Here is a 72,089-nt window from a genome sequence, read left to right on the forward strand (position 1 = left end):
TTTTGTATAGTGCTATTTCATCTATTTCCTTCTGAAAAACTGTTCTTCAATATCTGTCTTATATTAAAATTTACTTTCTTTTAGGCAGCAGAGTTGCTATTGCTGCTGCCTATTTTTTCTTCCTCTTATCTCATAGTTTTTCTGTCTTTCCATGTTAACGACACTTGAAATTCACTCTCTTAACACATTTAAAATGTGTGCCATGACATTGCAAAGTATAGTCATATTGTTGTGCCTTAGCTCTCCAGAACTTACTTGTCTTGCTTAGCAAACATTGTACCTATTGACCAAACATCTCCCTGCTTCTCCCACCCACAGCCACTGTTCTATTCTATGTTTCTCTTCTGTTTTTTTTATCTATTTTACATTCCTCATACAAGAGATTAAACAATGATGTTTTTTAGTGTCTGACTTATTTTAATGTAGAATAGTATCCTCTAGGTTCATACATATTGTAAAAATATCAGGATGTTCATCTTTTTTATGGGGATTCTTTTTCTTTCCTTCCACATTTTTTCACTGGTGCATTACAGTTGAACATACTGTTATGTCCCTCCATGTTGTTACATACATGGTGTTGTTACAGACTCCTGCCTGCACACAATAGAACAATGTAATGTGCCGAATATCACTCCCCAGCACTTCCCTGTTCCTTTTTAAATTTTCCCTCCTCCCTTTCTTCTAATGATCTGCATTTAATTTTTGTGAAATCCCTTCCCCTTCTTCTTTTCCTTTTACCTCTCTATCTTTCAAATATGAGGGCAAACATATAATCTTTGATCTTCTGAGTTTGGCTTATATCAATGAACGTAATGACTTCAAATTCTATCCATTTTCCTGCAAGTGACATAATTTCATTTTTCTTTATGATGGGATAAAACTCTGTGTGTGTGTGTGTGTGTGTGTGTGTATGTGTGCATATGCACATCAGTATCATAATTTCTTTTTTTTTAAAGAGAGAGAGAGAGAGAGAGAGAGAGAGAGAGAGAGAGAGAGAGAGATTTTTAATATTGATTTTTTAGTTTTCGGTGGACACAACATCTTTGTTTGTATGTGGGGCTGAGGATGGAACCCAGGCCGCTCACATGCCAGGTGAGTGACCTACCACTTGAGCCACATCCCCAGCCCCAGTATCATAATTTTTTTTAATCCATCCTTCTATTGATGAATATCTAGACTGGTTCCCTAGTTTGGCTATTGTGAATTTTGCTGCTATAACCATGGTATGCATGGATCACTATAGAATGATAATTTTAATTCTTCACAATAAATATCAGGGTCTGATACAGTTGGTTCATATAATAGTTCCATTCCTAGGTTTTTGAGAAAATTGTATACAAATTTCCATAGTAGTTGTACTAATTTCAAATCCCACCAACAGTGTAAAAGTGTTTTTTTTCTTTTCATCTTCTCCAGAATTTATTATTATTTGTATGCTTGATGCTTGCCATTCTGAATAAAATCTCAGTGTAGGTTTTTTTTTTTTTTTTTTTTTTTTTTTTTTTTTTTGGTACCAGGGATTGAAGTCAGGGACACTCAACCACTGAGTCACTTCCCCAGCCCTATTTTGTATTTTATTTAGAGACAGGATCTCACTGAGTTGCTTAATACCTCACCCTGCTGAGACTGGCTTTGAACTCACAATCCTCCTGGTTTAGCTTTCCAAGCGGGGCTTCTGGGATTACAGGTGTGAGCCTCTGTGTCTGGCCTTCAGTGTATTTTTGATTTACATTTCCTAATTGCTAATGATGTTGAACATTTTTTCACCTATTTGTTGTCCATTTCTATTTTTTATCTGAGAAGGGTTTAGTTTATTTGCTCACTTCTTAATTGGGTTATTTTATTTTTTGGTGTTAAGTATTTTTTAATTTTTTATTTATTCTAGATATTAATCTTCTGTCATAGAGTAGTGAACAATTCTTTGCTGTGCAGAAGCTTTTTAATTTGATGCCATCTTAGGGGAAAATATTATTTAGTTCTATCTATTATGTATCTATCATTGATCTGTTATCTTTCTATCAACTATTTCTCACTTTTCTATTAATCATCTATTGTGTACAAACATAGCAGCAGGAGGTCACCTGTCAGTATACACAGGTTGCCCATGGGTGGAGCTGTTCTACTTGCACCAGACAGGTGAAATGCATCTCGGTTGGCAGCTTGGTAAGGTTGCCTGTGGTATATGTCATGCCCCTGCCAATCTCTAGGGCCTGTGTGTGGGTTGGGGTCATCTAATGTGCCTAGATAATGCATCACAGTCTGTGCAGCCTGTACCTTTCAGTCTCCATGGGAAGCACAGTGGGTAGGGGCATAGCAGCAGCTCAGCAGAGCTGGTACATCAATGAATCTGGAAAAAATTGAAAATCAAATTAAATTGACATTCAAAATAGTAGAGGCTTTCCATACAAGACCTTTTATTTAGCAATACTATACATACTCCAATTCTTTCTGTGGGTCTGACAATTTGTATTCATGATCAGTACAATCCAGCTTTTACCTTAAATGCTTGAGAAGCACCATGCTCATGTTAGCATATAAAAAGTATATCAATATACTGGGTTATGTTGCATTTGTACTGAAAACAGTAAACATCCCACAACATGTTTGGATATCATTAAACTACATAGACATGCTCAGATTAAATAACAAATGTCCTTCCATTGAAGTCAAGGTCCTACCAGTACCTGTTAAAATTTAAGTTGTTACCCTGAATCCATTTGCTGAGGATTTTTTTTTTTGGTACGTTAGTTTATTCCAGCTATTTTCTAAGTTCATGATTTGGAATATTCTAGATATAAAACTAAATCCATACCTTATATTATTTTGAATTCACAGAATAGGTATCCGTGGTGGTTTATGTTAGCAACAAAAGCAGTATATTTGAAGAAGTTAATGGAATAGAGCAGACCACAAAATTTGTGTTTTCTAATATCTAATCAATATAAACAAAAGGATGAAAATAAAACCATAATAGGATAAAGGAATTGATCCCTGTACAGTGTTTGCATGTAGTTGAAATATGACACTGAACCCCATTAATGTTTACAATGAATGGATATAAATAAAAACATCACCAGAAACTATCAGAGAGAAAATCTCTTGCTATTAACTTAAAAATATGTCATCCAAGAAAATAAACAATACATTGTGTCACAGAGAGGCACAAACAGATAGGCCTCCAACCTTCCTCTAGGAGCATCTTTTAACCCTAACCTCTAGAAAGTGTATATGTAAAGTGACAAAATCTAGAGAGTTTTTTTTTCTAATTTGAATGAAGTCGACTAAATGTATACTCTTTTCTTTCATTTTCCTCTTACAAAAGGATTGAGATTGCAGTGGGTATAACTGAACCCTAAATGATAAAGGAGAGAAATGAAATTACACTTTAATGGAAACACAGTCTCTGGGACTGAAGAAGAAGGTCAGTGCCTCACAATGCTGATGGCCACAGGGAGTTTTTTTTTTCTTTTTTTTTTTGGGGGGGGGCAGTTGTTACTGGGGATTGAACTCAGAGGCACTCAACCAATGAGCCACATCCCAGCTCTATTTTATATTTTATTAGAGACAGGGTCTTATTGAATTACTTAGCGTCTGGCTTTTGCTGAGGCTGGCTTTGAACTCGAAATCCTGTCTCAGCCTCCTGAGCCACTGGCATTACAGGTGTGTGCCACTGCACCAGGTTTATAAGGCATTTCTTAACACTCCTCTGACTCACGACACTCAACTAACCCCATAGATTGCAATTACACACTTTATGATCTGGCCTTCTTCATCACCCCAAATTCTTCACCACTTCTCCTTAACAAGTAGTGTTTTGCTTCTTAAACTTGAAGTCATTTTTGTAAAGAAGAGCTAAGTCTTTCTGTTCTTTCCTGGATCATTCACCTATCTCTAGTACAACTTACTATGGATTTCATTTATTTTTTGTAAATTTATCCAAAAATGTAGAGTCTACATACCTTACCTCTTTTCTAGATTTGTAGATTCCTTGAACATTAGAACATATGATTTCTGGATTTTTATCTTCAATAGCCAGTTCAACCCTTGAAATTTAGTAGACTCTGAATATATATTTATGAAGTGAAAATACAGTTTTCATTGAAGGGTGTTCTTTTTTTTTCTGAAAACTTCACAATCTTTCTGAGAGTGTCCTTGAAGTCTTGCTTTACTTGTTGATTTCTTAGTGTATAAATGAAGGGATTCAACATGGGGGTGACTGAAGTAATGAGCACAGCTATTCCTTTGTTGAAAGCACCTCCTTCTTTTATAAAGGGATTAATGTACATAAACTTGAAGATGCCATAAGACAGGGAGATGACAATCATGTGGGAAGAGCAAGTGGAAAAGGCCTTTGTCCTTTGCTATGCAGAGGGGATTCTCAGAATGGTCCTGATGATGTATGTGTAAGAAAATGTCACCAGAACCAAAGTATTTACTAGAGTCAGTATAGCCAGGAGCATGAGCATCCTTTCTAAGATGCTTGTGTCTGAGCAGGGCAGCTCTAGACGGGTCCGTTATTCTGCACATAAATTCTACTTGCTAAAAACTCACAATGTGTGTGAAGTTATTAACTCTCTCTCTCACTCTCTCTCTCTCTCTCTCTCTCTCTCTATATATATATATATATATATATATATATATATATATATATATGCTTAAATTAATGATCAGAAGAGAATCTAGAGGACACATGGTTGTGTTTTGTTGGTGTCTTAGAAAGGCAAAAAGAAGAATGCCCTTTGGTAACAATCTGATTTTTTTTTCAATATTTTTGAAGTATAAAGGAAGATTAGACCCATATTATGGCCATAATATGAACAATTTATATGTCTGATCAAAATATACAGTGTAGTTGAATAATTTGATGTTTGATAAAGACAACAGTTCCATTTGTACTATAAAAGCACAAAAGTTTATTTCCATAATTATAAAGCACAAAACAACAGAAAGACTGTTTAACTGTCAATAGAATTCTAATTATGTACATGACTAATATTTGTTTTTCCTTCTCTGTCCCTCTTTTATAGATCCATCCATGTTTTTCATACTCTAATTTTATCTTTGACATCTTAGAATATCCTTTCCAAATAATGAACTTGTTTTGAAATCTCCATCAATATTCCTAAACTCTAACATTCTTGAATCAAGAGGTGCTAAAAATCTGAATAATTACAGAATCTACCCAACCAAAATTTAGTCATAATGCTTCTAAATTCAGAGCTTGTTCTCTGTGAGTTTATGTCTCACACAAGTGAGAAGTGGTCTCTGGATATTTCCATTCCACATTATAAGAAGGTCATGTGGCCAGAGATGCAATTTCTGCTTTACATTTCCGTTTTATGACATTGGGTCTTTGACTAATCTCTGGGGTATGCAATTATTGAGGAAACCATTCTGAATAATGGAAATTTTAAAAAAGGCAAAATAAATTGTTTGATTTTGGTTTTTGTTTTATAAGAGAAAAATGTTCCAGGGAGAACATTAGCTTTATGAGTCTACCAAATTGGAAGAAGCTATGTTTGTCATTTTTATGAACAGTGCTCACAGTTTTTCATATTTAAATGTAAGTAAGGCTTTAAAAACACCAATAGGCTTTCAGTTCTTTGTGAGAAATACAATCCGTTTTACTGTGTCTTTGAAAGCTGCTTTTACTTGTTTGTTTCGAAGTGTATAGATGAAAGGGTTAAGCAAAGGGGCAACTGAAGTAGTGAGGATGGACACCACCTTGTTAATGGCCACTCCTTCCTTTGCTGAAGGCTTGACATAGATGAAGATGCAGCTGCCATAGGTAATGGAAACCACAATCATATGGGAGGAGCATGTGGAAAAGGCCTTTTTCCTTTGTTGGACAGAAGGAAATTTTAGAATGGTCTTGATGATGTATGTGTAGGAGAGAGTGACACACACCAAGGTAATACTTAGTGTCAGTATGGCAGAAGTCAAGACTATTTTCTCTAAAAACACTGTGTCTGAGCAGGTTATCTGTAGAAGGGGAGATGCATCACAGCCAAAGTGATCAATCTCATTTGAGTCACAGAATTCCAACTGGAGACCTAAGCCAAGGGGTGGGAGGATAATCAGCAGGCCAGCAAACCAACAGCAGAGGACAAGTATAGCACAGACTCTGTTGCTCATGATGGTTGTGTAGTGTAGGGGCTTACAGATGGCCACATAGCGGTCATAGGACATGGCAGCCAGGAGAAAAAATTCTGTTGCTCCAAAGAAGACAACAAAAAATACCTGGATGAAACAAGCATTGTATGTAACAGTGTTGTCACCAGTTGTCATGGTGTACAGGAATCTGGGAATACAAACAGTGGTGAATGAGACTTCCAGGAAAGAGAAATTTTGGAGGAAAAAATACATGGGAGTTTTAAGATGAGAATCCAAAAGTGTGAGTGTGATAATGGTGAGGTTCCCAGCCACACTCAACATGTAAGTGAGAAACAAAAATATGAAAATTAGAACTTGTAGTTTTGGATCATCTGTCAATCCCAGCAGGATGAATGTTGTTATTGCTGTATGATTTCTCATCCCTGCCTTGTGCCACGTCACACGTAAGTGGACCTGAAGAGAGGTGTCAAAAGAAGCCAGCATTGGGGCCTGACTGGTGACATCCCGCCAGACATCTCAGTGCACTTAATATTCCTTTACCTGAAAATCAATTACCTCATTGAAAATACCCATACAATTGACATCTTACAAGAAGGTTTCTACAGGAAATTTTGAATATGGGTCTTATGCTTGTACTGCATCAGTAATAGTATCAAATAAAAACCAAACAAAACATAAATCATATGTACAGAATGCAGTTTATTAACAATATTGCCTGCAGGTGACATTCTATGTGTCTTATTCTGGAAAAACTATGACACATTTGGACTTCTCTTCTCCCATCTTCACCTTTCTTTGCCTTTCCCTGCCATACTGTAATGTTGTATTTTTAAAATCAAGGATGAACTGTTAATTAGAATTTTATATTGATCATTTTATGTTGTAGTGAATTTTTACAGCAGCACATTTGTTTTAGAGTTATTTTTTTCTTTTTGCTGAATTATCTCTTAATATGGTGAAAAATTTAGAACATAAAGGTGCACCTTAGCTTTTTTTCTTATACTTTATGAATGAAAATTATTTCTTTTTATCAGTTCATTTTAGTATACATAGTATTAGTGAAACAGTATATTGGGGGTCATTTTAATATAATTACATAAGCATGGAAAGTAATTTGCTCTTATTCAGTCTTCACTACTTCCCCTTTCCTGTTTATTTATTTATAATTTTTATATTTATGTCCTCTGGATATACATGAAGGTGCAATTGGTTGGGGCATATTCATAGATGTACATAGGAAAGTGTGTGCATTCATTCTTCCCTTCTTCGCCCTTACTCCTCCCTCTTCCTTGATCCATTTACTTACTCCACTCATCTCCTGTAGTGAAAAGAATTTCTAGCCAGTTTGAGACTCTTAGGCATTGTGTTTCCTGAACCTTTGAAGTGGTATAAAGAACCCTTTTCTGGTACCTGAGCATGACCCTGATTGAGTTCTGCTGTGGTGTTGGTCAAGGACAGAGCCCAGGAGGAGAGATCTGTGGTGTTGCTTTCTTTGCAGCCTGGTCCACCCAGTCTTCTTAGTGCCACTCAGTCACCTGAGTCTGTCTGTGACCTCTTTTTTGAATGACTCCTGCTGTTTCATTCCAAGCATTCTCCCTGCTAATTTACCAACTGTCTTCCTAATCTTGTTTATGTTCTCTGGGTTTTTGGTAATGTAACTAGCTCAGGCAACATCTAGGAACAGATGGACTCTAACAAACTCATTTTTGTAAACAAATAATAAAGTACCCTACCTTTCTCAATGGTCTTTATCTCTGTTCATTTCACCTCTTCCCAGAAGTTTCAAGCCTCCTTGTATTCAAACTGATATATTTTGAAGAACCACGTTAGATATGGGCTCAGGAAATTCTGCTTCAATTTGTATCCAAACTTAACCCTCATTGCAGTTCCATATTTTAAGGAGCTGTTTTCAGATATGCAACTTGTAAAAGAAAATCCTATAAACTCATTACCAGCCGTGTATACATATTATAACTTAAAAATTATATAATGTTATAAAATAAGACATTATAAAATATGTCTTAGGAAGGGGATTGTTAAATGTTCAATTTTAGATACAGCTCACAGTTTTTTAAAAAAATCCTACAAATTTTTGTATAAAAGAGGAAGAAACTTAGTTTTTAATTGTTTAGATAACTGCCCCACTTGCACCCAGTATTTGTGGTCCATTTGAGAATCAAAGACAACGTTCTTTTCTCTTATTTATTACTGTCCAAGAAAACAATCAGTATTTGTTCATGCAAATAAACATTCAATAGTTACTTATTATGTATAGGACATTATGTCAGATACTCATCTATCGGTTCACCTATGAAAAAGTTGCTCCCTAAAGAAGATTTGAGGTCACTAGTACAAGATACTATTTCATATTAACACGTTTTCATTGACATGGTAACACAAGGTAACAGCAGAAATGTAATTTTAGATTTGAAACAGTATCTATTTCATGCTTCTTCCTTGACAATTATTCTTAAACTAGTATCTATTCATATTTTCCTATATCAATTCAGATTAAACAGGTTCTGTACAAAATTTGGCAGTCCAAGGTGTCACCAAAAGTAAGACACATGGCTCAGCATACACAGATATGATTTTAGAACAAGGAAAACTGCATGGGAGAAATAATTCACCTGAGAGTTGGTTTTGTACATCAGGGAACCTGGCATATACAAGGTGATAGACTAGGTTTATTTGTTCACACTGAATTACCCCTGTTCCCTTCCCTGTTCTCTCCCATGTATTTTAGTCACTTTGGTGATTTGGTTTTTATTTTTTTTTCATGAACTGTCCAGTGCATTTTAAAATATATTGCAGATACTTGTATATTATGTTTGAAACAAACCTCATTTAGTTTTCATTTGGGACCAAGCCTTCTCATAGATTGGACAGTTTAGGGTCAAGAAGAGTTTGAATTCTGCATCTGCCAAATCCATGGTAAAAGGACTTAAATACCTGAAATAAAAAGGGGATGTTTCTTCTAAGATCATATCTAGTAAGGATATTATTTGATATCTATGACACTAGTAGATATTCCTGAGTAGAGGTGTCTTTTCCGTAGTATTCTGTTTCTAGAGAGTTACAACAGACTCCTCAACTGATACTCATGGCCAGGAAAAGGAGAAACTAGCTATCAAAAGAAAATTCTATTTTTTTTCAGAATAACACGTTAATAGAATTGATTGTCAACCCCCTTTAATGAAGTGAATTTAAGATTTTAAAACTGATTGTTCACCCTCTGCCTGATTTATAGAATATGGAAAATATGTGACAAAAATTATATACTAGTTATATACTTACTTTTTGGACCCGTCTTCATTAGAGGGCTTTGACAGAACCACAGTGTAGGAGCATTAGCTGTTGAGGAGTTTGTCTGTATCCTGTGCCCACTCATTTTCACCTGTCTCAGTCCCCACCCTCAGCCTCCACAGAAGGACATGTATGAGTGGACACACACATGCACACACACATTCACACTCAGGCAGGTGTGGCAATTGACAGTTCATGTCTAGATTTTCATTACTCCTGCTATATGAAACCAGTCTCCATCTTCTCTTTAATTTACACATCTAAAATGGCATCTTATACTGATTACCCATTGATTCTGTTTGTTCAAGGAAAAAATTAGTGGTATAGAGCAAAAAAGAAAATTCTAGTCTATTAGAGAGCTCATGTGGTCTAAGCCAGGGAGGCAGGCTTCCCTGAAATTTCTGTTATAGCAGACTTTGCTTTATATTGCTACCAGTGCACAGGGAACAACAGAGCAAACAACTCAGTCCTTGGTGACTCAGTTTGAGAAGTTTTTCACAAATTGGTGGCATTCTAATCAACAGTGTAAAAATTTATGTAGCAATAGGGACAGTGTCCTCAGAGACCTGGAGAGTTTAATATGTTGGAATTCAGTTTTGTTTACTTTGTTGAATCTCCTTATTTCCCCAGGATTAGATCCTGCCTGCTACTTCATATATATTATATGTTATGTATTTGTGACCTAAATCTCATGTAAAATAAAAATACTATTCTTAAAGAAAATTTAAGAAGTCCTGTTTTTCAGGTAAAAAAACTGATGATCAGAGGACTGCGAGTCAGTGTGATTCCAGGGGTGGTGCAGGTTTTGAACAGAAGTTTATCTTACACTCCAAAATCTGCTTCTGTGGAATACAACATGAGCTCCTTCCCCCAATAATTAGGAGGTTCATTGGCATTTCAGATGTGATTTTTCTCCTAGTCTGCCTGGCCCACATTGTCAATCCACCTTCCTACTTGTATCTTTTCAGATAAGCGGTGGACCCTCCTGTGATATTTAAAGCAACAGAGAGTTTTGCATCTAAGCACTGAATGAAAAGTCCTTGGTCCCAGGATATATTCTCTCTCTCTATTTTTTACTTTGACTTCTCACTACTTTATGAAAGTGACTAAGGCTTTGACTGTTACTGCCATCATTTCTGGACTCTAGCTCCTGCTGTTCCTGTTGATTCTTTTGTCATATGATGGGGGTGTTCACTGCAGCAGGTATCTTGCCTGTCCCTCTCAGCACTGTTCCACTGAGTTTTCTCACATTCAGTAGAGGCACTGTGAGACAGTGTCTGTCATCCCTGACAAAGGGGATAGGTTGTAGATAAAGGACATGTGTTTTTATTGAGTAAAGTTTTTTTAATATGTTCTTTTTAGGTATTTCTGACATTAGAAAGTATTTTGACATATCGTACATACGTGGAGTATAACTTCCTGTTCTTGTGGTTGTACGTGATGTGGAGTTACACTGATTGTATATTCATATATGAACAGAGGAAAGTTATGCCCAATTTATTCTACTGTCTTTTGAGCAAAGTTTTGAGAAATAACTGATGAGCTGTAGCTAACACTGGTCATTTCTCTTCTTGTTCTGCTTCTTTTTATCCATAGTTACTGAATGCTGGTTTTATTGAGGATGACAAAGTGCCCAGATAAAATACTACCCAGCCTCCCTGAGAGCTGATGTAGCTTCATGGCTAAGATTATGGCTGATGATAGACTTTCCACATTTTAATTGCTATTACTGCTATAGAACCATCAATTTGCCTGTGAATTCTGTTTTAATTGTATTTTTAGTTAAGTTTCTCTTGTGAATGATTTCTATCTTAATTCTCTTTGACCTAGATATTATGTTTTGTATAATTTGAATCCTTTGAAATTCATCTAGACCTGCCCTGAATACTTTCCATTTTAGTAAATATTTTCTGTGAACTTTAGAACATTTCTGCTCTTCTTTAGGTGGAGTGTTCTGTGAATAAAGTCAGTAAGACCATAGTTATAGAAGGTTTTGCTTAAGTCTCCTATATACTTACTGAAATTCTGTAATAGTTTTAATTATTGACACAGTGTTTCAATGTTTCTAACCATAATAGTGTATTTGTCTTTTTCTCCTGGTAGTTTAATCAGTTTATGCTTCCTATATTTTGAAGCATTATTCTATGTACAAATACTTAGAGAAGTTATGGTTTCTTAAAGAATAGAGCTTTTTATCACCCTCAAATTTGTTATCTCTACTAAAATTCTTTGGTCCAATTTACAAGTTCATTGTGAATATGGTCACTCCAAAATTTTAAAAATGTGGATAATTCAATGTATTATTATTTGTTATAGGCTATCATGTAACTTTTTGGACAGTGCTATTTCATGTATTTCCTTCTGAAAAACTATTGTTCAATTTCTGTCTTATATTAAAATTTACTTTCTTTTAGGCGGCAGAGTTGCCATTACTGCCGCCCATGTTTTCTCCCTCTCGCCTCATAGTTTTTTTTTTTGTCTTTCCATGGTGACAACGCTTAAAATTCACTCTCTTAACAAATTTAAAATGTATGCCATGGCATTGCTAAGTATAGTCATATTGTTGTGCGTTAGATCTCCAGAACCTATTTGTCTTGCTTAGCAAACTTTGTACCCATTGACCAACATCTCCCTGCTTCTCCCACCCACAGCCACCATTCTTTTCTCTGCTTCTCTTCTGCTTTTTATCTATTAGACATTTCTCATACAAGAGATTAAATAATGACATTTTTTAGTGTCTGAGTTATTTAATTTAGAGTAGTGTTCTCTAGGTTCATACATATTGTAAAAAATCAGGATGTTCATCTTTTTTAGGGGGATTCTTTTTTTCACTCGTTCCACATTTTTTTCACTGGTGCATTACAGTTGGACGTACTGTTATGTCCCATCATGGTGTTACATATATGGTGTTGTTACAGATTCCTGCCTGCACACAATAGAACAATGTAATGTGGCAAATATCACTCCCCAGAACTTCCCTTTTCCTTCCAAAAATTTTCCTCCTCCCTTTCTTATAATGATCTCCTTTTAATTTTTGTGAAATCCTTTCTGCTTCTTTTCCTTTTACCTCTTTAGCTTCCAAATATGAAGGCAAACATATAATCTTTGATCTTCTGAGTTTGGCTTATTTTACTTAACATAATGACCTCAAATACTATTCATTTTCCTGCAGGTGACATAATTTCATTTTTCTTTATGATGGGATAAAACTGTGTGTGTGTGTGTGTGCATATGCACATCAGTATCATAATTTCTTTTTCTTTAAAAAGGGGGAGAGAGAGAGAGAGAGAGAGAGAGAGAGAGAGAGAGAGAGAGAGAGAGAAGAGAGAGAGGAGAGAGAGAGTTTTTTTAATATATATTTTTTAGTTTTCATCGGACACAACACTTTGTATGTGGTGCTGAGTATGGAACCCAGGCTGCACGCATTCCAGGCGAGTGCGCTACCACTTGAGTCACATCTCCAGCCCAGTATCATAATTTCTTTATCCATCCTTCTATTGATGAATATCTAGACTGGTTCCCTAGTTTGGCTATTGTGAATTTTGCTGCTATAACCTTGGTATGCATGGATCACTATAGAATGATGACTTTAATTCTTCAGAATAAATATCAGGGTCTGGGACAGTTGGGTCACATAGTAGTTCCATTCCTAGTTTTTTGATCAAACTGTATACAGATTTCCATAGTAGTTGTACTAATTTCAAATCCCACCAACAGTTAAAAACGTTCTTTTTTCTCCGCATCTTCTTTAGAATTTATTATTATTTGTATGCTTGATGCTTGCCGTTCTGAATAAAATCTCAGTGTATGTTTTTTTCTTTTTTTTTTTTTTTTGGTACCAGGGATTTAACTGAGGGGCACTCAACCACTGAGCCACATCCCCAGCCCTATTTTGTATTTTATTTAGAGACAGGGTCTCACTGAGTTGCTTAGTACCTCACCTTTGCTGAGACTGGCTTTGAACTCACAATCCTCCTGCTTTAGTTTTTCAAGCCGGGCTTCTGGGATTAAAGGTGTGATTCTCTGTGCCCAGCCTTCAGTGTATTTTTGATTTACATTTCCTAATTGCTAATGATGTTGAACATTTTTTCATCTATTTGTTGAACATTTCTATTTTTTATCTGAGAAGTGTTTAATTCATTTGCTCATTTATTAATTGGGTTATTTTATTTTTTGGTGTTAAGTATTTTTTAATTTTTTATTTATTCTAGATATTAATCCTCTGTCACAGAGTAGTGAGCAATTTTTTCTTTGATTCTGTAGGTTCTCTCTTCACATTCCTAATTCTTTCTTTTGCTGTGCAGAAGCTTTTTAATTTGATGCCATCTTTGGGGAAAATATTATTTGCTTCTACCTATTATGTATCTATCATTGATCTGTCATCTTTCTATCAACTATTTCTCACTTTTCTATTAATCATCTATTGTATGCAAACATAGCCCCAGAAGGTCACCTGTCAGTATCCACAGGTTGTCCAAGGGTAGGGCTCTTCTACTTGCACCAGACAGGTGTAATGCAGCTCACTGGGTAGCTTGGGAAGGTTGCCTGTGGTATGTGTCATGCCCCTGCCCATCTCTAGGGCCTGTGTGTGGGTTTGGGTCACTCTAATGTGCCTAGGTAATGCATCACAGTCTGTGCAGCCTGTACCTTTCAGTCTCCATGGGAAGCACAGTGGTTGGGGGCATAGCAGCAGCTCAGAAGAGCAACTCCTTGACTGCACTGGGGGAAGAACACAGTTGGAGTGGGTCTCAAAATGGAGCAGCCTGGGTTGGGGGGAGTACTACATGGACTGGGTTCTGCCTCTGGTGTAGTGCAGTGGGGAACACTCCCTGATGATGTCAGACTGTCACTTTTGAAGATGACATGACCTTATATATAAAGAAAGACCTCCAAACTCCCCCCAAAACTAACTAGAACTAACAAATTTATTCAAGTTGCACACAAAATGAACACACAGAATAAATAGCATTTGAATACACCAATAGGATATTATTTGAAACAGAAATTGAGAAAGAAATTTCATTTATAATAGTTTAAAAATCGATGCTTATGAATAAATTTATGCAAAGAGGTGCAAGATCTCTCTGTATAACAAAAACTATAAAATTTTGATGAAAGAAATTGAAGAGGACACACATACAAAAACGGAAAGATATCCTATGTTTTTGGGTTAGAAGAATAAATATTGTTAGCTGGTCTGTAATAGCCCAAACCATCTACATATTTAATGAAATCTCTATCAATGCCAATGGCTTCTTCACCAAACCTGAAAGCATAATTCTGAAATTTGTGTGCACCACAGAAAACCCCCAATAGCCAAATCAATCAACCCCAAATAACCATTCAAAAAATAATGAAGGAAGAGTCATCCTGTTACCTAAGTTCAAAACACAGTGTAAAACTGTAGTAATCAAAATGGCATAGTGTTGGCATAGACCCAAGGACATAGACCAGTGGAGCAAAATAGCCTAGAATAAAACAGAAATATTTACATCTAAGCCACTGATTTTTGACAAAATAAAACAGTTTTTTCCCTAAATGGAGCTGGGAGAATTGGATATCAACATGCAGAAGAATGAAAGTAGACTTCTGACTCTCTCCAGTTACAGAAATGAATTAAAATGAAGGTATATATTAAGTATTAGACTTTAAACATTTTTATGAAGATAGTGATGTGCTGCCTTGTGATTTTAAGCTTTGACTTACATGGTGTGCTTAACACTCTCTTCCAATGTATTTACACATATCCTCCCTCCCATAGATTTGCAGTGTACATGAGACTAATGTTAACCAAATTCTGACGATTCATTGCTGACTATTCTGATCTGGTGGAATTAGACACAGGAGGAGCTGAATATATGTGTCTTGTTATAGAAGGATTTCAAGTAGAATGGCCCATGTTTTACAGTCCTAGTTATAGTAAAGCAACCTATTTAATATCTATTCATCCCAGTACTGTATAAAATAGATGCTGTTAATATCCATATATTAGTGTTGAGAAAGATAAGTTTTATAAACATCTAGGTAAATCTGATAGATTGTCGAGAGTCTGAGATTTGAACTAAAAGCCTGTGTTTTAAATCTCTGTGTGGCATTGTTTCTACTTTACCACACAGGTTTTGGAAGAAATTTGAATGTGGAGGAACTTAATCATGTAGGTGTGACTGTTTAAGGATATTTTTTATCAGTTAAATGGTACCTCAATAAATCTGGGATAAATTGAAAATCAAATTAATTACTAGACATTCAAAATAGAAGAGGATTTTCATACAAGACCTTTTATTCAGAAATACTATACATGCTGCAATATTTTCTGTGGGTCTGATAATTTATATTCATGATCAGTATAATCCAGCTTTTACCTTAAATGCTTGAGAAGCACCATGCTCATATTAACACATATAAAGTATGTCAATATACTGGGTTATGTTGCATTTGTACTCAAAACAATAAACAGCATCCCACAACATATTAGGATATCTTTAAACTATATAGACATGCTCAGATTAAAAAACAAATCATCTTCCATTGAAATCAAGGCCCTACCGACACCTGTTAAAATTTAGATGTTACCTTGAATCCATTTGCCAAGTTTTCTTTAGTAGGATAATTTATTCCTAGAAATTTCCCTAGACTCATCATTTGGAATATTCTAGATATAAAACTAAATCCATACCTTATATTATTTTCACTTCATAGAATAGATATCCACGGTGGTTTATGTTAGCAACAAAAGCAGTATATTTGAGGAAAATCAATGGAATGGTACACAAAATTTGTGCTTTCTAATATCGAATTAATATAAACAAAAGGATGAAAATAAAATCATAATAGGATAAAGGGTTTGATCCATGTACAGTGTATGCATTTATTTGAAATATGACACTGAACCCCATTAATGTTTACAATGAATGCATATAAATAAAAACATCACCAGAAACTATCAAAGAGAGAGAAAATCTCTTGCTTTTAACTTAAAAATATGTCATCTAAGAAAATAAACAATAGATTCTGTCAAGGAGAGGCACAAACAGAGAGGCTTCCAACCTTCCTCTAGGAGTCTTTTTTAACCCTAACCTCTAGAAAGTGGGTATGTAAGGTGACAAAATCTAGAGATTTTTTTTTCTTATTCAAATAATGTGGACAAAATGTATACTCTTTCCTTTCATTTTCCTCTTACAAAGGGATGGAGGTTGCAATGGCTACAACTGAAACCTAAACAATAAAGGAGAGAAATGAAATTACACTTTAATGGAAGCACAGTCTCTGGGACTGAGGAACAAGGTCAGTGCCTCTCCCCTTGAAACAATGCTGATGGCCACAGGGTTTTTCTTTTTTCTTTTCTTTGCTTTTTTTTTTTGTTTGGGGTGGTACCCAGGACTGAACTCAGCAGCACTCAGCCATTAAGCCACATCCCAGCCCTATTTTGTATTTTATTTAGAAACAGGGTGTCATTGAGTTGCTTAGTGCCTGGCTATTGCTGAGGCTGGATTTGAACTCATAATCCTCAGCCTCCTGAGCTGCTGGGATTACAGGTGTGTGCCACTGCACCAGGCTCACAAGGCATTTCTTAATACTTCTCTGACTCATGACACTCAACTAACCCCACAGTTTGCAATTACACACTTTATGCTCTGGCCTTCTTCATCATCCCAGATTCTTCACCACTTCTACTTAATAAGCAGTGTTTTGCTTCTTAAATTTGAAGTCATTTCTGTAAAGAAGAGTTAAGTCTTCCTGTTTTTTGCTGGATTATTCACCTGTCTCTAGTAACACTTGCTATGTCATTTTATTTCTTATTTGTAAATTTATCCAAAAATGTATAGTGTATATATCTTACCTCTACTCTATATTTGTAGATTTCTTGAACAATAGAACATATGATTTCTGTATTTTTATCTTCAAGAGCCAGTTCCACCCTTGAAATTTTTAGACTAAACCACAATCATGTGGGAGGAGCTGGTGGAAAAGGCCTTTTTCCTTCATTCATATTTATGAAGTGCAAATACATTTTTCATTGAAGGGTGTTCTTTTTTTTCCTTAAAACTTCACAATGTTTCTGACAGTGTCTTTGAAGACTTGCTTTACTTGTTGAATTCTTAGTGTATAAATGAAGAGATTCAACATGGGGTCCACTCAAGTAATGACCACAGCTATTCCTTTGTTGAAAGGAAAACACCTTCTTCTTTTATAGGGGATTAGTGCACATAAACATGCAGCTGCCATAAGATAGGGAGATGACAATCATGTGGGAAGAGCAAGTAGAAAAGGCCTTTGTCCTTTGCTGGGCAGAGGGGATCCTCAGAATGGTCCTGATGATGTATGTGTAAGAAACTGTCACCAGAACCAAAGTAATCACTAGAGTCACCACAGCCATGAGCATGATCATCCTAAGAGGCTTGTGTCTGAGCAGGCCAACTCTAGGAGGGACCCATTATTATGCACATAAATTCTGCTTGCTAAAATCACAATGTAAATGAAGTTATTCACTCAGTCTATATATATATATATTATATATATATATATATTTTATATATATCACATAGATATATGCTTAAATTAATGATCATAAGAGAAACTAGATAACACATTGTTGTGTTTTGTTGGTGTCTTAGAAAGGCAAAAAGAAGGATGCCCTTTGGCAGTAGTCCGATTTTTTTCTCAATCTTTTTGAAGTATGAAGGAAGATTATACCCATACTATGGCCATAATATGAACAATTTATATGTCTGACCAAAATATAAAGTGTAGTTGAATAATGTGATATTTGATAAACATAGACAATAGTTCCATATGTCCTATAAAAGCACAAAAGTTTATTTGCATAATTATAAAGCACAAAACAACAAAGACTGATTATCAGTTAATCGAATTCTAATTATAAGAATGACTAGTCCTTGTTTTCTTTCTCTGCACTCTTCTCTAGACTCAGTTTTCCAAACCTTGATTTTATCTTTGACATCTTAGAATATCCTTTTCAAATAATGAACTTTTTGTGATAACTTGATCATCTTCTTAAACTCTAACATTCTTGAATCAAGAGTTGATGTAAATCTGAATAGTTGGAGAACTTACCCAACCAAAATTTAGTCATAATGCTTCTAAATCCAGGGCTTGTTCTCTGTGAGTTTATGTCTCACACAAATGAGAAGTGGTATCTGGATATTTCCATTCCACATCACAAGAAGGGCATATGGCCAGAGATGCAACTTCTACTATGCATTTATTTTTAATGACATTGGGTCTTTGACTAATATCTGGGGCCTTCGATTATTGAAGAAACCATTGTGAATAAAGGAAACTTAAAAGAAGGCAAAATAAATTGTTTGATTTTGGTTTTTGGATTATAAGAGAAAAATGCTCCAGGGAGAACATTAGCTTGATGAGTCTACCAAATTGGAAGAAGCCATGTTTGTCATTTTTATGAACAGTGCTCATAGTTATTCATATGTAAATGTAAATAAGCCTCAAAAAAATCAATAGGCTCTCAGTTCTTTGAGAGAAATACAATCCGTTTTACTGTGTCTTTGAAAGCTGCTTTTACTTGTTTGTTTCGAAGTGTATAGATGAAAGGGTTAAGCAAAGGGGCAACTGAAGTAGTGAGGATGGACACCACCTTGTTAATGGCCACTCCTTCCTTTGCTGAAGGCTTGACATAGATGAAGATGCAGCTGCCATAGGTGATGGAAACCACAATCATGTGGGAGGAACAGGTGGAAAAGGCCTTTTTCCTTTGTTGGGCAGAAGGAAATTTTAGAATGGTCTTGACGATGTATGTGTAGGAGAGAAAGACACACACCAAGGTAATAATTAGTGTCAGTATGGCAAAACTCAAGATTATTTTATCTAAAAACACTGTGTCTGAGCAGGTTATCTGTAGAAGGGGAGATGCATCACAGCCAAAGTGATCAATCTCATTTGAGTCACAGAATTCCAATTGGAGACCTATGCCAAGGGGTGGGAGGATGATCAGCAGTCCAGCAAACCAACAGCTGAGGACAAGTGTAGCACAGACTCTGTTGCTCATGATGGTTGTGTAGTGCAGGGGCTTACAGATGGCCACGTAGCGGTCATAGGACATGGCAGCCAGGAGAAAAAATTCTGTTGCTCCAAAGAAGACAACAAAAAATAACTGGGTGGCACAAGCATTGTAAGTAACAGTGTTGTCACCAGTTGTCATAGTGTACAGGAATCTGGGAATACAAACAGTGGTGAATGAGACTTCCAGGAGAGAGAAATTTCGGAGGAAAAAATACATGGGAGTTTTAAGATGAGAATCCAAAAGTGTGAGTGTGATAATGGTGAGGTTCCCAGCCACACTCAATATGTAAGTGAGAAACAAAAATATGAAAATTAGAACTTGTAGTTTTGGATCATCTGTCAATCCCAGCAGGATGAATGTTGTTATTGCTGTATGATTTCTCATCCCTGTCTTGTGCCAAGTCAAGTGGACCTGAAGAGAGGTGTCATAAGAAGCCAGCATTGGAGCCTGACTGGAGATATCCCAGCCAGACAGCTCAGTGCACTTAATATTTCTTTACCTGATAATCAATTACTATATTGAACACACCCATACCATTGACATCTTACAAGAAGGTTTCTACAGAAAATTTTGAATATAGATCTTATACTTGTAATTCTCTGATGACAAACCACATTAGTAAAAATGTCAAATAAAAGCCAAGCAAAACATAAATCATATGTGCAGAATTCAGGTTATTAACAATATTGCCTGGAGGCGACACTCTATGTGTTGTTACTTTGGAAGAACTATGACAATTTTGGACTTCTCTTCTCCCATCTGCATCTTTCTGTGTCTTTTCTTGCCATACTGTAATGTTCTATTTTGGAAATCAAAGAGGATATGTTAATTAGGATTTTATGTTGATCATTTAATGTTGTTGCAATGAAATTTAAGAGCAGCACATTCATCTTAGTGTTAATTTTTTCTTTCTGCTTAAATTATCTCTAAAAAGGGTGATTAGTTAGATCACAAAGGTGCACCTTAAAATTTTTGTTCTTATATTTTTTGAATGAAAATATTTATTTTTATGAGTTCATTTTCCAATACACAGTATTAGTGAAACATTGTATTGGGGTTCATTTTAATATAATTATACAAGCATGGAATATAATTTGCTCTGATTCAGTCTTACTAATTCCCATTTCCCTTCTTCTATTCTTTTGATCTTTCTTTTATTTATTTATAATTTTTATATTTATGCCTTTTGGATATATATGAAAGTGAGATTGGTTTAGGCAAATTCATAGATGTACATAGAAAAGTGTGTACATTCATTCTACCCTTCTTCCCCTTTCCCCTCCCTTTTCCTTGATCCCTTTACTCTACTCCTCTGTTCTCTCTTCTATAGTAAAAAGAATTTCTAGCCAGTTTGAGACTCTTGGGCATTGTGTTTCCTGAACCTTTGAAGTGGTATAAAGAACCATTTTCTGGAACCTGAGTTCATGCTGTGATTGAGTCCTGATTGAGTCCTGCTGTGGTGTTGGTCAAGGACAGAGCCCAGAAGGAGAGATCTGTGGTGTTGCTTTCTTTGAAGCCTGGTTCACCCAGTCTTCTTAGTGCCACTCAGTCAGCTGAGTCTGTCTCTGACCTCTTTTTTGAATGAGTCCTGCTGTTTCATTCCAATCATTCTCCCTGCTAATTTAACAACTGTCTTCCTAAAGTTGTTCATGTTCTCTGGGTTTTTGATAATGTAACTATCTCAGGCAACATCTAGGAACAGATGGAATCTTACAAACTCATCTTTGTAAACAAATAATAAAGTTCCCTACCTTTTTCTCTGGCCTTTATCTCTGTCCATTTCAGTACTTCCCAGAAGTTTCAAGCCTCCTTGTATTCCAATTGATGTATTTTCAGGAACCACGTTAGATATGGGCTCAGGGAATTCTGCTTCACTTTGTATCCAAACTTAAACCCTCATTGTAGTTCCATATTTTAAGGAGCTGTTTTCAGATATGCAACTTGTAAAAGAAAATATTATAAATTCATTATCAGCAGTGTATATGTATTCAATATCTTAAAAATTATAAAATGTTATTATAAAATATGACATTATAAAATATGTCTGTTAGAAGGGGAATTATTAGATGTTCAATTTTAGATATAGCTCACAATTTGTAGAAAAAAAATTCTACAAACTTTTGTATAAAAGAGGAAGAACTGAGTTTTTAACTGTTTAAACAACTGCCTCATTTGCACCCAACATTTATGGTCCATTTGAGAATCAAAGACAAGATTCTTTTCTCTTATTTATTACTATCCAAGAAAATAATCAAATTCTTTCATTAAAATAAATATTAAATAATTACTTATGATGTTTAGAGCACTATATCAGATACTCACCTATAGGTTCACGTATGAAAAATTGCTCTCTAAAGAAGATTTGAGGTCACCAGTAGAAGATACTATTTCATATTAACACATTTTCATTAACATGGTAACACAAGGTAACAGCAGTAATGTAATTTTGTAATCAAAACACTAAGTATTTCATTCTTCTTCCTTGACAATTACTCTTAGTTATACTAGTATCTATTCTTAATTTCCTATATCAATTGAGATCCAACAGGCTCTATTCAAAATTTGGCAGTCCAAGTTGTCACCAAAAGCAGGACACATGGCTCAGGGCACACAGATATGATTTTAGAACAAGGAAAACTGCAAGGGAGATATAATTCATCTGAGAGATGAAATTGTACCATCAGGGCCCCTGCAAATACAAGGTGATAGACCAGGTTTATTTATTCACACTGAATTACCCCTATTCCCCTTCTTCTGTTCTCTCTCATGTATTCTTAGTCACTTTATGATTCGGTTTTTAGTTTTTTAAATGAACAGTGTGGTGCATTTTAAAATATATTTTAGATACTTGTATATTATGTTTGAAATGAACCTCATTTAGTCTTCATTTGGGACCAAGACTTCTCACAGATTGGACAGGTTAGGTCCAAGAAGAGTTTGAATTCTGCATCAGCCAAATCTGTGGCAAAAGGACTTAAATACCAGATAGATATAAAGGGCATTTTTCTTCTAAGAACTTATCTAATATGGATATTGTTTTATATACATGACACTAGCAGATACTTCTGAGTAGAGGTGTCTTTTCTGTAATCTTGAATGTTTCTAGAGAGTTAAAACAGTCTTCTCAACTGATACTCATGGCCAGGATAAAGGAGAAACTGGCCATCAGAGGAAAATTCTAATTTCATTTTTCTTTAGAATGACACTTTTATAGAATTAATTGTCGACCCCCTTCAATGTACCAAATATAAGATTTTAAAACTGATTGTTCACCCTCTGCCTGATTTTCAGAATATGGAAAATATGTCACAAAAATTTCATACTAATTATATACTTACTTTTTGGGCCCGTCTTCATTAGAGGGCTTTGACAGAACCACAGTGTAGGAGCCTTAGCTGTCAAGGAGCTTTGTGTGTATTCTGTTCCCACTAATTTTCACCTGTCTCAGTCCCCACACTCAGCCTCCACAGGAGCACATGTATATGTGGACACACTCATGCACACACACTCAACCTCAGGCAAGTGTGGCAATTGACAGTTCCTGTCTAGATTTTCATCACTCCTGCTATCACGAGACAAGTCCCTATCCTCTCTTTATTCCACACATCTAAAATGGCATCTTATACCAGATTTCCCATTGATTCTATTAGTCAAGGCAAAAAAATAAATAGTGGTGTAGAGCAAAAAGGAAAATTCTAGTCTGTTGGAGTGTTCATGAGGTCTTGGTGAGGGAGGCAGGCTTCCCTGAAATTTCTGTAATAGCAGTCTTTGCTTTATATTGCTACCAGTGCACAGGGAACAACAGAGCAAACAACTCAGTCCTTGGTGACTCAGTTTGAGAAGTTATTCACAAATTGGTGGCAGTCTAATGAATAATGTAAAAATTTATGTAGCAATAGGGACAGTGTCCTCAGAGACCTGGAGAATTTAATGTTTGAATTCTCTTTTAATTACTTTGTTGAATCTCTGTATTTCCCCCAGGACTAAATCCTGCCTAGTACTTCATATGTATTATGTGTTATGTATTGTGACCTAAATGTCATGTAAAATAAAAATCTTCTACTCAAAAAAATTTAAGAAGTCCTGTTTTCAGATAGGAACACTGAGGATCAGAGGACTGTGAGTTAGTGTGCTTCCAGGGGTGGTGCAGGTTTTGAACAAAAGTTTATCTTCCACTCCAATATCTGCTTCTGTGGAACACAACATGAGCTCCTTCCCCCAATAATTAGGAGGTTCACTGTCATTTCAGTTGTGATTTTCTCCTAGTCTGCCTGGCCCACATTGTCAACTCCCCTTCCTACTTGTGTCTTTTCAGAAAAGCAGTGGACCTACCTGTGATGTTTAAAGCAACAGAGAGTTTTGCATCTAAGCACTGAATGAAAAGTCCTTAGTCCTAGGATATATTCTTTCTCTCTATTTTTTTACTTTGACTTGTCACTATTTATGGAAGTGACTAAGGCTTTTACTTTGATGTTTCTGCCATCATTTCTGGACTCTAGCTCCTGCTGTTCCTGTTGATTCTTTTGTCACATGATGGAGTTGTTCACTGCAGCAGATGTCTTGCTTGTCCCTCTCAGCACTGTTCCACACCCATTAGAGGCACTGTCAGACAGTGTCTGTCTGTCATCCCTGACAAAGGGGATAGGATGTTGATAAAGGACATGTGTTTTTATTGAGTAAAGTTTTTTCTAATATGTTCTTTAGATATTCCTGGCATTAGAAAAGTATTTTGACATATTGTATATAAATGGAGTATAACTTTCTGTTCTTGTAGTTGTACATGATATGGATTACACTGGTTGTATATTCATATATGAACAGAGGAAAGTTATGCCCAATTCATTCTACTGTCTTTTGAGTGAAGTTTTGAGGAATAGCTGATGAACTTTAGCTAACGCTGGTCATTTCTCTACTTGTTCTGCTCCTTCTTTTTATCCATGCTAGTTTTATTGAGGGTGACAAAGTGCCCAGATAAAATACTACCCAGCCTCCCTGAGAGCTGATGTAGCTTCATGGCTAAGATTATGGCTGATGATAGACTTTCCACATATTAATTGCTATTACTAATATAGAATCATCAATTTCCCTGTGAATTCTGCTTCAGTTGTATTTTCAGTTAAGTTTCTCTTTTGAATGATTTCTACCTTAATTTTCTTTGACCAGATATTATGTTTTGTATAATTTGAATCCTTTGAAATTCATCTAGACCTGTCCTGAATACTGTCCATTTTAGTAAATATTTTCTGTGAACTTTAGAACATTTCTGCTCTTCTTTGGGTGAAGTGTTCTGTAAATAAAGTCAGTAAGGCCCCAGTTATAGAGGGTTTTGCTTAAGTCTCCTATATACTTACTCAATTTTTATATAGGTTCAATTAATCATTGACACAAGTGTTTCAGTGTTTCTAACCATAATAGTGTGTTTGTCTTTATCTCATTGTAGTTTAATCAGTTTATGCTTTCTATATTTTGAAGCATTACTCTATGCACAAACACTTAGAACAATTATGGTTTCTTAAAGAATAGAGCTTTTTGTCATCCCCAAACTTGTCTCTACTAAAACTCTTTGGTCTAATTTACATTGTTCATTGTGAATATGGTCACTCCAAATTTTTAAAAAATGTGGATAATGCAATGCATTATTATTTGTTATAGCCTATCATATAACTTTTTGTATAGGGCTATTTCATCTATTTCCTTCTGAAAAACTGTTGTTTAATTTCTGTCTTATAATAAAATTTACTTTCTTTTAGGTAGCAGTGTTGCCAATGCTGCTGCCTATTTTATCTTCCTCTTGCCTCATAGTTTTTCTGTCTTTCCATGGTGAAATTAATAAATTAAAATTCACTCTCTTAACACATTTAAAATGTGTGCCATGGCATTGCTAAATATAGTCATATTGTTGTGCCTTAGCTCTCCGGAGCTTACTTGTCTAGCTTCACAAACTTTGTACCCATTTACCAAACATCTTCCTGCTTCTCCCACCCACAGCCACTATTCTATTCTCTGCTTGTATTCTGATTTTTACCTATGTTACATTCCTCATATAGGAGATTAAACAATAATCTTTTTTAGTGTCTGACTTATTTAATTTAGAATAGTGTCCTCTAGGTTCATACATATTGTCAAAATGCCAGGATGTTCATCTTTTTTAGGGGGATTCTTTTTTTCATTCGTTCCACATTTTTTCACTGTTGCATTACTGTTGGACATACTGTTATGTCCCTCCATGTTGTTACATGCATGGTGTTGTTACAGACTCCTGCCTGCACACAACAGAACAATGTAATGTGGCAAATATTACTCCCCAGCACTTCCCTGTTCCTTCCCAATTTTTCCCTCCTCCCTTTTCTCTAATGATCTCCTTTTAATTTTTGTGAAATGCCTTTCCCTGCTTCTTTTCCATTTACCTCTCTAGCTTCCAAATATGAGGGGAAACATGTAATCTTTGATCTTCTGAGTTTGGCTTATTTCACTTAATATAATGACCTCAAATTTTATCCATTTTCCTGCAAGCCACATAATTTCATTTTTCTTTATGATGGTATAAAACTCTCTCTCTCTCTCTCTCTCTCTCTCTCTCTCTCTCTCTGTGTGTGTGTGTGCATATGCATATCAGTATCATAGTTTCTTTATTCATCCTTATATTGATGAATATCTAGACTGGTTCCCTAGTTTGTCTCTTGTGGATTTTGGTGCTATAACCATGGTATGCATGGATCACTATAGAATGATGACTTTAATTCTTCAGAATAAATATCAGTGTCTGGTACAGTTGGGTCATATAGTAATTCCATTCCTAGTTTTTTGAGGAAACTGTATTCAGATTTCCATAGTAGTTGTACTAATTTCAAATCCCACCAACAGTGTAAAAGTGTTCTTTTTTCTCCTCATCTTCTCCAGAATTTATTATTATTTGTATGCTTGATGCTTGCCATTCTGAATGGTGTGAGATAAAATCTCAGTGTAGTTTTTTTTTTTTGTACCAGGGATTGAACTGAGGGACACTCAATAGCTGAGCCATATCCCCAGCACTATTTTGTATTCTAATTAGAGACATGATCTCACTGAGTTGCTTAGTACCTCACCCTTTATGAGGCTGGCTTTGAACTCACAATTTTCCTGCTTTAGCTTTTTAAGCAGGGCTTCTTGGATTAAAGGTGTGAGCCTCTGTGCCTGGCCTTCAGTGTGGTTTTGATTTACATTTCCTAATTGCTAATGATGTTGAACATTTTTTTCATCTATTTGTTGACCATTTCTATTTTTTATCTTCAGAAGTGTTTAATTCATTTGCTCATTTATTAATTGGGTTATTTGATTTTTTTGGTGTTAGGTATTTTTTAGTTTTTTATTTGTTCTAGATATTAATCCTCTGTCACAGAGTAGTGAGCAAAGATTTTCTTTGATTCTGTAGGTTCTCTCTTCACATTCCTAATTCTTTGCTGTGCAGAAGCTTTTTAATTTGATTCCATCTTAGGGGAAAATATTATTTGGTTCTATCTATTATGTATCTATCATCGATCTGTCATCTTTCTATCAACTATTTCTCACTTTTCTATTAATCATCTATTGTATGCAAACAAAACAGCAGGAGGTCACTTGTCAGTATCCACAGGTTGCCCAAGGGTGGGGCTATTGTACTTGTACCACAAAGGTGAAATGAAGCTTACTAGGCAGCTTGAGAAGGTTGCCTGTGGTATGTGTCATGCCCCTGCCAGTCTCTAGGGCCTGTGTGTGGGTTGGGGTCACTCTAATGTACCTAGGTAATGCATCACAGTCTGTGAAGCCTGTACCTTTCAGTCTCCATGGGAAGCACAGTGGTTGGGGGCATAGCAGCAGCTCAGAAGAGCAACTCATTGACTGCACTGGGGGAAGAACACAGTTGGATTTGGTCTCAGAATGGAGGAGCCTGGGTTGGAGGGATTACTACATGGACTGGGTTCTGCCTCTGGTGTAGTGCAGTGGGGAACACACCCTGATGATGTCAGACTGTCACTTTTGAAGATGATATGACCTTATATATAAAGAAAGACCTCCAAACTTCCCCTAAAACTAATTAGAACAAATTAATTCAAGTTGCACACAACATGAACATACAGAATAAATAGCATTTGAATACACCAATAGGAAATTATTTGAAACAGAAATCAAGAAAGAAATTTCATTTATAATAGTTAAAAATATATGTTTATGTGTAAATTGAAACAAAGAGGTGCAAGATCTCTCTATATAATAAAAATTATAAAATTTAGATGAAAGAAATTGAAGAGGAAACACACACAAAAATGGAAAGATATCCTATGTTTTTGGGTTAGAAGAATCAATATTGTTAGCAGGTCTATAATAGCCCAAACCTGAAAGCATAATTCTGAAATTTGTATGGAACCACAGAAAACCACAAATAGCCAAATCAATCAACCCCAAATAACCATTCAAAGAATAATGAAACAGGAATCATCCTGATACCTAAGTTGAAAACACATTGTAAAACTGTAGTAATCAAAATGGCATAGTGTTGGCATAGAAACAGGGACATAGACCAGTGGAGCAAAATAGCCTAGAAGAATACAGAAATATATACATCTAAGCCAACTGATTTTTGACAAAATAAGACAGTTTTTTTCCCTAAATGGTGCTGGGAGAATTGGATATCAACATGCAGAAGACAGAAAGTAGACTCCTGACTCTCTCCAGTTATAGAAATGAGTTAAAATGAACATATATATTAAGTATTAGACCTTAAACATTTTTATGAAGATAGTGATGTCCTGCCTTATGATTTTAAGCATTGACTTACATGGTGTGCTTACCACTCTCTCCCAGCATATTCATACATTTCCTCTCTCCCACAGATATTCAGTGTACATGAGGCTAATGTTAACCAAATTCTGAAGATTCATTGCTGACTATTCTGATGTCTTTATCTGGAACATAAGCAAGAATTTCACTGATCTCCGATCTAAGCATGGAATTAGACATAGGAGGAGAGGAATATATGTGTCTTGTTGCAGAAGAATTTCAAGTAGAATGGCCAACATTTTATAGTCCTAGTTATATTAAAGCAATAAATTTAATATCTATTCTTTCCAGTACCATATAAAATAGACACTGTTAATATCCATATTTTAGATTTGTGAAAGACAAGCTTCATAAACTTCAAGAAAATAACCCTAGGTAATTCTGATAGATCATTGAGAGTCTGAGACTTGAACTAAAGCCTGTGTTTTAAACCACTGTGTGGCATTGCTTCTACTTTACCACACCGATTTTGAGAGAAATTTGGATGTGAAGGAATTAATAATGTAGGTGTGACTGTTTAAGGATATTCTGTATCAGTTAAATGGTACATCAATGAATCTGGAATAAATTGAAAATCAAATTAAATACTAGATATTCAAAATAGCAGAGACTTACCATACAAGACCTTTTATTCAGCAATACTATACATGCTCCAATACTTTGTGTGGGTCTGACAATTTGTATTAATGATCAGTACAATCCAGCTTTTACCTTAAATGCTTGAGAAGCACCATGCTCATGTTAGCACATATAAAGTATATCCATGTAGTGAGTTATGTTACATTTGTACTTAAAACAGTAAACAATATCCCACAACATGTTAGGATATCATTAAACTACATAGACATGCTCACATTAAAAAACAAATGTTCTTCCATTGAAATCAAGGTCCTACCAGTACCTGTTAAAATTTAAGTTGTTACTCTGAATCCATTTGCTTAGTTTTTTTTTGTTATGGTAGTTTATTCCAGTTATTTTCTTTGGCTCATAATTTGAAATATTCTAGATATAAAACTAAATCCATACGTTATATTATTTTCACTTCACAGAATAGATATCCGTGGTGGTTTATGTTAGCAACAAAAGCAGTATATATGAAGAAGTTAATGGAATACAGCAGATCACAAAATTTGTGTTTTTTAGTATCTAATTAATATAAATACAAGGATGAAAATATAACCATCATAGGATAAAGGAATTGATCCATGTACAGTGTTTGCATGTATTTGAAATATGACACTGAACCCCATTAATGTTTACAATGAATGCATATAAATAAAAACATCACCCGAAACTATCAAAGAGAGAGAAAATCTCTTGCTATTAACTTAAAAATGTCATCTAAGAAAATAAACAATAGATTCTGTCAAGGAGAGGCACAGAGAGGCCTCCAACCTTTCTCTAGGAGCCTCTTTTAACCCTAACCTCTAGAAAGTGGGTATGTGAGGTGACAAAATCTAGAGAGTTTTTTTTTTTTCTAATTTGAATGAAGTGGACTAAATGTATACTCTTTCCTTTCATTTTCCTCTTACAAAGGGATGGAGGTTGCAATGGCTACAACTAAAACCTAAATGATAAAGGAGAGAAATGAAATTATACTTCAATGGAAGCACAGTCTCTGGGACTGAGGAAGAAAGTCAGTGCCTCACAATGCTGATGGGCATAGGGCATTTCTTTTTTCTTTTCTTTTTTTTTGGGGGTGGGGGTGGTGGTTACTGGGGATTGAACTCAGGGGCACTCAACCACTGAGCCACATTCCCCAGCCCTATTTTATATTTTATTAGAGACAGGGTCTCATTGAATTGCTTAGCACCTGGCTTTTGCTGAGGCTGGCTTTGAACTCGAAATCCTGTCTCAGCCTCCTGAGCCACTGGGATTACAGGTATGCGCCACTGCACCAGGCTTATAAGGCATTTCTTAACACTCCTCTGACTCACGACACTCAACTAACCCCACAGTTTGCAATTATGCACTTTATGATCTGGCCTTCTTCATCACCCCAGATTCTTCACCACTTCTCCTTAATAACCAGTGTTTTGCTTCTTAAATTTGAAGTCATTTTTGTAAAGAAGAGCTAAGTCTTTCTGTTCTTTGCTGGATCATTCACCTGTCTCTAGTAGCACTTACTATGTCATTTCATTTCTTTTTTGTAAATGTATCCAAAAATGTAGAGTCTGTATACCTTACCTCTACTCTAGATTTGTAGATTCCTTGAACATTAGAACATATGATTTCTGTATTTTTATCTTCAAGAGCCAGTTCAACCCTTGAAATTTAGTAAATTCTCAATACATATTTATGAAGTGAAAATACATTTGTCATTGAAAGGTGTTCTTTTTTTTTCTTAAAACTTCACAATCTTTCTGACAGTGTCTTTGAAGGCTTGCTTTACTTGTTGGTTTCTTAGTGTATAAATGAAGGGATTCAACATGGGGGTGACTGAAGTAATGAGCACAGCTATTCCTTTGTTGAAAGCACCTCCTTCTTTTATAGGGGATTAATGCACATAAACGTGCAGCTGCCATAAGACAGGGAGATGACAATCATGTGGGAAGAGCAAGAGGAAAAAGCCTTTGTCCTTTGCTGGGCAGAGAGGATCCTCAGAATCATCCTGATGATGTATGTACAAGAAACTGTCACCAGAACCAAAGTAATCACTAGAGTCACCACAGCCATGAGTATGACCATCCTTTCTAAGAGGCTTGTGTCTGAGCAGGCCAGCTCTAGGAGGGGCCTATTATTTTATATATATATACTTAAATTAATGATCAGAAGAGAAACTAGAAGACACATGGTTGTGTTTTGGTGGTGTCTTACAAAGGCAAAAAGAAGAATGCCCTTTGACAATAGTCTGATTTTTTTCTCAATATTTTTGAATTATGAAGGAAGATTATACCCATACTATGGCCATAATATGAACGATTTATATGTCTGATCCAAATATAAAGTGTAGTTGATAATTTGATGTTTGATAAACAAAGACAATAGTTCCATATGTACTATAAAAGCACAAAAGTTTATTTTCATAATTATAAAGCACAGAACAACAAAAAGAGGGTTTATTAGTCGATAGAATTCTAATTATGTGCATGACTAATATTTGTTTTTCCTTCTCTGTCCCTCTTCTATAGATCCATCCATGTTTTTCATACTCTAATTTTATCTTTGACATCTTAGAATATCCTTTCTAAATAATGAACTTGTTTTGAAAACTTCATCAATATTCCTAAACTCTAACATTCTTGAATCGGGAGGTGCTAAAAGTCTGAATAGTTACAGAACTTACCCAACCAAAATTTAGTCATAATGCTTCTAAATTCAGAGCTTGTTCTCTGCGAGTTTATGTCTCATAGATGTGAGAAGTGGTCTCTGGATATTTCCATTCCACATTAGAAGAAGAGCATGTGGCCAGAGATGTAACTTCTGCTTTGCATTTCCTTTTTATGAGATTTGGTCTCTGACCACTCTCTGGTGCATGAAATTATTGAAGAAACCATTCTGAATAAAGGAAACTTAAAAGAAGGCAAAATAAATTGTTTGATTTTTTGGTTTTTGTATTATAAGAGAAAAATGTTCCAGGGAGAACATTAGCTTGATGACTCTACCAAATAAGAAGAAGCCATGTTTGTCACTTTCATGAACAGTGCTCACAGTTATTCAGATTTAAATGTAAGTAATCCTCAGCAAACATCAATATGCTCTCAGTTCTTTGAGAGAAATACAATCCGTTTTACTGTGTCTTTGAAAGCTGCTTTTACTTGTTTGTTTCGAAGTGTATAGATGAAAGGGTTAAGCAAAGGGGCAACTGAAGTATTGAGTATGGACACCACCTTGTTAATGGCCACTCCTTCCTTTGCTGAAGGCTTGACATAGATGAAGATGCAGCTGCCATAGCTGATGGAAACCACAATCATGTGGGAGGAGCATGTGGAAAAAGCCTTTTTCCTTTGTTGGGCAGAAGGAAATTTTAGAATGGTCTTGATGATGTATGTGTAGGAGAGAGTGATGCACACCAAGGTAATAATTAGTGTCACTATGGCAGAAGTCAAGACTATTTTCTCTAAAAACACTGTGTCTGAGCAGGTTATCTGTAGAAGGGGAGATGCATCACAGCCAAAGTGATTAATCTCATTTGAGTCACAGAATTCCAATTGGAGGCCTATGTCAAGGGGTGGGAGAATGATCAGCAGGCCAGCAAACCAACAGCTGAGGACAAGTATAGTACAGACTCTGTTGCTCATGATGGTTGTGTAGTGCAGGGGCTTACAGATGGCCACATAGCGGTCATAGGACATGGCAGCCAGGAGAAAAAACTCTGTTGCTCCAAAGAGGACAACAAAAAATACCTGAGTCAAACAAGCATTGTAAGTAACAGTGTTGTCACCAGTTGTCATGGTATACAGGAATCTGGGAATACAAACAGTGGTGAATGAGACTTCCAGGAAAGAGAAATTTCGGAGGAAAAAATACATGGGAGTTTTAAGATGAGAATCCAAAAGTGTGAGTGTGATAATGGTGAGGTTCCCAGTCACACTCAATATGTAAGTGAGAAACAAAAATATGAAAATTAGAACTTGTAGTTTTGGATCATCTGTCAATCCCAGCAGGATGAATGTTGTTATTGCTGTATGATTTCTCATCCTTGCCTTGTGCCAAGTCACAAGCGAGTGGACCTGAAGAGAGGTTTCAAAAGAAGCCAGCATTGGAGCCTGACTGGGGACATCCCAGCCAGACAGCTCAGTGCCCCTAATATTTCTTTACCTGATAATCAATTACCATATTGAACACACTCATAACATTGACATCTTACAAGAAGGTTTCTACAGAAAATTTTGAATATAGGTCTTATGCTTGTACTGCATCAGTAATAATATCAAATTAAAACCAAACAAAACATAAATCATATGTGCAGAATGCAGTTTATTAACAATATTGCCTGGAGGTGATACTCTATGTGTTCTTATTCTGGAAGAACTATGACACTTTTGGACTCTTTTTCTCCTATCTTCACCTTTCTTTGCCTTCCCCTGCCATACTGTAATGTTCTATTTTTAAAATCAAGGAGGATCTGTCAATTAAAATTTTATGTTGATTACTTAATTTTGTTGTAATGAATTTTAATAACAGCACATTCATTTTAGAGTAAATTTTTCTTTGTGCTCAATTATCTCTAAATACGGTGAAAAATTTAGAACATAAAGGTATATCTTAGCTTTTTTGTTCTTACACTTTGTGAATTATAAGTATTGCTTTTATGAGTTTATTTTAGTATACATAGTATTAGTGAAAAATTGTATTGGGGTTCATTTTAATATAATTAATCAAGCATGGTATGTAATTTTCTCTGATTTAGTCCTCACTACTTCCTATTTCCCTTCTATTTATTTATAGTTTTTATATTTTTTCCTTCTGGACATACATGAAAATGCAATTGGTTGGGGCATATTCATAGATGTACATAGGAAAGTGTATCACATTCATTCCACCCTTCTTCCCCCTTCCCGTCCCTCTTGCTTGATCCCTTTCCTGTACTCCACTGTTCTCTCTTCTATAGTGAAAAGAATTTCTAGCCAGTTTTGAGACTCTTATGCATTGTGTTTCCTGAACCTTTGAAGTGGTATAAAGAACCATTTTCTGGAACCTGAGCATGAACCTGATTGAGTCCTGCTGTGGTGTTGGTCAAGGACAGAGCCCAGGAGGAGAGATCTGTGGTGTTGCTTTCTTTGCAGCCTGGTTCACCCAGTCTTCTTAGTGCCACTCAGTCACCTGAGTCTGTCTGTGACCTCTTTTTGAATGATTCCTGCTTTTTCATTCCAATTATTCTCCCTGCTAATTTACCAACTGTCTTCCTAATCTTGTTTATGTTCTCTGGGTTTTTGGTAATGTAACTACCTCAGGCAACATCTAGGAAAACATGGAATCTTACAAACTCATCTTTGTAAACAAATAATAATGTTCCCTACCTTTCTCTCTGGTCTTTATCTCTGTTCATTTTAGCTCTTTCCCAGAAGTTTCAAGCCTCTTTATATTCAAATTGATATATTTTCAGGAACCACATTAGATATGGGCTCAGGGAATTCTGCTTCACTTTGTATCCAACCTTAACCCTCATTGCAGTTCTATATTTTAAGCAGCTGTTTTCAGATTTGCAACGTGTAAATGAAAATCTTACAAATTCATTATCTGCAGAGTATATGTTTACTACCTTAAAAATTATATAATGTTATAAAATATGACATTATAAAATATGACTTAATAGGGGGATTTTTAAGTTTTCAATTTTAGATATAGCTCACTATTTATTGAAAAAACCCTACAAATTTTTGTATAAAAGAGGAAGAAGTTTTAAATTGCTGAAACAACTGCCCCACTTGCACCCAGTATTTGTGGTCCATTTGAGCATCAAGAAACTGTATGTTTCTCTTATTTATTACTGTTCAAGAAAACAATCAACATTCATTCATTCAAATCAATATTCAATAATTACTTACTATGTATAGAGCATTATATCAGTTACTCACCTACAGGTTCACCTATTAAAAAGTTGCTTCCTAAAGAAGATTTTTGGTCACTAGTACAAGATACTATTTCATGTTAACACATTTTAATTTACATGGTAACACAAGGTAACAGCAGAAATGTAATTTTGTATTTGAAACAGTATCTATTTCATGCTTCTTCCTTGACAATTATTCTTAGTTATTCTAGTATCTATTCATATATTCCTATATAAATCCACATCCAAGAGGCTCTGTACAAAATTTAGCAGAACAAGGTGTCACCAAAAGCTTGACATGTGGCTCAGAATTCACAGATATGATTTTAGAACAAGGAAAACTGCATGGGAGGAATAATTCACTTGAGAGATGGGATTGTACCATCAAGGCCCCTGGTAAATACAAGGTGATAGATCAGGTTTATTTATTCACACTGAATTACCCCTGTTCCCCTTCTTCTGTTCTCTCCCATGTATTTCTTAGTCAGTTTGGTGATTTGGTTTTTATTTTTTAAAATGAAATTTCTAGTTCATTTTGCATACTTGTATATTATGTTTGAAACAAACCTCACTTAGTTTTCATTTGGGACCAAGACTTCTCACAGATTGGACAGTTTAGGATCAAGAAGAGTTTGAATTCCTCATCAGCCAAATCCGTGGCAAAGGACTTAAATACTTGATGGATAAAAAGGGGTTTTTCTTCTAAGATCATATCTAGTATGGATATTATTTAATATCTATGACAGTAGCAGACATTTCTGAGTAGAAGTGTCTTTTCTGTAGTCTTTTATGTTTCTAGAGTTAAAAAGTCTCCTCAACTGATACTCATGGCCAGGATAAAGGAGAAATTGGCCATCAGAGGAAAATTCTAATTTCATTTTTCTTCAGAATGACACTTTTATAGAATTAATTGTCAATACCCATCAATGAACTGAATATAAGATTTAAAAACTGATTATTTACCTTCTGCCTGATTTACAGAATATGGAAAATATGTCACAAAATTACATACTAATTATATACTTACTTTTTGGACCCACCTTCATTAGAGGGCTTTGACAGAGCCACAGTATTAGCTGTTGAGGATCTTTGTGTGTATTCTGTGCTCACTTATGTTTCACCTATCTTAGTCCCCACCCTCAGGCTCCACATGAGCACATGTATGGGTGGACACACCCATGCACACACATACTCACACTCAGGCAGGTGTGGCAATTGGCAGTTCCTGTCTAGATTTTCATCACTCCTGCTACCATGAGAGCAGTCCCTATCCTCTCTTTATTCCACACATCTAAAATGGCATCTTATACCAGATTTCCCATTGATTCTGTTAGTTCAAGGAAAAAATATAGTGGTGTAGAGCAAAAAAGAAATTTCTAGTCTATTGGAGAGCTCATGTGGTCTTGGTCCTCTGAACAGGCTTACCTGAAATATCTTTAATAGCAGCCTTTGCTTTATATTGCTACCAGTGCACAGGGAACAACAGAGCAAACAACTCAGTCCTTGGTGACTCAGTTTGAGAAGTTATTCACAAATTGTTGGCAGTCTAATGAACAATGTAGAAATTTATGTAGCAATAGGGACAGTGTCCTTAGAGACCTGGAGAGTTTAAGGTTTGAATTCTCTTTTGATTACTTTGTTGAATCTCTGTATTTCCCCCAGGACTAAATCCTGCCTAGTACTTCATTTGTATTATATGTTATGTATTTGTTTTTTTAAAATGTTAGATTTCTTTTTTTAAATTGGTTGTTCACAACATTACAAAGCTCTTGACATATCATATTTCATACATTAGATTGAAGTGGGTTATAAACTCCCAATTTTTACCCCAAATGCAGATTGCAGAATCACGTCGATTACACATCCACAATTTTACATAATGCCCTATTAGTAACTGTTGTATTCTGCTACCTTTCCTATCCTCTACTATCCCCCCTCCCCTTCCTTCCCATCTTCTCTCTCTACCCCATCTACTTTAATTAATTTGTCTCCTTGTTTATTTCCCTATTCCTCTCACAACCTCTTATATGTAATTTTGTATAACAATGAGGGTCTCCCTTCATTTCCATGCAATTTCCCTTTTCTCTCCTTTTCCCACCCATCTCATGTCTCTGTTTAATGTTAATCTTTTCTTCCTGCTCTTCCTCCCTGCTCTGTTCATAGTTGCTCTCATTATATCAAAGAAGACATTTGGTATTTGGTTTTTAGGGATTGGCTAGCTTCACTAAGCATAATCTGCTCTAGTGCCATCCATTTCCCTGCAAATTCCATGATTTCGTCAGTTTTTAGTGCTGTGTAATACTCCATGGTATATAAATGCCACATTTTTTTTAATCCATTCATCTATTGAAGGGCATCTGGGTTGGTTCCACAGCCTAGCTATTGTGAATTGTGCTACTATGAACATCGATGTGGCAGCATCCCTGTAGTATGCTCTTTTAAAGTCTTCAGGGAATAGTCCGAGAAGGGCAATAGCTGGGTCAAATGGTGGTTCCATTCCCAGCTTTCCCAGGAATCTCCATACTGCTTTCCAAATTGGCCACACCAATTTGCAGTCCCACCAGCAATGTAGAAGAGTACCCTTTTCCCCACATCCTCGCCAGCACTTGTTCATGTTTGACTTCCTAATGGCTGCCAATCTTACTGGAGTGAGATGGTATCTTAGGGTGGTTTTGATTTGCATTTCTCTGTCTGCTAGAGATGGTGAGCATTTTTTCATGTACTTGTTGATTGATTGTATGTCCTCCTCTGAGAAGTGTCTGTTCAGGTCCTTGGCCCATTTGTTGATTGGGTTATTGTTATCATATTGTCTAATTTTTTGAGTTCTTTGTATACTCTGGATATTAGGGCTCTATCTGAAGTGTGAGGAGTAAAAATTTGTTCCCATGATGTAGGCTCCCTATTTACCTCTCTTATTGTTTCTCTTGCTGAGAAAAAACTTTTTAGTTTAAGTAATTCCCATTTATTGATTCTTGTTATTAACTCTTATGGGTGTCCTATTAAGGAATTTGGAGCCCGACCCCACAATATGTAGATTGGAGCCAACTTTTTTTTTTTATCAGACACAGAGTCTCTGATTTGATATCAAGCTCCTTGATCCATTTTGAGTTAACTTTTGTGCATGGCGAGAGAAAGGGATTCAGTTTCATTTTGTTTCATATGGATTTCCAGTTTTCCCAACACCATTTGTTGAAGATGCTATCCTTCCTCCATTGCATGCTTTTAGCCCCTTTATCAAATATAAGATAGTTGTAACTTTGTGGATTAGTCTCTGTGTCCTCTATTCTGTACCATTGGTCCACCCGCCTGTTTTGGTACCAGTACCATGCTGTTTTTGTCACTATTGCTCTGTAATATATTTTGAAATCTGGTATCGCTATACCGCCTGATTCACACTTCCTGCTTAGTATTGTTTTTGCTATTCTGGGTCTTTTATTTTTCCATATGAGTTTCATGATTGCTTTATCTATTTCTACAAGAAATTTTGTTGGGAGTTTGATTGTCATTGCATTAAACCTATAGAGAACTTTTGGTGATATCGCCATTTTGATAATGTTAGTTCTGCCTATCCATGAACAGGGTATATTTTTCCATCTTCTAAGATCTTCTTCTACTTCTCTCTTTAGGGTTCTGTAGTTTTCATTGTATAAATCTTTCACCTCTTTCTTTAGGTTGATTCCCAATATTTTTTTTTTTTGAGGATATTGTGAATGGAGTGTTTTTCCTCATTTCCATTTCAGAAGTTTTGTTGCTGATATACAGAAATGCCTTTGATTTATGTGTGTTGATTTTATATCCTGCCACTTTGCTGAATTTATTTTTTAGTTCTAGTAGTTTCTTTGTAGACCCTTTTGGGTCTTCTAGGTATAGAATCATGTCTTCCGCAAATAGTGATAATTTAAGTTCTTCTTTTCCTATTTTAATGCCTTTAATTTCTTATGTCTGTCTAATTGCTCTGGCCAGTGTTTTGAGAACTATATTGAATAGAAGTGGTGATAGAGGGCATCCCTGTCTTGTTCCAGATTTTAGAGGGAATGCCTTCAATTTTTCTCCATTCAGAATGATGCTAGCCTGAGGCTTAGCATAGATAGCTTTTATAATGTCAAGGTAAGTTCCTGTTATCCCTAGTTTTTCTAATGTTTTGAACATAAAGTGATGGTGTACTTTGTTGAATGCTTTTTCTGCATGTATCGAGATGATCATATGGTTCTTATCTTTAAGTCTATCGATGTGGTGAATAACATTTATTGATTTCCATATATTGAACCATCCTTGCATCCTAGGGATGAATCCTACTTGATCATGGTGCACAATTTTTTTGATGTGTTTTTGTATTCGATTCGCCAGAATTTTATTGAGGATTTTTGCATCTAGGTTCATTAGAGATATTGGTCTGTAGTTTTCTTTCTTTGAGGTGTCTTTGTCTGGTTTCGGAATCAGGGTGATGTTGGCCTCCTAGAATGAATTTGGAAGAGCTCCCTCTTTTTCTATTTCCTGAAATAACTTGAAAAGTATTGGTATTAATTCTTCTTTAAAGGTTTTGTAAAACTCTGCTGTATACCCATCTGGTCCTGGGCTTTTCTTGGTTGGTAGTCTTTTGATTGCTTCTTCAATTTCATCCATTGATATTGGTCTGTTCAAATTGTGTGTATCCTCCTGACTCAGTCTGGGCAAATCATATGACTTAAGAAATTTATCGATGTCTTCACTATCTTCTATTTTATTGGAATATAGGTTTTCAAAATAATTTCTAATTGTCTTCTGTATTTCTGTAGCATCTGTTGTGATATTTCCTTTTTCATCCCATATGTTAGTAATTTGAGTTGTCTCTCTTCTTGTCTTCGTTAGCATGGCTAAAGGTCTGTCGATCTTATTTATTTTTTCGAAGAACCAACTTTTAGTTTTGTTAATTTTTTCAATAGTTTCTTTTGTTTCAATTTTATTGATTTCCACTCTGATTTTAATTATTTCTTGCCTTTTGCTACATTTGCTGTTGTTTTGCTCTTCCTTTTCTGGGGCTTTGAGATGAAGTGTGAGCTCATTTATTTGTTGGTTTTTTCTTTTTTTGAGGAATGACCTCCAGGCGATGAATTTCCTTCTTAAAACTGCTTTCATTGTGTCCCATAGATTCTGATATGTTGTGTCTGTATTTTCATTTATCTCTAAGAATTTTTTTATTTCCTCCTTTATGTCTTCTGTAACCCATTGATCATTCAGTAACATATTGTTCATTTTCCCTGTGATGTAGGATTTTTCCTTTTTTCTTTTATCATTGATTTCCAGTTTCATTCCATTATGATCAGATAAAATGCATGGTATTATCTCCACCCCTTTATATTTACTGAGGGTTGCCCTATGGCATAATATATGGTCTATTTTTGAGAAGGATCCATGTGCTGCTCAGAAAATAGTATATCCATTTGATGATGGTTGATATATTCTATATATGTCAGTTAAGTCTAGGTTATTGATTGTGTATTGAGTTCTATAGTTTCTTTATTCAACTTTTGTTTGGAGGATCTGTCCAATGGTGAGAGAGGAGTGTTGATGTCACCCATAATTATTGTGTTGTGGTCTATTTGACTTTTGAACTTGAGAAGAATTTGTTTTATGAATGTTGTTGGTCTACTTGGCATTGGTCTACTGTGATTTCGTGTGCTCGGTGTCCTGTATGCATCTACAATTTGTATATCCATTTTCTTTTTTATTTCTGGAAAGTTTTCTGTAATTATTTCATTCAGCAGGTTACTCATTCCCTTGGGTTGAATCTCTGTACCTTCCTCTATCCCAATGACTAGTAAGTTTGTTTTTTTTATGTTATCCCATATCTCTTGGATGTTTTTCTCATGATTTTTTACCAGTCTTTCTGAGTTGGCTAGACTCTTTTCAAGATGATTTATTTTGTCTTCATTATCTGACGTTCTGGCTTCTACTTGCTCCACTCTGTTAGTGATACTCTCAAATGAGTTTTTAATTTGGTTTATCATTTCCTTCATTTCTAGAATTATTGTTTGATTTTTTTTATAATCTCTATCTCCTGATAAAGATGTTTAACTTCTTCTTTTATCTGTTTATGTAATTCATTTTCAATGTGTTCTTTCACTGTTTGGATTTGCTGTCTCGTATCCTCTTTAAGGTTCCATTCCATTTGTCCAAGGTATTACTTGAGTTCTTTATATGACCATTTTTTCTGATGACTCTAGGTCCTCCTGAATATTTAGCCCATCCTTCATTGTTTGTACTTTTTTTCTTCCTTGCTTTTTTATGCTGTTCCTGTTACTTCTTGTTCTGTTTGACTGCTGAGTTACTGTTTACTCCTATAAATTTATTTGATGCTTGGGAGTAAAGATATTAGAAGGGAAGGGAAGAAGTCACTAAAGAGAATGAGAGTAGCCAGGTAGAATTCAAGGAAGGGGGAATAAGAAAATTGAAAAAAAATGAAAATTCAAAAGAGAAAAAAATAGGAAATAAAAAAACAAAAAAATTTTAAAAAATAATAATAAAAAATAAAAATTAAAATTAGAAGAAAAAACTTTAAAAAAATTAAAAAAATTAAAAAACAACAAGAAAGAAAAATGAAAATGAAAAAAACCCCAAATCAAAATACAAAACAAAACAAAACAAAACAAAAAACTAATAAATGCAGTCTTAGAGTTTGATTAACTTCTCTTCCAGTACTTGGAGCTGTGCCCACCAGGCCAAGCATCTCCTGTCAATACACGGGAACCAATCACTGTGCAGCAGCTCCTCCTCCCAGACTGAGTGAGTCTCCAATCCTGAGTGCCAAGGGCCTCTTCTTGTGTCTAGTCACTTCCCCACTTTTCCTCTAGCCAGGTCCCTCTCACCAGTGACGCTCACCACAATACTGGCTACACGCCAGGCCTGCTGCTCCTGGGAGCCTTGTTTTCATGAATGACTGGGCACACTCTCCCTGTTTGCCATTCCCTTAGACCCTAAGTTTGTAGAGCTTGGAGCTGAGAATCCTCAGAGAATTTTACTTGCCCTCCGGTAGCCCATCCCCGGTAGTTCCTGCAAGAGACCTCAGTTGTCAGCATTGGTGGGAGCGGTAGCTGGGAGTTCCGCGCCGCGGGTCCCGCACCACTTCTGATTCCTTCCATCTGGCTATTGCACTCATGGGAGAGCTGGGAGGGGCCCTTACGGGAGAGCTAGGAGGGGCCCTTAAGGTTTTCCCCATGTGTGGAGAGGGGAGGCTAGGGGATTACACACCTGTAGCCGCAGGTTTCAATGAAGTTATCTCCTCCGCTGCAGTCTGATGACATCAGTTCTCTGCCATGGTGGTATCTCTTGCAAATGGTGAAAGTTCGTTTCCCTTTGCTGGGTGACCAATGCAATGGGTGGGTCCTTACTGTCTCTCCCAAGCCCCATTTCAAACATGTGGCCACTACCTATAAAGGCTCAGTTGGCATTTACCTCCATAGGATTAGAAGGGCTGACCAGTTGTTTCAGCCCAATGGATTAGTGCTGAGTCACAGCTGTTTGTCTACAGGAAGCAGGCAAACAGGAGCTTGAATTCAGCTGATCCGGGCTCAGTGTGTGTTCTGAGAGGCCCAGACCGTTCACCCCAGATCCACGTCAACTCAGCATTGCCTAGTGATCCTGAGCAAACAGCGTTTAGACTGTTTACAACTCCCTATGCCCGCACAGCTGAAGAGGTCAGAGACTTGATCTCTCCGTGCCCGTCGCCATGTTGGATCTCTCTATGTTATGTATTTGTGACCTAAATCTCATGTAAAATAAAAATCCTGTACTCAAAGAAAATTTAAGAAGTCCTGTTTTCAGATAGGAAAACTGAGGATCAGAGGACTGTGAGTCAGTGTGATTCCAGGGGTGGTGCAGGTTTTGAACAAAAGTTTATCTTCCACTCCAATATCTGCTTCTGTGGAACACAACATGAGCTCCTTTATCCAATAATTAAGAGGCTCACTGGCATTTCAGATGTGATTTTCTCCTAGTCTGCCTGGCCTACATTGTCAATCCCCCTTCCTACTTGTATCTTTTCAGATAAGCGGTGGACTTACCTGTGATGTTTAAAGCAACAGAGAGTTTTGCATCTAAGCACTGAATGAAAAGTCCTTGGTCCCAGGATATATTCTCTCTCTCTATTTTTTACTTTGACTTCTCACTACTTTATGAAAGTGACTAAGGCTTTGACTGTTTCTGCCATCATTTCTGGACTCTAGCTCCTGCTGTTCCTGTTGATTCTTTTGTCACATGATGGAGGTGTTCATTGCAGCAAGTGTCTTGGCTGTCCCTCTCAGCACTGCTCCACTAAGTTTTCTCACACTCAGTAGAGATACTGTGAGACAGTGTCTGTCTGTCATCTCTGACAAAGGGCATAGGTTGGAGATAAAGGGGATGTCTCTTTATTGAGTAAAGTTGTTTTTAAAAATATTTCTTTATAGATATTCATGACAGTAGAAAGTATTTTGACATATTGTACATATGTGGAGTATGACTTCCTGTTCTTGTGGTTGTACATGATGTGGAGTTACACTGGTTGTGTATTCATATATGAACAGAGGAAAGTTCTGCCCAATTCATTCTACTGTCTTTTGAGTAAAGTTTTGAGGAATAGCTGATGAGCTTTAGTTAACACTGGTGATTTCCCTCCTTGTTCTGCTTCTTTTTATCCATAGTTACTGAATACTCATTTTATTGACAGTGACAAAGTGCCCAGATAACATACTACCCTGCCTCTCTGAGGGCTGATGTAGCATCATGGCTAAGATTACGGTTGATGATAGACTTTACATATTTTAATTGCTATTATTCCTATAGAACCATAAATTTCCCTATGAATACTGCTTTTTGGTATCTTCAGTTATGTTTCTCAGAAATCTTGTGAATGATTCTTACCTTAATTTTCTTTGACCAGATATTATGTTCTGTATAATTTGAATTTTTTAAAATTCATCTAGATCCTTTAGAGAGCCCTGAATACTGTCTATCTTAGTAAATATTTTCTGTGAATTTCAAAACATTTCTGCTCTTCTTTGGGTGCAGTGTTCTGTAAATAAATTCGGTATAAGGCCATAGTTATAGAGGGTTTTGCTCAAGTCTCCTGTATACTTACTGAATTTCTGTATTAATTCAATTAATCATCGACACAAGTGTTTCTATGTTGCTAACTATAATAATGTATTTGTCTTTTTTTCCTTGTAGATTTATCAGTTTATGCTTCTTATATTTTGAAGCATCATTCTATGTACAAACACTTAGAGCAGTTATGTTTTCTTAAAGACTAGAGCTTTTTATCACCCCCACACTTGTTATCTCTACCAAAATTCTTTGGTCTAATTTACATTGTTCATTGTGAATATTTCCATTGTGAATTAAAAAATTTGGATAATGCAATGCATTATTATTTGTTATAAGCTATCATCTAACTTTTTGGATAGTGCTATTTCATTTAATTCCTTCTGAAAAACTATTGTTCAATTTCTGTCTTATATTAAAATTTCCTTCTTTTAGGGGGACTTGAAATTCACTCTCTTAACACATTAAAGATGTATGCCATGGCATTGCTAAGTATAGTCATATTGTTGTGCCTTAGCTCTCCAGAACTTACTTGTCTTGCTTAGCACAGTTTGTATCCATTGGACCAACATCTCCCTGCTTCTCCCACCCATGGCCACTATTCTATTCTCTGCTTGTATTCTGCTTTTTATCTATTTTACATTCCTCATACAAGAGATTAAAAAATGATCTTTTTAAAAGTCTGAGTTATTTAATTTAGAGTAGTGATCTCTAGGTTCATACATATTGTGAAAACTGTCAGGATGTTCATATTTTTACAGGGATTCTTTTTTCACTCCTTCCACATTTTGTCACTGGTGCATTACAGTTGAACATACTCTTACGTCTTTCCATGTTGTTACATACATGGTGTTGTTACAGACTCATGCTTGCACACAACGGAACAATGTATTAGGCAATTATCACTCCCCAGCACTTCCCTGTTCCTTCCCAAATTTTTCCTCCTTTCTTTTCTCTAATGATTTCCTTTTGCATTAAATCTCTGCCCCTCCTTTTTTTTCCTTTTACCTCTTTAGCTTCCAAATATGAGGGAAAACATGTAATCTTTGATTTTCTGAGTTTGGCTTATTTCACTTAATATAATGACCTCAAATTCTATCCATTTTTCTGCAAGTGACATAGTTTCATTTTTCTTTATGATGGAATAAAAACTCTCTCTCTCTCTCTCTCTCTCTCTCTCTCTCTCTCTCTCTCTGTGTGTGTGTGCATAAGCACATCAGTATCATATTTTCTTTATGCATCCATCCACTGATGGACAGCTAAACACTGGTTCCCTGTTTGACTATTGCAAATTTTGCTGCTATAACCATAATATTCATGGATCACTATAGAGTGATGACTTTACTTCTTCAGGATAAAAACCAAGGACTGGTATGGTTAGGTCATATAGTGGCTTCATGCCTAGTCTTTTGTGGAAACTCTATAGTGATTTTCCATAATAATTGTACTAATTTACAATCCCACTACAGTTTAAAAGTATTCTTTTTTCTCCTCATCTTCTCCAGAATTTATTATTATTATTATTATTTGTATGCTTGATGCTTGCCATTCTGAATGGTGTGAGATAAAATCTCAGTGTAGGGTTATTTTTTTTTTTGGTACCAGGGATTGAACTCAGGGACACTTAACCACTGAGCCACATCCCCAGCCCTATTTTGTATTTTATTTAGAGACAGGATCTTACTGAGTTGCTTAGTACCTCACCCTTGCTGAAGCTGGCTTTGAACTCACAATCCTCCTTCTATAGCTTTCCAAGCCAGGCTTCTGGGATTACAGGTGTGATCCTCTGTGCCCATCCCTCAGTGTAGTTTTGATTTACATTTCCTAATTCCTAATGATGTTAAAATTTTTTTCATCTATTTGTTGACCATTTGTATTTTTTTTTTATCTTGAGAAGAGTTTAATTCATTTGCTCATTTATTAATTGGGTTACTCGATTTTTTGGTGTTAAGTTTTTTTTTTTTAGTTTTTTTCTATATTCTAGATATTAATCCTCTGACACAGAGTAGTGAGAAAAGATCTTCTTTGATTTTGTAGGTTCTCTCTTCACGTTCCTAATTCTTTCTTTTGCTGTGCAGAAACTTTGTAATTTGATGCCATCTTAGGGGAAAATATTATTTGGTTCTATCTATTATGTATCTATCATTGTTCTGTCATCTTTCTATCAACTATTTCTCACTTTTCTATTAATCATCTATTGTATGCAAACATAGCAGCAGGAGATCACCTGTCAGTATCCACAGGTTGCCCAAGGGTGGGGCTGTTCTACTTGCACCAGATAGGTGTAATGTAGCTCATTGGCAGCTTGAGAAGGTTGCCGGTAGTATGTGTCATGCCCCTACCAGTCTCTAGGTCCTGTGTGTGGGTTGGGTCACTCTAATGTGCCTAGGTAATGCATCACAGTCTGTGCAGCCTGTACCTTTCAGTCTCCATGGGAAGCACAGTGGTTGGGGGCATAGCAGCAGCTCAGAAGAGCAACTCATTGACTGCACTGGGGGAAGGACACAGTTGGATTGAGTCTCAAATGGAGCAGCCTGGGTTGGGGGGAGTACTACATGGACTGGGTTCTGCCTCTGGTGTAGTGCAGTGGGGCACACCCCCTGATTATATCAGACTGTCACTGTTTGAAGATGACATGACCTTATATATAAAAAGAAAGACCTCCAAACTGCCTCCAAAACTAGCTAGAACTAACAATTTCATTCAAGTTTCACACAACATGAACATACAGAATAAATAGCATTTGAATACACCAATAGCAAATTTTTAGAAATAGAAATCAAGAAAGAAATTTCATTCATAATAGTTAAAATTCGATGCTTATGAATAAATTTAAGCAAAGAAGTGCAAGATCTCTCTCTCTATAAAATTTAGATGAAAGAAATTGAACAGGACACACATACAAAAATGAAGATATCCTATGCTATTGGGTTAGAAGAATCAATATTGTTAGAATGTCTATAATATCCCAAACCATCTACATTTAAATAAAATCTCTATCAAAATGCCAATGGCTTCTTCACAAAACTTGAAAGCACAATTCTGAAATTTGTGTGGATCCAAAGAAAACACCAAATAGCCAAATCAATCAACCCAAATAGCCATTCAGAAAATAATGAAGCAGGAGTCATCCTGTTACCTAAGTTGAAAACACAGTGTAAATCTTAGTAATCAAAATGGCATAGTGTTGGCATAGAAACAGGGACATAGACCAATGGAGCAAAATAGCCTAGAAGAAAACAGAAACATACACATCTAAGCTAAGTGTTTTTTGGTAAGATTCTAAGAACACACATTGGAGAAAAGACAGTTTTTCCCTAAATGGTGCTGGGAGAATTGGATATCAACATGCAGAATTCTGAAAGTAGACTCCTGACTCTCTCCAGTTACAGAAATCAAGTTAAAATGAATGCATGTCTTAACTATTAGACCTTAAACATTTTTATGAACATAGTGATATCCTGCTTTGTAATTTTAAGCATTGACTTACATGGTGTGCTTACCACTCTCTCCCAGCATATTCATACATTTCCTCTCTCCCACAGATATTCAGTGTAAATGAGGCTATTGTTAACCAAATTTTTAATGATTTGTTACTGGCTATTCTGATGTCTTTATCTGAAACATAGGCAAGAATTTCACTGATCTGGTGATCTAGGCATGTAATTAGATACAGGAGGAGTAGAATATATGTGTCTTATTGCAGAAGGATTTCAAGTAGAATGGCCAATGTTTTATAGTCCTAGTTATATTAAAGCAATCAATTTAATATGTATTCTTCCCAGTACCCTACAAAATAGACACTGCTAATATCCATATTTTAGAGTTTATAAAGATAAGCTTTATAAACATCAAGTAAATAACCCTAGGTAACTCTGATAAATAATTGAGAGTTGGAGATTTGAACTAAAGCCTGTGTTTTAAACCACTGTGTGGCATTGCTTCTACTTTACCACACAGATTTTGAATGAGATTTGGATGTGGAGGAACTTAATCATGTAGGTGTGACTGTTTAAGAATATTATTTATCAGTTAAAAGGTACCTTAATGAATCTGGAAAAAATTGAAAATCAAATTAAATACTAGACATTCAAAATTGTAGAGGCTTTCCATATAAGACCTTTTATTCAGAAACACTATACATCCTCCAATACTTTCTGTGGGTCTGGAAATTTGTATGTATGATCATTACAATGCAGCTTTTACTTTAAATACTTGAGAAGTACCATGCTCATTTTAGCACATATAAAGTATATTAATATACTGGGTTATATTGCATTTGTACTTGAAACAGTAAACAACCTCTCAAAACATGTTAAGATATCATTAAACTACATAGACATGCTCAGATTAAAAACAGTTGTCCTTCCATTGAAATCAAGGCCCTACCAGCATCAGTTAAAATTTAAGTTGTTACCCTGAATCCATTTGCTGCGTTTTCTTTAGTAGGGTAGTTTATTCCAGCCATTTTCTAAGGCTCATAATTTGGAATATTCTAGATATAAAACTAAATCCATACCTTATATTATTTTCATTTCATAGAATAGATATCCATGGTGGTTTATGTTAGCAACAAAATCAGTATATTTGAAGAAATTAATGAAATACAGCAGATCACAAAATTTGTGTTTTCTAATATCTAATTAATATAAACACAAAGATGAAAATAAAAACATAATAGGATAAAAGAATAGACCTGTTTACAGTGTTTGCATGTATTTGAAATATGACACTGAATCTCATTAATGTTTACAATTAATGCATATAAATAAAAACATCACCAGAAACTATCAATAGATGACATATTTTTAAGTTGTTATTAACTTAAAAATATGTCATCTAAGAAAATAAACAATAGATTCTGTCAAATAGAGGCACAAACAGAGAGGCCTCCAACCTTCCTCTAGGAGCCTCTTTTAACCCTAACCTCTAGAAAGTGGGTATGTGAGGTAACAAAAATCTAGAGATTTTTTTTTTAATTTGAGTGATGTGGACTAAAAGTATACTCTTTCCTTTCATTTTCCTATTACAAAAGGATTGAGATTGCAGTGGGTATAACTGAGACCTAAATGATAAAGGAGCGAAATGAAATTACACTTTAATGGAAGTACAGTCTCTGGGACTGAGCAACAAGGTCAGTGCTTCATAATGCTGATGACCACAGGGCATTACTTTTTTCTTTTTTGGGGGGTCATTAGTTACTGGTGATTTAACTCAAGGGCACTCAGCCATTAAGCCACATCCCCAGCCCTATTTTATATTTTTTTAGAGACAGGGTGTCATTGAATTGCTTAGCACCTGGCTTTTGCTGAGGCTGACTTTGAACTTGCAATCCTGTCTCAGCCTCCTGAGCTGCTGGGATTCCAGGTGTGTGCCACTGCACCAGGCTCATAAGGCATTTCTTAACACTCCTCTGACTCATGACACTCAACTAACCCCACAGTTTGCAATTACATACTTTATGCTCTGGCCTTCTTCATCATCCCAGATTCTTCACCACTTCTCCTTAATAAGTAGTGTTTTGCTTCTTAAGTTGAAGTCATTTCTGTAAAGAAGAGCTAAGTCTTTCTGTTCTTTGTGGATCATTCATCTTTATCTAGTAACACTTACTATGTCATTTCATTTCTTTTTTTTTTGTAAATTTATCCAAAAATGTATAGTCTATATACCTTACCTCTACTCTAGATGTGTAGATTCCTTGAACATTAGAACATATGATTTCTGTATTTTTATCTTCAATAGCCAGTTCAACCCTTGAAATTTAGTAGGCTCTCAATACATATTTATGACATTTTTCATTGAAGGGTGTTCTTTTTTTTTCTTAAAACTTCACAATCTTTCTGACAGTGTCTTTGAAGGCTTGCTTTACTTGTTGGTTTCTTAGTGTATAAATGAAGGGATTCAAAATGGGGGTGACTGAAGTAATGAGCACAGCTATTCCTTTGTTGAAAGCACCTCCTTCTTTTATAGGGGATTGATGCACATAAAGATGCAGCTGCCATAAGTCAGGGAGATGACAATCATGTGGGAAGAGCAAGTGGAAAAGGCCTTTGTCCTTTGCTGGGCAGAGAGGATCTTCAGAATGGTCCTGATGATGTATGTGTAAGAAACTGTCACCAGAACCAAAGTAATCACTAGAGTCACCACAGCCACGAGCGTGACCATCCTTTCTAAGAGGCTTATGTCTGAGCAGGCCAGCTCCAGATGTGCCTATTATTCTGAACATAAATTCTGCTTGCTAAAAACTCACAATGTGGGTGAAATTATTAACTCAGAATATATATATACACACACACACACAACACACACACACACAACACACACACCCACAAACACACACACACACACACATATATATATATCACATAGATATATGCTCAAATTAATCATCAGAAGAGAAACTAGAGGACACATGGTTGTGTTTTGTTGGTGTCTTAGAAAGGCAAAAAGAAGAATTCCCTTTGGCAATACTCTGATTTTTTCCCAATATTTTTGAAGTATGAAGGAAGATTATACCCATACTATGGCCATAATATGAACAATTTATATGTCTGAACCACATATAAAGCATAGTTGAATTATTTGATGTTTGATAAACATAGACAATAGTTACATATGTATTATAAAAGCACAAAAGTTTATTTTCATAATTATAAAGCACAAAACAACAAAAAAGTGTTTATCAGTTATAGAATTCCAATTATGTGCATGACTAGTATTTGTTTTTCCTTCTCTGTCCCTCTTCTCTAGATCCACCCATGTTTTCCATACTCTGATTTTATCTTTGACATCTTATGATATACATTCCAAATTAATGAACTTGTTTTAGTAACTTGATCAATATCCCTAAACTCTAACATTCTTGAATCAAGAGGTGCTGAAAATCTGAATAGTTACAGAACTTACCCAACCAAAATTTACTCATAATACTTCTAAATTCAGACCTTGTTCTCTGTGAGTTTATATCTCACACAAGTGAGAAGTGCTCTCTGGATATTTCCATTCCACATCACAAGAATGGCATATGGCCAAAGATGTAACTTCTGCTTTGCATTTCCTTTTTATGACATTGGGTCTTTGACTAATCTCTGGGGCATGCATTATTGAAGAAACCATTCTGAATAAAGGAAACTTAAAAGAAGGCAAAATAAATTGTTTGATTTTGGTTTTTGGGTTATAAGAGAAAAATGTTCCAGGGAGAACATTAGCTTAATGACTCTACCAAATAAGAAGAAGCCATGTTTGTCACTTTCATGAATGGTGCTCACAGTTATTCAGATTTAAATGTAAGTAATCCTCAGCAAACATCAATATGCTCTCAGTTCTTTGAGAGAAATACAATCCGTTTTACTGTGTCTTTGAAAGCTGCTTTTACTTGTTTGTTTCGAAGTGTATAGATGAAAGGGTTAAGCAAAGGGGCAACTGAAGTAGTGAGGATGGACACCACCTTGTTAATGGCCACTCCTTCCTTTGCTGAAGGCTTGACATAGATGAAGATGCAGCTGCCATAGCTGATGGAAACCACAATCATGTGGGAGGAGCATGTGGAAAAAGCCTTTTTCCTTTGTTGGGCAGAAGGAAATTTTAGAATGGTCTTGATGATGTATGTGTAGGAGAGAAAGACACACATCAAGGTAATAATTAGTGTCACTATGGCAAAACTTAAGATTATTCTCTCTAAAATCGAGGTGTCTGAGCAGGTTATCTCTAGAATAGGATATGTATCACAGCCAAAATGATCAATTTCATTTGAGTCACAGAATTCCAATTGGAGGCCTATGCCAAGGGGTGGGAGGACGATCAGCAGGCCAGCAAACCAACAGCAGAGGACAACTGTGGCACAGACTCTGTTGTTCATGATGGTTGTGTAGTGCAGGGGCTTACAGATGGCCACGTAGCGGTCATAGGACATGGCAGCCAGGAGAAAAAATTCTGTTGCTCCAAAGAGGACAACAAAAAATACCTGGGTGGCACAAGCATTGTAAGTAACAGTGTTGTCACCAGTTGTCATGGTGTACAGGAATCTGGGAATACAAACAGTGGTGAATGAGACTTCCAGGAAAGAGAAATTTCGGAGGAAAAAATACATGGGAGTTTTAAGATGAGAATCCAAAAGTGTGAGTGTGATAATGGTGAAGTTCCCAGCCACACTCAATATGTAAGTGAGAAACAAAAATATGAAAATTAGAACTTGTAGTTTTGGATCATCTGTCAATCCCAGCAGGATGAATGTTGTTATTGCTGTATGATTTCTCATCCCTGCCTTATGCCAAGTCACAAGCGATTGGACCTGAAGAGAGGTGTCAAAAGAAGCCAGCATTGAAGCCTGACTGGAGACATTCCAGCCAGACAGCTCAGTGCACTTAATATTCCTTTACCTGAAAATTAATTACCTCATTGAAAATACCTATACCATTGACATCTTACAAGAAGGTTTCTACAGGAAATTTTAAATATAGATCTTATGTTTGTAATTCTCTGATGACAATCTGCATTAGTAAAAATGCCAAATAAAAACTCAACAAAACATAAATCATATGTGCAGAATGCATTTTATTAATAGTATTGCTTCCCTGGATATGACACTCTATTTTTTGTTCTTATTCTGGAAGAAGTATGACACGTTTGGGCTTCTCTTCTCCTATCTTCACCTTTCTTTGCCTTCCCCTGCCATACTGTAATGTTCTATTTTTAAAATCAAGGGGGATCTGTTAATTAGAATTTTATGTTGATCATTTAATGTTGTTGTAATGAATTTTAACAACAGCACATTCATTTTAGAATTAATTTTTTCTTTGTGCACAATTATCTCTAAATAAAGTGAAAAATTTAGAACATAAGATGTACCTTAGCTTTTTTGTTCTTATACTTTTTGAATGAAAAGTATTTCTTTTTATGAAATCATTTTAGTATACATAGTATTAGTGAAACATTGTACTGATGTTCCTTTTAATATAATTAATCAAGCATGGTATGTTATTTTCTCTGATTCAGTCCTCACTATCTCCTATTTCCCTTCTATTTATTTATAGTTTTTATATTTTTTCCTTCTGGATATACATGAAGGTGCAATTGGTTGGGGCATATTCATAGATGTACATAGGAAAGTGTGTCAGATTCATTCCACCCTTCTTCCCCTTTCCCCTCCCTCTTCCTGATCCCTTTTCTCTACTCCACTGTTCTCTCTTCTATAGTGAAAAGAATTTCTAGACAGTTTGAGACTCTTACGCATTGTGTTTCCTGAACCTTTGAAGAGGTATAAAGAACCATTTTCTGGAACCTGAGCATGAACCTGATTGAGTCCTGCTGTGGTGTTGGTCAAGGAAAGAGCCCAGGAGGAGAGATCTGTGGTATTGCTTTCTTTGCGGCTTGGTCCACCCAGTCTTCTTAGTGCCGCTCAGTCACCTGAGTCTGTCTGTGACCTCTTTTTTGAATGATTCCTGCTGTTTCATTCCAATCATTCTCCCTGTTAATTTACCAACTATCTTCCTAATCTTGTTTATGTCCCCTGGGTTTTTGGTAATGTATCTAGCTCAGAAAACATCTAGGAACAGATGGAATCTTACAAACTCATCTTTGTAAACAAATAATAAAGTATCCTACCTTTCTCTTTGGCCTTTTTCTCTGTTCATTTCAGCACTTCCCAGAAGTTTCAAGCCTCCTTGTATTCAAATTGATATATTTTCAGGAACCACGTTAGATATGGGCTCAGGGAATTCCTCTTCACTTTGTATCCAAACTTAACCCTCAATGCAGTTCCATCTTTTAAGCAGCTGTTTTCAGATATACAACTTGTAAAAGAGAATATTATAAATTCATTATCAGCAGTGTGTATGTATTTAATAACTTAAAAATTACACAATATTATTATAAAATATGACATTATAAATTACGTCTGTTAGCAGGGAGATTGTTACATATTCAATTTTAGATATAGCTCACAATTTATTGAAAAAAGTCCTACAAACTTTTGTATAAAAGAGGAAGAAACTAATTTTTAAATTGTTTAAACAACTGCCCCATTTGCACTCAATATTTTTTGTCCATTTGAGAAACAAAGACATTGTACATTTCTCTTATTTATTACTGTCCAAGAAAACAATCAACATTCATTCATTCAAATAAATATTCATTAATCACTTATTATGTACAAAGCATTATATTAGATAATCACCTATAGGTTCACCTGTGAAAAAGTTGCTCCCTAAAAAAGATTTGAGGTCACCAGTAGAAGATAATATTTCATATTAACACATTTTTATTGACATGGCCATTCAATGTAACAGCAGAAATGTAATTTTGTATTTGAAACCATATCTATTTCATGCTTCTTCCTTGAGAATTATTCTTAGTTATACTAGTATCTATTCATATTTTCCTATATCAATTCAGATCCAAGAGGCTCTGTACAAAATTTGGCAGTCTAAGGTGTCACCAAAAGCAGGAAATATGGCTCAGGGTAAACAGATATGATTTTAGAACAAGGAAAACTGCATGGGAGAAATAATTCACCTGAGACATGGTATTGTATCATCAGGACCCCTCTGAAATACAAGGTGATAGATCAGGTTTATTTATTCACACTGAATTACCCCTGTTCCCCTCCCTCTCTTCTCTCCCATGTATTTTAGTCACTTTGGTGATTTGGTTTTTATTTTTTTCATGAACAGTCTAGTGCATTTAAAAATATATTTTAGACACTTGTATATTATGTTTGAAACAAACCTCATTTAATCTTCATTTGGGACCAGGACTTCTCACGGATTGTACAGTTTAGGTTCAAGAAGTGTTTGAATTCTCCATCTGCCAAATCCGTGGCAAAAGTACTTAAATCCTTGATAAAAAAAGGGAATGTTTCTTCTAAGATCATATCTAGTATGGATATTATTAGACACTAGTAGATATTATTGAGTAGAAGTGTCTTTTCTGTAGTCTTCTATGTTTCTATAGAGTTAAAACAGTTTCCTCAACTGATACTCATGGCCAGGATAAAGGAGAAACTGGCCATCAGAAGAAAATTCTATTTTTCTTCAGAATAACACTTTTATAGAATTAATTAATTGTCCACCCCCTTTAATGAATTTAATTTAAGATTTAAAAAACTGATTGTTCGCTCTCTGCCTGACTTACAGAACATGGAAAATATGTCACAAAAATTCCATACTAATTATATACTTACTTTTTGGACCCATCTTCATTAGAGGGCTTTGACAGAACCACTGTGTAGGAGCATTAGCTGTCGAGGAGCTTTGTTGTATTCTGTGCCCACTTATGTTTCACCTGTCTCAGTCCCCACCCTCAGCCTCCACAGGAGCACATGTATGGGTGGACACACACATGCACACACACACTCACATTCAGGCAGATGTGACAATTGAGAGTTCCCCTCTAGATTTTCATTACTCCTGCTATTTTGAGACCAGTCTGTATCCTCTCTTTTTTTCCACACATCTAAAATTGCATCTTATACCTGATTACCCATTGATTCTGTTAGTTCAAGGAAAAAAATAGTGGTGTAGAGCAGAAAAGAAAATTCTAGTCTATTGGAGAGCTCATGTGATCTAGGCCAGGGAGGCAGGCTTCCCTGAAATTTCTGTAATAGCAGCCTTTGTTTTTATATTGCTACCAGTGCACGGGGAACAACAGAGCAAACAACTCAGTCCTTGGTGACTCAGTTTGAGAAGTTATTCACAAATTGGTGGCAGTCTAATGAATAATGTAAAAATTTATGTAGCAATAGGGACAGTGTCCTCAGAGACCTGGAGAGTTTAATATGTTTCAATTCTGTTTTAATTACTTTGTATTTCCCCAGGATTAGATCCTTCCTGGTACGTCATATGTATTATATGTTATGTATTTGTGACCTAAATCCCGTGTAATATAAAAATACTATACTTAAAGAAAATTTAAGAAGTCCTGTTTTACAGATAGAATCACTGAGGATCAGAGGACTGTGAGTCAGTATGCTTCCAGGAGTGGTGCAGGTTTTGAATAAAAGTTTATCTTCCACTCCAATATCTGCTTCTGTAGAACACAACATGAGCTTCTTCCCCCAATAATTAGGAGGCTCACTGGCATTTCAGATGTGATTTTCTCCTAGTCTGCCTGGCATACATTGTCAACTCCTCTTCCTACTTGTATCTTTTCAGATAAGCGGTGGACCTACCTGTGATGTTTAAAGCAAAAGAGAGTTTTGCATCTAAGCACTGAATGAAAAGTCCTTGGTCCCAGGATATGTTCTCTCTCTCTCTTTTTTACTTTGACTTGTCCCTACTTTGTGGAAATGACTAAGGCTTTTTCTTTGACTTTCTTCCATCATTTCTGGACTCCAGCCCCTGTGTTCCTGTTGCTTCTTTTGTCACATGATATAGATGTTCATTGCAGCAGGTGTCTTGGCTGTCCCTCTCAGCACTGCTCCACTAAGTTTTCTCACCCTCAGTAGAGACACTCTGAGACAATGTCTGTCATCCCTGACAAAGGGGATGGGTTGGAGATAAAGGACATGTGTCTTTATTGAGTAAAGTTTTTTTAAAAATATGTTCTTTATAAATATTCATGACAGTAGAAAGTATTTTACATGTTGTATATACGTGGAGTATGACTTCCTGTTCTTGTGGTTGTACATGATGTGGAGTTACACTCGACGTGTATTCATATATGAACAGAGAAAAGTTATGCCCAATTCATTCTACTGCCCTTTGAGTAAAGTTTTGAGGAATAGCTGATGAGCTTTAGCTAACACTGGTCATTTCCCTCCTTGTTCTGCTTCTTTTTATCCATAGTTACTGAATGCTCATTTTATTGACAGTGACAAAGTGCCCAGATAAAATACTACCCAACCTCCCTGAGAGCTGATGTAGCTTCATGGCTAAGATTATGGCTGATGATAGACTTTACGATAGACTTTACATATTTTATTTATTGCTCTAGAACCATAAATTTCCCTATGAATTCTGCTTTAGTTGTATTTTCAGTTATGTTTCTCAGAAATCTTGTGAATGATTTCTATCTTAATTTTCTTTGACCAGATATTATGTTTTGTATAATTTGAATTTTTTAAAATTCATCTAGATCCTTTAGAGAGCCCTGAATACTGTCTATCATTTTTTTAAAGAGAGAGAGAGAGAGAGAAAGAGAGAGAGAGAGAGAGAGAGAGAGAGAGAGAAAACATTTTAATATTTATTTATCTATTTATTTATTTTAGTTTTCAGTGGACACAACATCTCTGTTTGTATGTGGTGTGCTGAGGATCGAACCCGGGCTGCATGCCTGCCAGGCGAGCTCGATAATGCTTGAGCCATATCTCCAGCCCTACTGTCAATCTTAGTAAATATTTTCTGTGAACTTTAGAACATTTCTGCTCTTCTTTAGGTGGAGTGTTCTGTAAATAAAGTCAGGAAGGCCATAGTTATAGAGATTTTGCTTAAGTCTCCTATATACTTACTGAATTTCTGTATTAGTTCAATTAATCATCGACACAGGTGTTTCAATGTTTCTAATTATAATAGTGTATTTGTCTTTTTCTCCATGTAGATTTATCAGTTTTTGCTTCTTATATTTTGTAGCATTATTCTATGCACAAACACTTAGAGCAGTTATGTTTTCTTAAAGAATAGAGCTTTTTATCACCCCCAAACTTGTTATCTCTACTAAAATTCTTTGTTCTGATTTACATTGTTCATTGTGAATATGTCCATTGTGAATTAAAAAATTTGGATAATGCAATGCATTATTATTTGTTATAAGCTATCATCTAACTTTTTGGATAGTGCTATTTCATCTATTTCCTTATGAAAATCTGTTGTTCAAAATCTGTCTTATATTAAATTTTCTTTCTTTTGGGCAGCAGAGTTGCTGTTGCTGCTGCCTATGTTTTCTTCATCTCGCCTCATAGTTTTTCTGTCTTTCCATGGTGAGGACACTTAAAATTCACTCTTTAAAACATTTAAAATGTATGCCATGGCATTGCAAAGTATAGTCATATTGTTGTGCCTTAGATCTCCAGAAGCTACTTGTCTTGCTTTGCAAAATTTGTACCCATTGACCAAACAACTCCCTGCTTCTCCCACCCACAGTCACTATTCTATTCTCTGTTTCTTTTCTGCTTTTTATCTATTTTACATTCCTCATACAAGAGATTAAATAAAGATCTTTTTAAGAGTCTGAGTTATTTAATTTAGAGTAGTGTTCTCTGGGTTCATACATATTGTAAAAAATGTCAGGATGTTCATCTTTTTTAGAGGGATTTTGTTTTCACTCCTTCCACATTTTTTCTCTGGTGCATTACAGTTGAACATACTGTTATGTCCCTCCATGTTGTTACATACATGGTGTTGTCACAGACTCCTGCCTGCACACAATAGAACAATGTAAGGTGGCAAATATCACTTCCTGGCACTTCCCTGTTCCTTCCCAAATTTTCTCTCCTCCCTTTTCTCTAATGATCTCCTTTTTCATGAAATCCCCTTTTCCCCTTTTTCCTTTTACCTCTGTAGCTTCCAATTATGAGGAAAAATATGTGATCTTTGACCTTCTGAGTTTGGCTTATTTCACTTAACATAATGGCCTCAAATTCTATCCATTTTTCTGCAGGGGACAGACTTTCATTTTTCTTTATGATGGAATAAAATACTATCTCTCTCTCTCTCTCTCTCTCTCTCTCTCTCTCTCTCTCTCTCTCTCTCTCTCTCTCTCTGCATATGCACATCAGTATCATATTTTCTTTATGTTTCCATCCACTGATGGGCATCTACACTGGTTCCCTAGTTTGGCTATTGTGAATTTTGCTGCTATAACCATAATATTCATGGATCACTATAGAGTGATGACTTTACTTCTTCAGGATAAAAACCAAGGACTGGTATGGTTAGGTCATATAGTGGCTCCATGCCTAGTCTTTTGTGGAAACTCTATACTGATTTTCCATAGTAGTTGTACTAATTTACAATCCCACTACAGTGTAAGAGTATTCCTTTTTCTCATCATCTTCTCCAGAATTTATTATTATTTGTATGCTTGATGCTTGCCATTCTGAATGGTATAAGATAAAATCTCAGTGTAGTTTTTTTTTTTTTTTTGTACCAGGGATTGAACTTAGGGACACTCAACCATTGAGCCACATCCCCAGCACTATTTTGTATGTTATTTAGAGACAGGATCTCACTGAGTTGCTTAGTACCTCACCCTTGCTGAGGCTGGCTTTGAACTCATAATCTTCCTGCTTTAGTTTTCCAAACCAGGCTTCTGGGATTATAGGTGTGAGCCTCCATGCCCATCACTCAGTGTAGTTTTGATTTACATTTCCTAATTCCTAATGATGTTGAACACTTTTCATCTATTTGTTGACCATTTCTATTTTTTATCTTGAGAAGAGTTTAATTCATTTGCTCATTTATTAATTGGGTTATTCGATTTTTTTGGTGTTAAGTATTTTTTAGTTTTTTATATATTCTAGATATTAATCCTCTGTCACAGAGTAGTGAGCAAAGATTTTATTTGATTCTGTAGGTTCTCTCTTCACATTCCTAATTCTTTCTTCTGCTATGCAGAAGCTTTCTTAATTTGATGCCATCTTAGGGGAAAATATTATTTGGTTCTATCTATTATGTATCTTTTATTGATCTGTCATCTTTCTCTCAACTATTTCTCACTTTTCTATTAATCATCTATCATATGCAAGCAAAGAGGCAGGAGGTCAACTGTTAGCATGCACAGGTTTCCCAAGGGGGGCTCTTCTACTTGCACCAGACAGGTGTAATGCAGCTCACTTGGCAGCTTGGGAACGTTGCCTGTGGTATAAGTCATGCCCCTGCCAACCTCTAGGGCCTGCGTGTGGGTTGGGGTCACTCTAATGTGCCTTGGTAATGCATCACAGTCTGTGCAGCCTGTACCTTTTAGTCTCCATGGGAAGCACAGTGGGGGTATAGCAGCAGCTCAGCAGAGCAATTCATTCACTGGGGGAAGAACAGAGTTGGATTGGGTTTCAAATGGAGCTGCCTGGGTCGTGAGGTGTACTATGTGGACTGGGTTCCTGCCTCTGGTGTAGTGCAGTGGGGCACACACCCTGATGATGTCAGATTGTCACTGTTTGAAGATGACATGACCTTATATATAAAGAAAGACCTCCAAACTGCCTCCAAAACTAACTAGAACTAACAATTTCATTCAAGTTGCACACAAAATGAACATACAGAATAAATAGCACTTGAATACACCAATAGCAAATTATGTGAAATAGAAATCAAGAAAGAAATTTTATTTATAATAGTTAAAAAATTGATGCTTATGAATAAATTTAAGCAAAGAGGTGCAAAATTTCTCTATATAATAAAAATTATAAAATTTTGATGAAAGAAATTGAAGAGGACACACATAGAAAAATGAAAATATATCCTATGTTTTGGGGTTAGAAGGGTCAATATTGTTAGAATGTCTATAATGTGCCCAACCATCGACATTTTAATGAAATCTCTATCAAAATGGCAACGACTTCTTCACAGAACCTGAAAGCACAATTCTGAAATTTGTGTGGAACCACAGAAAACCCCAAATAGCCAAATCAATCAACCCCAAATAGCTATTCAAAAAGTAATGAAGCCAGAGTCATTCTGTTACCTAAATTGAAAACACAGTGTAAAACTGTAGTAATCAAAATGGCATAGTGTTGGCATAGAAACAGGGACATAGACCAGTGGAGCAAAATAGCCTAGAAGAAAACAGAAACATACACATCTAAGCCAACTGATTTTTGATAAGATTCTAAGAACACACATTGGAGAAAAGACAGTTTTTCCCTAAATGGTGCTGGGAGAATTGGATATCAACATGCAGAATTCTGAAAGTAGACTCCTGACTCTCTCCAGTTACAGAAATCAAGTTAAAATGAATGCATGTCTTAACTATTAGACCTTAAATATTTTTATGAACATAGTGATATCCTGCCTTGTGATTTTAAGCATTGACTTACATGGTGTGCTTACCACTCTCTCCCAACATATTCCTACATTTCCTCTCTCCCACAGATATTCAGTGTAAATGAGGCTAATGTTAACCAAATTCTGACGATTCATTGCTGACTATTCTGATGTCTTTATCTGGAACATAGGCAAGAATTTCACTGATCTGGTGATCTAGGCATGGAATTAGACACAGGAGGAATAGAATATATGTGTCTTATTGCAGAAGGATTTCAAATTGAATGGCCAATGTTTTATTGTCCTAGTTATATTAAAGCAATTAATTTAATCTGTATTCTTCCCAGTACCCTACAAAATAGACACTGTTAATATCCATATTTTAGAGTTGATAAAGATAAGCTTTATAAACATCAAGTAAATAACCCTAGGTAATTCTGATAGATTGTCGAGATTCAGAGATTTGAACTAAAGCCTGTGTTTTAAACCACTGTGTGGCATTGCTTCTACTTTACCATGCAGGTTTTTGGAGAAATTTGGATGTGGAGGAACTTAATAATGTAGGTGTGACTGTTTAAGACTATTCTGTATCAGTTAAATGTTACCTAAATGAATCTGGGATATATTAAAAATCAAATTAATTACTAGACATTCATAATAGCAGAGACTTTCCATACAGGACCTTTTATTCAACAATACTATACATGCTCCAATACTTTTTGTGAGTCTGACAATTTTTATTTATGATCAGTACAATCCAGCTTTTATGTTAAATGCTTGAGAAACACCATGCTCATGTTAGCATATATAAAGTATATCAATATACTGGGTTATGTTGCATTTGTACTCAAAGAGTAAACAACATCCCACAACATGTTAGGATATCATTAAACTGCATAGACATGCTCAGATTAAAAAACAAATGTTCTTCCATTGAAATCAAGGTGGTACCAATACCTGTTAAAATTTAAGTTGTTACCTTCAATCCATTTTCTGAGTTTTCTTTAGTAGGGTAGTTTATTCCCAGCTATTTTCCAAGGCTCATAATTTGGAATATTCTAGATATAAAATTAAATCCATACCTTATATTATTTTCACTTCACAGAATAGATATCTGTGGTGTTTTATGTTAGCAACAAAGCAGTATATTTGAAGAAAATTAATGGAATGGAACAGATCACAAAATTTATGTTTTATAATATCTAATCAATATAAACAAAAGGATGAAAATAAAACCATAATAGGATAAAGGGAGGCTGGATTTGATTAGTGTACAGTCTATGCATGTATTTGAAATATGACACTGAATCCCATTAATGTTTACAATTAATGCATATAAATAATACATCACCAGAAACTTTCAAAGAGAGAGAAAATCTCTTGCTATTAACTTAAAATATGTCATCTAAGAAAATAAACAATAGACTCTGTCAAAGAGAGGCACAAATAGAGAGGTTTCTAACCTTCCTCTAGGAGCCTCTTTTAACCCTAATCTCTAGAATGTGGGTATGATGGTGACAAAATCTAGAGAGTTTTTTTCTAATTTGAATGATGTGGACTAAATGTGTACTCTTTCCTTTCATTTTCCTCTTATAAAGAGATGGAGGTTGCAATGGCTACAACTGAAACCTAAATGATAAAGGAGAGAAATGAAATTACACTTTAATGGAAGTTCCTCAGTCTCTGGGAATGAGGAACAAGGTCAGTGTCTCTCAATGCTGATGGCCACAGGGAGTTTATTTTTTTCCCCCTTTTTTAGGGGGTGGTTACTGGGGATTGAACTCAGGGGCATTCAACCACTGAGCCACATCTCCACCCTATTTTGTATTTTATTTAGAGACAGGCTTAGTGCCATTGACTTGCTTAGTGTCTAGCTTAGTGTCATTGAGTTGTTTAGTGTCTAGCTTAGTGTCATTGAGTTGCTTAGTGTCTAGCTTTTGCTGATGCTGGCTTTGAACTTGAAATCCTGTCTCAGCCTCCTGAGCTGCTGGGATTACAGGTGTGTGCCACTGCACCTGGCTCATAAGGCATTTCTTAAAACCCCTCTGACTCATGACACTCAACTAACCCCACAGTTTGCAATTACATACTTTATGATCTGGCCTTCTTCATCACCCCAGATTCTTCTCCACTTCTACTTAATAAGCAGTGTTTTGCTTCTTAAATTTGAAGTCATTTCTATAAAGAAGTGGTAAGTCTTTCTGTTCTTTGCTGGATCATTCACCTGTCTCTAGTAGCACTTACTATGTCATTTCATTTCTTTTTTGTAAATTTATCCAAAAATGTATATTGTATATTCCTTACCTCTACTCTAGATTGTAGATTCCTTGAACATTAGAACACATGATTTCTGTATTTTTATCTTCAAGAGCCAGTTCAACCCTTGAAATTTAGTAGACTCTAAATATATATTTATGAAGTGAAAATACATTTTTCATTGAAGGGTGTTCTTTTTTTTTCTTAAAACTTCACAATCTTTCTGACAGTGTCTTTGAAGACTTGCTTTACTTGTTGATTTCTTAATGTATAAATGAAGGGATTCAACATGGGTGTAACTGAAGTAATGAGCACAGCTATTCCTTTGTTGAAAGCACCTCTTTCTTTTATAGAGGGATTAATGTACATAAACATGCAGCTGCCATAAGACAGGGAGATGACAATCATGTGGGAAGAGCAAGTGGAAAAGGCCTTTGTTCTTTGCTGGGCAGAGGGGATCCTCAGAATAGTCCTGATGATGTATGTGTAAGAAACTGTCACCAGAACCAAAGTAATCACTAGAGTCACCACAGCCACAAGCATAACTATCCTTTCTAAGAGGCTTGTGTCTGAGCAGGCCAGCTCCAGGAGGGGCCCATAGTCACAGAAATAATGATTCAGAACATTGGAGGCACAGAAATCTACCTGACTCATCAAGGTGATTGGCGGTACAATAGCAAGGAGTCCCCCCAGCAAGGAGCAGAGCACAAGCTGTGTGCAGACTCTGCTGCTCATAATGGTCAGGTAATGCAGGGGTTTGCAGATGGCCACATAGCGATCATAGGACATGGAAGCCAGGAGGTAAAACTCTGTTGCCCCAAGAAATATAGCAAAAAAATACTGAGTGAAGCAGCCTGCAAAGCTGATGGCCTTATTTCCTGTTGTCATGCTGGTCAGAAATCTGGGAATAAAAATGGATGTGAAGGAAATTTCTAAGAAGGAGAAATTCCGGAGGAAGAAATACATGGGGGTTTGGAGCTGAGAATTCAGTAAGGTGAGGATGATGATAGTTAGATTTCCTAGGACACTGAGCATGTAGGTGATAAACAGAAACATGAACATCACCACCTGAAGTTCAGGTTGACTTGTGAGGCCCAGTAGAATAAATTCAGTCAGCATGGTCCTGTTTTTCATAGTTGAGCTCCAGCAGATCTAAAAGGGGAAAAGTGAGAAAGATGAAAACTGCAGAATTCCCCAGTAGAACAGATAAGGCTTATATTAACCTACAGAATGAGGTCACACATTGCTCTTCATTGTATCAGCCCAAATCAGTGTTCCTTGGATTACACTTGGCTCCATGGAAAGCCCCATATTTTACATAAATGACCTCATTCCTAAAGGCTTTGTAATTTCTCAAATTTACATGTTTATGAAATGCCCATATTGTAAGCACTTTCCTCTGACTCTGTCTCTCCTACTTCTTGCTCTTTGTAGAAATATCTCCAACTGATGCTTTTTTTCTGTGTTTCCTGTTTCTTTCTTTAACGTCTCTGTAATATTTTTTGCTTCACTGGATATCTGCTGTAGACCGCCATCTCATCACTGTCTAAATATCTGACTTCGTTGTTTCAGAAACAAGACTTCCCCCACATGAGCAATGCTGAATAGCTTCTCATTTTATACTGTGAGACTTCCTTCTGCATGAGCAAGGCCCAGGCATTGATAAACCATATTAATTAGAATTTCTTTCATGTTTCTCTCCACCATTAGTGTCTCCAGGTCACTGATTTGCAGTATACTCCTGAGAATAGAGATCTTGCGAGATGCACAGGCAGCATCACAGAATGAATTTTGCTCAGTTTTAGAGTGTCCTCAATAAAGGATGACAGATTATCAATCCCAAACTGCTATCTATTCTTAGAATATGGAAATCAGGAAGACAATGTCCTATAGTGTGTGTGTGTGTGTGTGTGTGTGTGTGTGTGTGTGTATGTGTGTGTGTGTTTTTAACAATAAGAGCTTTTTATAGATAAATTGGTAATTTTCTGGGAGGGATAATTTGTGGAAATATTCTGTGTACATTTTTAGATAATCATATCAAAATTATGCTCATCAACTTTACATTTTCCCATATAGATTTTATAGGTAGTAGGTGATATTAAACATTGACCAGGATCTCTAACAATCCTCCTGTCCCTCTTTATACTAACCTGTGGCCTTTGGCAAGTCTTGCATTTTCTTCCAGATTTTTACAATTAATTGCTTTCATGGCCCACATTAACATAATTATATCATTGATGATTTTAAAAATACATTATGCTCATACATTAGACAATCTAAATGTGTGTAGAGTGCTGTTTACCTTGTCATTCTTCAGAGGTAAGACAAAGATAAAGTGTGCTATGTGAATCTCTGAATAATCTTAAATCTGACATGCTTTCTATAGGCTTTCCATTCACATACAACCCTTAGATTGCCTTCCACATTCTGTCCTCTTAATACAAGTATCCAAGGTGTGGGGCTGAACTGGAGAAGAATATTTTCTTCTATTCCAAAAATACATGCCAGAATCAAATGACAGTTTCTGACACAGTTTTTACAAGTGTAGAAATAACAAAAGCAAGGTCCTGGATTCAATCCCAAGCACTAAAATAAATAAATAAATAAATAAATAAATAAATAAATAAAATAGTGATATAAAAGCAACACTTTTGCCAAGAGTTATAGAATTGGAAGAATTTGAGAGAATCAGAATTTCTTGTATTTCTGTCCTAAGAGATTTTATGTGTAAGAAGGCAGGCAAAGGGCTTCTTTGCAGTTTCCATTACCAAGAGTGACAGAGTTTTATCTGCTCTTTTTAAAGCAGACACATGGGGATCAATTTCCTGTAGAAGCTAAAGATGCCCTGTAGACTCAAATTCAAAATGTGATTGAACCTCAGTTGTTGACAATTTTGAGAACAAATTGTAAACATATGGCTGAGAAGAGAGGCTCCAGAGACCATGATATAAGGATTCCACAAGAGAATATGACTTAACTACGAGGTTTGTGGATAAGTTGAGAGCCGTGGAGTGAGACTCCTGGGGATGGGTAGGCCTGGCCTTGATAATGTTCCTGTTGTTTATCTTTTAACAAGCCAGGTGTCCAGAACTCAAACCTGATATAAGTGAATGGTATTTTATAGTGGATTTCCACTATAGAATTACTACATAGAATTACTACAACTGGAAAACAGTTTGCTGTTACAATTTGATACAGGCACATCTTAATCACATCCAACCTTTCTAGGAAGACATGTCTCTTATTACACTGATAGCGTCCTTATGTGAGGAAATTCCAAGGATATACTTGCATGGCATATATAAACACATGCCATAGAACTTTTCTATTGAGATTTAGTAATTGCTTCCCATAAAATTGAGGTCCCTGACCATGTCAGAAAAACTACTACTCAGCCCAGGGATGATCCAAGGGCTCCACACGGTTTACTTGCATCTCAGAGGCAATACATTCCTCATTTACAGATTTTATTTACATCCTTTATGCTGTTAACCACCAATAATTCCCCTAAGGGTGGGCCATCCAACAGCAAAAAGTGCTACAATGTGCCTTAAATAGTAATACAATAGGAATTAGTGCCACCCAGAGCCTTCATCAGTCTAGAGGTTTTAATGTTGTCCTCTCATTGTTTGTGGCATCTCTGTATCTGCCATGATGACCATAGTTATTCATGGTCTTCAGTTGCAAGAAACTATTTTCCTGAGCTCTACCATATACACTATTAGGGTGGCAACTATGGACTGCATATTGGGCCCATCTGAATATAAAACTCACATTATTAGTGACAATCAGATACTATGTAGGATTCAGACAATCTGTGAAAGCTTGGATATTTTGAATGAAGTATCGTGAAGTTGTGTACAACTTGCACCATGTTTTGAAATATAGATAGACTGTGGAATGGTTAAATATAGCTAACCAATGAAAGTATTACTTCACATAATTATAATTTTTGTGGTGAGTACACAATTTCCACTCTTTTGAATTTTTAAGACTGCAATATGTTGTCACGAAGTACAGTTATCCTATTGTCCAATATATCTCCTGAACTTATTCCTTCTGTCTACCTAAAATTTTGTGTTCTTGGACTTGCATTTCTGCTGTTTACTTCAAGCACCAACCAGTCCCTGGTACAGACTATTCTACTGTTTCCATGATATCAACTTGTTTAGATTCTACATATGAGTGACATTATGGTTTTTCTCTGTTTGTCTTGGGCTTATTTCACTTAATGTCCTGAGTTCATATATGTATTGTTGCCAATGACAGAATTTCATTGACTATTCATCACATTTTCTTTTTTAAATACAAATTCATTTATTTATTTATTTTTGTTTGTTCTTTTTAGATGTATATGACAATATGACACATTATACATTCATAGAGTAAATCTTATTTCCAAATGGGGATCCCAGTCTTCTTGTCATACATGATATGGGGATTCATTGTGGTGTATTCATATAATAACAGAGAAAATTTATGTTCAATTCATTCTACTATCTTTCCTATTTCTAGTCCCCCCTTCTCTTTGTTCCCCTTTGTCTAATACACTGAACTTCTGTTTATCTCTTCACTCCCTTGTTGTGTGTTAGCATCCACATATCAGAGAGAACATTTCAGCCTTTGGTTTTTTTGGGATTGGCTTATTTCACTTAGCATGATAGTTTCCAGTTCCATCCATTTACCAGCAAAAGTCATAAAGTCATTCTCTTTTATGACTAAGTAATATTTCATTGTGTATATGTAACACATTTTCATTCTTTATTCATCTCTTGATGGGCACTGAGTTTGGTTACATAGCTTGGCTCTTGTGAGTTGAGCTGCTATAAACATGGTATATATCACATTTTCTTTTTTTATTGATTTTTAAAAAACAAATGATAGCAGAATGCATTACAATTCTTATTACACATATTCAGCACAACTTTTCATATCTCTGGTTGTATATAAAGTATGTTCACACCAATTCGTGTCTTCATACATTTACTTTGGATAATGATGTCCATTATATTCCACCATCCTTGCTAATCTTCTGCCCCCTCCCTTTTCCTCTCACCCCTCTGCCCTATCTAGAATTCATCTATTCCTCCCATGCTCCCCCTCCCTACCCAACAATGATTCAGCCTCCTTATATCAGAGAAAACATTTGACATTTGTTTTGTTGGGATTGGCTAACTTCACTTAGCATTATCTTCTCCAAAGCCATCCATTTACCTGCAAATGCCTTGATTTTATTCTCTTTTATTGCTGAATAAAATTCCATTGTGTATATATGCCATATTTTTTTGTATCCATTAATCCACTGAAGGGCATCTAGGTTTGCTCCACAGTTGAGCTATTGTGAATTGTGCTGCTATAAACATTGATGTGTCTGTGTTCCTGTAGTATGCTGTTTTTAAGTCCTTTGGGTATAGTTCAAGGAGAGGGATACCTGGGTCAAATGGTGGTTACATCCCCAGATTTCAAGAATCTCCATACTGCATTCCATATTGGCTTACCAATTTGCAGTCCCACCAACAATGTATGAGTGTACCTTTTCCCCACATCCTTGTTTGTCTTCATGATAGCTGCCATTCTGACTGGAGTGAGATGATATCTTAGAATAGTTTTGATTTGAATTTCTCTGATTGCTAGAGATGATTAGAATTTTTTCATATATTTGTTGATTAATTTTATATCTTCTTCTGAGATGTGTCTGTTCAGGTCCTTGGCCCATTTGTTGATTGGGTTATTTGTTTTTTCAGTGCTTTGCTTTTTGAGTTCTTTATATGCCCTAGAGATTAGTTCTCTTATCTGATGTGTGAGGGGTAAAGATTTTCTCCTAGGATGTAGGCTCTCTGTTAACCTCACCGATTGTTTCTTTTGCTGAGAAAAAACTTTTTAGTTTGATTCCATTCCATTTATTGATTCTTGGTTTTAATTCTTGCACTATAGGAGTCTTATTAAGGAAGTTGGGGCCTAATCCCACATGATGAAAATTAGGGCCTACTTTTTCTTCTATTAGATATTGAGTCTCTAGGATCTTGTAGGGCCTACTTTTTCTTCTATTAGATATTGAGTCTCTAGTTTAATTCCTAGGTCCTTGATCCATTTTGAGTTAAGTTTTGTGCATGGTGAGAGATAGGGGTTTAATTTCATTTTGTTGCATATGGATTTCCAGTTTTCCCAGCACCATTTGTTGAAGATGCTATCTTTTTTTACAGTGCATGTGTTTGGCACTTTTGCCTAATATAAGATAATTATAATTTTGTGAGTTAGTTTCTGTGTTCTCTATTTTGTACCATTGGCCTACCAGTCTGTTTTGGCTCCAATATTGTGTTGTTTTTGTTCCTATTGCTCTGTAGTATAGTTTAAGATTTGGTATAGTGATGCCGCCTGCTTCACTCTTCCTACTAAGGATTGCTTTAGCTATTTTGGGTCTCTTATTTTTCCAGATAAATTTTATGACTGCTTTTTCTGTTTCTATAAAACCTTTTGGGTCTTTTAGGTATAGGATCATGTCAACCGCAAATAGTGATAATTTAAGTTCTTCTTTTCCTATCTTTATGCCTTTAATTTCTTTCATCTGTGTAATTGCTCTGGCCAGTATTTCCAGAACTATATTGAATAGAAGTGGTGAGAGAGGGCATCCCTGTCTTGTTCCAGATTTTAGAGGGAATGCCTTCAATTTTTCTCCATTAAGAATGATGCTAGCCTGAGGCTTAGCATAGATAGCTTTTATAATGTTGAGGTATGTTTCTACTATCCCTAGTTTTTCTAGTGTTTTCAACATGAAGGGGTGCTTTATTTTGTCAAATGTTTTCTCTGCATCTATTGAGATGATCATATGATTTTTGTCTTTAAGTGTATTGATGTTACAAATTATGTTTGATTTCCATATGTTGAATCAACCTTGCATCCCTGGGGTAAGCCCCACCTGATTGTGGCACACTGTTTTTAAAATGTTTTTTATTTTTTTAATGTTATTTTCCAGAATTTCATTGAGAATTTTTGCATCTATGTTCATCAGGGATATTGATCTGAAGTTTTCTTTCTTTGATCTATCTGTTTGGTTTTGGTATCAAAGTGATACTAGCTGCATAGAATGATTTTTGAAAGTTTCTCTCCTTTTTTATTTTATGGTATAATTTGAAAAGTATTGGCATTAACTCTTCTTTGAAGGTCTTATAGAATCCAGCTGAGAATCCATTGGTCCTGGGCTTTGCTTAGTTGACAGGCTTTTGATGGCATCTTCTATTTTATTACTTGAGATTGATCTGTTCAAATTGTATATGTCCTCCTGGTTCAGTTTGGGTAGGTCATATATCTCTAGAAATTTGTAAATTTCTTTAAAATTTTCTATTTTATTGGAGTATAAATTTTCAAAATAGTTTCTAATCATCTTCTGTATTTAAGTAGTGTCTGTCATAATATTTTTTATCACAAATTTTAGTAATTTGAATTTTCTCTTTCTCTTCATTAGCATGGCTAAAGTTTAATCAATTTTTTTTCAAAGAGACAACTTGTTTTGTCAACCTTCTGAATTGTTTCTTTTATTTCAATTTCATTGATTTCAGCTCTGATTTAATTATTTCCTATCTTCTACTGCTTTTGGTGTTGATTTTTTTTCCCTAGGGTGTTGAGATGTAATGTTAGGTCTTTTATTCCTTAACTTTCTTTTTATTAAGTATTTATTTTATTTAATTTTAATTTGTTATATATGACAGCAGAATGAAGTATAATTCATATTATACATATAGAGCACAATTTTTTATATTCTGGTGTATACAAAGTAGAGTCACACCATTCGTGACTTCATACATGTACTTAGGGTAATGATGTCCATCTAATTCCACTGTGTTTTCTACCCCTTGTCCCCCTCCCTCTCCTTCCCTCCCTTTTTACCCTTTGCCCTATCTAGAGTTAATCTAATCCTCCCATCCCCTTACCACATTATAAATCATCAACTTTAATCAGAGAAAACATTCAGATTTGTTTTTTTGGGATTAGCTAACTTCACTTAGCATTATATCCTTCAACACCATCCATTTACCTGCAAATGTCATGAGTTTTTTCTCTTTTAATGCTGAATAATATTCTGTTATGTATATATACCATATTTTCTTTGTCCATTCATTTACTAAAGGGAATCTAGGTTTGTTCCACAGCTTAGCTATTGGGAATTGTGCTGCTATAAATATTGATGTTGCTGTGTCTCTGTAGTATACTGTTTTTTAAGTCCTTTGGGTATAGATCAAGGAGTGGGATAGCTGGATCAAATGGTGGTTCCATTCCAAGTTTTCCAAGGAATCTCCATACTGCTTTTCATATTGACACCAACAATTTGCAGTTCCACTAGCAATGTATGAGTGTGCCTTTTCCCCTTCATTCTTGCCAAAACTTATTGTTGTTTGTATTCTTAATAGATGCTTTTCTGACTGGAGTGAGATGAAATCTTAGAGTAGTTTTGGTTTGCATTTCTCTAATTGCTGGGGATGTTGAACACTTTTTTAAAATATATTTGTTGATTGATTATATATTTCTTCTGAGAAGTGTCTATTCAGGTCCTTGGCTCATTTATTGATTGGGTTATTTGTTTTTTTGGTGTTACATTTTTTGACTTCTATATGTATCCTAGAGATTAGTGCTCTATCTGACATGTGTATGGTAGAAATTTGTTCCCAAATTATAGGCTTTCTATTCACTTCACTTATTGTTTCTTTTGCTGAGAAGAAGCTTTTAAGTTTGAATCTATCCCATTTATTGATTCTTGATTTTATTTCTTATGGTATAGGAATCTTATTAAGGAACTAGGGGCCTAATCCAACATGATGGAGATTTGGACCCACTTTTTTTTCTGACAGATCCAGTGTCTCTGTTTTAATTCCTAGATCCTTGATCTATTTTGAGTTGAATTTTGTGCATGGTGAAAAATAGGAGTTTAATTTTAATATGTTGCATATGTATTTCCAGTTTTCCCAGCACCATTTGTTAAAGAGGCTATCTTATCTCCAATGTATGTTTTTGGTGCCTTTGTCTAATATAAAATAGCTGTAATTATGTGGGTTAGTCTCTGTATCCTCTATTCTGTACCATTGGTGTACAGGTCTATTTTGGTGCCAATACCATG

At 35.7% G+C, this 72,089-nt stretch overlaps 5 protein-coding genes across 5 annotated transcripts; all 5 read right to left on the reverse strand.

Moving 5' to 3' along the window:
* Nucleotides 1–5,595: 5,595 nt before the first annotated feature.
* LOC144378328 (olfactory receptor 6C2-like) lies at nucleotides 5,596–6,534 on the reverse strand. Its single transcript, XM_078052354.1, has one exon. It carries the CDS (start codon nucleotides 6,532–6,534, stop codon nucleotides 5,596–5,598), a length of 939 nt encoding a protein of 312 aa, XP_077908480.1.
* A 12,373-nt stretch (nucleotides 6,535–18,907) lies between these two features.
* On the reverse strand, nucleotides 18,908–19,846 carry LOC144378329 (olfactory receptor 6C2-like). The gene has a single exon (XM_078052355.1). It carries the CDS (start codon nucleotides 19,844–19,846, stop codon nucleotides 18,908–18,910), a length of 939 nt encoding a protein of 312 aa, XP_077908481.1.
* A 12,113-nt stretch (nucleotides 19,847–31,959) lies between these two features.
* On the reverse strand, nucleotides 31,960–32,898 carry LOC144378330 (olfactory receptor 6C2-like). Its single transcript, XM_078052356.1, has one exon. The coding sequence runs from the start codon at nucleotides 32,896–32,898 to the stop codon at nucleotides 31,960–31,962; it is 939 nt and encodes a 312-aa protein (XP_077908482.1).
* An 18,231-nt stretch (nucleotides 32,899–51,129) lies between these two features.
* LOC144378331 (olfactory receptor 6C2-like) lies at nucleotides 51,130–52,068 on the reverse strand. The gene has a single exon (XM_078052357.1). It carries the CDS (start codon nucleotides 52,066–52,068, stop codon nucleotides 51,130–51,132), a length of 939 nt encoding a protein of 312 aa, XP_077908483.1.
* Nucleotides 52,069–63,136: 11,068 nt separating this feature from the next.
* Nucleotides 63,137–64,114, reverse strand: LOC144365052 (olfactory receptor 6C4-like). The gene is given in 1 exon segment (XM_078015827.1): nucleotides 63,137–64,114. A coding segment is annotated over 1 exon segment (978 nt).
* Between the last annotated feature and the right edge of the window lie 7,975 nt (nucleotides 64,115–72,089).

The sequence above is a fragment of the Ictidomys tridecemlineatus genome, chromosome 6, assembly GCF_052094955.1.
Source record: "Ictidomys tridecemlineatus isolate mIctTri1 chromosome 6, mIctTri1.hap1, whole genome shotgun sequence".
Lineage (NCBI taxonomy): Eukaryota > Metazoa > Chordata > Mammalia > Rodentia > Sciuridae > Ictidomys > Ictidomys tridecemlineatus.

Bases quoted from the DNA above. Each gene is read 5' to 3' on its own strand.
- LOC144378330 (XM_078052356.1), bottom strand. From the start codon at position 32,898: ATGAGAAATCATACAGCAATAACAACATTCATCCTGCTGGGATTGACA.
- LOC144378329 (XM_078052355.1), bottom strand. From the start codon at position 19,846: ATGAGAAATCATACAGCAATAACAACATTCATCCTGCTGGGATTGACA.
- LOC144378331 (XM_078052357.1), bottom strand. From the start codon at position 52,068: ATGAGAAATCATACAGCAATAACAACATTCATCCTGCTGGGATTGACA.
- LOC144378328 (XM_078052354.1), bottom strand. From the start codon at position 6,534: ATGAGAAATCATACAGCAATAACAACATTCATCCTGCTGGGATTGACA.